Source organism: Hylobates moloch, unplaced genomic scaffold, assembly GCF_009828535.3.
Source record: "Hylobates moloch isolate HMO894 unplaced genomic scaffold, HMol_V3 SCAFFOLD_2, whole genome shotgun sequence".
NCBI classification, from domain to species: Eukaryota; Metazoa; Chordata; class Mammalia; order Primates; family Hylobatidae; genus Hylobates; species Hylobates moloch.
Window position 1 is genome coordinate 8,551,264 of NW_026652277.1, and position 72,089 is coordinate 8,623,352.

At 36.2% G+C, this 72,089-nt stretch overlaps 1 long non-coding RNA gene across 1 annotated transcript; it reads left to right on the forward strand.

Annotated features, from left to right (window-relative positions):
- Positions 1-32,293: 32,293 nt before the first annotated feature.
- On the forward strand, positions 32,294-48,876 carry LOC116474660 (uncharacterized). The gene is made up of 4 exons (XR_004249729.1): positions 32,294-32,387; positions 36,942-37,022; positions 48,109-48,183; positions 48,767-48,876. It is a non-coding gene; the product is annotated as an uncharacterized LOC116474660 (long non-coding RNA).
- The last annotated feature ends 23,213 nt before the right edge of the window (positions 48,877-72,089 follow it).

Genomic DNA, 72,089 nt, shown 5'->3' on the forward strand with positions numbered 1-72,089 from the left:
CTGTGCAGAAGCTCTTTAGTTTAATTAGATCCCATTTGTTGATTTTGTCTTTTGTGGCCATTGCTTTTGGTGTTTTAGACATGAAGTCCTTGCCCATGCCTATGTCCTGAATGGTATTGCCTAGGTTTTCTTCTAGGGTTTTTATGGTTTTAGGTCTAACATTTAAGTCTTTAATCCATCCTGAATTAATTTTTGTATAAGGTGTAAGGAAGGGATCCAGTTTCAGCTTTCTACATATGGCTAGTCAGTTTTCCCAGCTCCATTTATTAAATAGGGAATCGTTTCCCTATTTCTTGTTTTTGTCAGGTTTGTCAAACATCAGATGGTTGTAGATATGCGGCATTATTTCTGAGGGCTCTGTTCTGTTCCATTGGTCTATACCTCTGTTTTGGTACCAGTACCATGCTGTTTTGGTTACTGTAGCCTTGTATCTTTTCAGCTCTTAATTGCACTGAAACATTCATCTTCATCTTGTGCTAGACTATGAAGGAATTGAAAGAACATAAGCATTTACCTGCATTTAAAATTCCCACAATTCCCTCTCTAGACATGAGTTTCTATACTTGGGTCTAGAGGAGAGATGAAAAGGATACTCATTGTGGGTTTTAAAGGAAGCCCTGAGTGTTAACAATATTAAGCACTTAATATATAAATAACTTCTAAAAATTCAGACCCTGGGGCCAGTAATTAAAGACAGTGCTTCAAAACAAGTTTATTGGAATTACCTGTGTGAGAAAGGAACCACTGCTTTGAGCTTGTGGGATACTATTATATTCATTAAAATAACTGACTACCACAATCCTGATATATTGTCAAACTGCTAGCTTGTGGAACAGAGTAGAAAATAGACCCATACATACAGAGATAGCTGACTTTTGACAACTGTGTAAAATTAATTTAGTGGAAAAGAAGAGTCTTTCAATAAATGGTACTGAACAGTTAGATATTCACATGCCAAAGAGGTGAACTTAATTCACACCTTGCACCATATATGATGTATTGCCTATGAACTTATAAATCTTCCAGACAAGCAAAAAACCCATTCCATTAGCCCTTTACCAACCAACCACATTACATCAGAGTTGAGGAAATGTTTAAGTGGGTGGTACCCATCCTATCAACTTGTGGTAACAAGGAGGTAGGGCTTACTGGCTGAAGGAAATTGAGAAGTTGGAGAGTTTGGGAGAAGTGAAGAAAAGTGTGTTATTCGAAACTGGGCAGCACTGAGGGGCAGTTCCGAAAGGTGATAATGACTTGAGCTGGTGTGCTGTCTGCATTACTTGCTATCAGTCAAAATCTATGGGGAGGTAGCCACACACTGACAGCAAGTGATAGCTGACATCTTAGTCCAAAGAAGGAGAAATAATTGTAAAAGAAAAAAAATTAATAATGAAGACTTCTGAGCCTTGTAGTAAAAATGCCAAATTCTGTTCAATATGCTCTGTTTTAGAAGATCAAGCAATATACGATACATTTTAAAATATTTTAATTAAAATAACTTTTTTAAAAATTGCTTATAAGGAGTACACTTTTTAAATTTGGATAACTTTTTCTGAAAGATTATTGTTTGAGAGTTTTAAATAGTATATTACTAACTACCACTTATTTTCTATTGTAGTCCATTGTTTCCTATTGTAAAAGCAAATAATAAAAAATATTTAGAAATATGTAGGTGAATAATTTCAAGCACAGGGAGAATTCGTTTACAAATGGCTTTGTTAAGCAAAATCTCTTGATTTTTACATAATTCTTTATAATTATTTTAATATTTTAAATAAAATACTATAGACACATTTTCAGAATTGAATAACTTACTTTAAATTTAATGTCATATGTAATGACCTTTTTATAAATGTAATTAGTAAAGCTCATATTAAACATTTTTATTGTACAAAGTATTGTGTCAGTTACTGGGGCAATTCAAGTTGATTTAATACTCTATCCTCATTCTGGTTTGAAAAACAGGACTCAGCCAGCAAATAATAACTAAAAAGAGAATGGTTCACAAACGGAGTAGACAAATCAGAGTAATCATTACATTCAGAGATGTGGAACTCGACAGCCAACACAGCCACAATTGCTGCCCTTTCTCCTGTGTAAATCCCATTTCAAATTTATGTATAGAGTAAGGAGAAGAGCACCCAACTGAAAATCAAGAAATCTTAGTTTTATTTCTTATTCTATGTAATTTTGACATGTAATAAAACATATCAGAATTCCATTCTGCAAATCAAGAGACTTAAATCGTGCTGCACATAGATACATGCTTCTGTGAAGTTTTACTTAAATGAATACCTGTAGTTTGTGGACATGGACTCCCTCTCTATTCATATCGACCAAGTCAGAGTTTGAAGAGAGTTATTGGGATCTTGTTAAAGCCACATACATGCATTGTTTCTTAGTTGCATTGTCTTTAATATAGATATAATATTACCTTCTTGGATTAAAAACAGGATCTCTGTTTGCTTTCAAGGTCCCTTCTTGGTCAGGACCTGTGGGTCTATGAAAGTCATTAATTTTATGATCAGGCACAAGATTGTTGTTCAGAGGTATGACATGGGAAATGCATCCGCAAGTGATGTTTACTGCCACCTCAATGATTATAACACCTGCTCCTCTTAGTTTTAAATAAAACACCAAAATAGTGGCAAATTTACCGAAATAAATGTGGCATATAACACATTTAGGGACTACATACCAAGTGTACCTAAAAGCAAAATCCCATCAATCTTTAAATTTTTTTCTTCTTCCTTTTCCTTACCCTCCCCTCGCCTCCCCTCTCCTTGCCCCTCTCCTTCCCTCCCCTCCCCCTCCCCTTCTCTCCTTTCCTCTCCTTTCCTCTCTTTCTGTTCTCTTTTGTGTTTCTACTTTCATTGTAGAAGCTCGATAAATATCTGTTGCATTAAAAGGATCTAGGTGTCAACATAGAGAATGCAATGGAACATGAACCCAAGTTTGTAACCATAACATAGGCATTTTTTAAATGAATATTGTCAAGAAAGATACAGTTGCACTTTGCTTTAGGCAATGATACACAGAATAAAGCATAGCAGTTTTATAAATCAAATTATATCTCAAATTTACTAGTGACCCAGCAAGATAAATAAATCCTATTGAAAATTCATTTTTAAAACTCTTAAAATTAAGTAACAATTGCCTTCTTTATTCTTTGAGGACATTTTGATTTAAATATATCAAATTTGTTTAAATAATCTTTTAAAAAGTTAAAACCAGTTATTAATACCATGCATCAAATTACAAAATATCTGAAGCATGTAATTTTAATAAATAGGCCTAAAAAATACAAGGCTGGAAAAAGTTCCAAACTGTACAATTTAAATGATCATAGGACTTCGGAGTTCCTTTTATCTGTACTCTGTATTCCAGTAATAAATTCATATGATAAAGCAATGTCTGCATGACATAGTGGATAAAGAGAAAAGTGAAGTATCAAAGGTACATTTTATAACTGATCAGGGTATTCTTATAGATCTCTGATTTTAAGTACAGAAATGTGTATTTAGCTCAAAATAAAAGTATTCAAAATATTTATGATATTATACTTAAAAACCAAACCTGAAGGACACTATCAGAGGAGAATCTTATCTTGATGCATGCTAATTTAGTAAACAGGACATGAGCTATTTTGGAATTAGACATGCAGCTTTCCCTGCAATAAACTTCAACTATGTAAGTGAGCTTGTGCATGTTACTTAAACTTTCTGATTCACTTTCCTCATCTGTGAAACAGGTGACTATGCAGGATTGTTGGAAGTGTTTGCTGCTGTGAGACACAAATCAAAGAGGCTTCCTTGCGATCTCTTTGCTACTTCACTGGAAGACTCTTATTAAGAGTCTGAAGTCCTCTAATATTTGGCTAAATTCTGTAATCTCAAAAATAGTGATGGAGACAGGGTATCCCATATTTCCATACATAAATTTTACTTCTCTGATCAATGAGGGAAAAGTTAATTATGGGATATTCTTGTGAGGTTGCTTGGAGATAAACTTGTCCAAATGTTTATATAAAACTAAAATTATTATTTAGATATGTTCTTACCTAGAGTCAAGATTTTATTTTCTTTCAGAAGTCGCTATAGAAATAAGAGCTAGAATTGCTTATTGTAGCTAATTTGTAGCTGATTTCTGGATTGAGAAAAAATTTCAATATACTCTGTCTCCCATTTTCTTACTTGAATTCTCATGTTTTTCTGATAATTCATGTCTGGAAAGAATAATCAAGGCTTAATATTGGAGACAGAAACCTGTGTTCTAATGGTGATGCTTTTGTTGTCTTTGTTTTTGTTTATCCATAAACTTTCCTGAGTGCTGCACATCTAGTTCTAAAAATCTATATAATATTTTGACAGACAACCCATAGGTTACAAACCTGGAAATATGTATGAAATAATATAGTAATAAGATAATTTGACTAGGGTGAAGGGAATTTGGTTCTAGCCTCAGTTTCTCTTTTACGCTGTCAGATTCTGAGTGAGCCTCAATGATTCTGGTTATATTTCCCCGAATACAAAATCTTAGTTGGACTGGAAATTGAATGAACGTTTATGAATCTCTAGCTTTAAAAATCTAGAATCAACATAGGATGGGACTTCTTTAGCTAATTGAAATAAATAAATAAACCCCAAAAGTATTTGAGACTATAGAACTTGTTCAAATTACTCTTATGAATCCTGAACTTCCCTTTTCATGTGTACACACATAAATAATAAGTGAGATTAACCTCTCTTGGTATTTGTACTCTTTATAAGAATACATAGGAAACATATTGTTTTGGGAATTTCAATACTACTCAGATCTGTTGACCTTTTTTTTTAAACATACTTTAAGCTCTAGGGTACATGTGCACAATGTGCAGGTTTGTTACATACGTATACATGTGCCATGTTGGTGTGCTGCACCCATTAACTAGTCATTTACATTAGATATATCTCCTAATGCTATCCCTCCCCGCTCCCCCCACCCCACGACAGGCCCCAGTGTGTGATGTTCCCTAACCTGTGTCCAAGCGTTCTTCTCATTGTTCAATTCCCACCCATGAGTGAGAACATGCGGTGTTTGGTTTTCTGTCCTTGCGATAGTTTGCTCAGGATAAACCGTCATTCTGTTGATCTTAATATTAATATTAATTATTTTGCCTCTGTAAAATTCATTATGTTAGCACTTTATTGAGACAATATAAGAGTAGGTCAGTATAGCAGCTGAGCCAAATAAACTGATGTTTTCTAATAAGAAATAATCATTTAATATGTATTCATTCGTACTTTGTTCCCATGTAGGCAACTGGGGATTGTTGTTGTTGTTGTTGTTGTCGTCGTTGTTGTCGTTTTTCTTCAGAGCTCTTTAATTTATCACACAGATTGATCCTAAGAAAATGCCATCAATTCTTTTTCATGGTGACATGTTGGAAATGAACACCTCTGCACTATACTTAGGTCCCCTGAGGAGTTACCGAAGGACTCACCGAGATTGGTTTCTTGCTTTCATGTCATTTCAATGAGATTGACACTAGGGTTGATAAACAGATGGACAATTCCATGACATTGACATTTCTATGGTGTCAAACAAATATGCTAGCAGAAAGCAACTCCTATTTGCATTTCGACTGGTCTCAGGTAAGACGCTTTGTATGGTCTTAAAATGGAGAAAGAGAATGGTCACCCAGCCAGAGACTTTCAGAATCAACCTTTACTTAGAGAAAGACTGTTGGCCTCCATGTTCTTGCATTTGGTCATCCCGAAAGTGACATTGCAATGGGGGAGCAAGTTGATTACGTGATAATCCTGATCCCCATGGTGAGGTTCCTTGAAGATAAACTTGGCCAAATATTTCTATAATGCTAACATCATTAGTTAGATATGTTCTTATCTAGAGTCATGATTTTATTCTCCTCTTGATATTATAAAAATAGGAGCTTGAATTTCTGATTTCAATTTCTGTCATTTCAAATAGCTGTATGATCTTAGAAAAAAGTTAACTTCTTTTAAAAAAATATTTATTTTTTATTTACTTATTTATTTTTAACTTTTATTTTAAGTTCAGGGGTACACGTGCAGGTTTGTTACACAGGTAAGCTTGCGCCATGTTGGCATGTGGTACAGATTATTTCACCACCAAGGCGTGAAGTCTAGTACCTATTAGTTATTTTTCGTGATCCTCTCCCTCCTCCACCCTCCACCCTCCACCCTCCGATAGGCCCCGGCGTGTGTTTTTCCCCTCTGTGTGTCCATATGTTCTCACATTTAGCTCCAACTTATACATGAGAACATGTGGTATTTGGTTTGCTGTTCCTGCATTAGTTTGCTAAGGACAATGGCCTCCAGCTCCATTCATGTCCTTAAAAAGGACATGACCTTGTTCTTAAAAAGTTAACTTCTAATTCTCAGTTACAAAATTTGTAAAATGATGATGATGGCTAGAACATAAGGTGTATTTCAGAATCAAATGCCACAGTGGATGTAAGAACACATTGTAAACACTCTAAAGGCAATATAAAAATGGAAGGTATTATTGTCAGTATCTAGGGCCAGCTTCTCCTCATAGTTAAATGAAGGCACTAGTGTAAATCATTACCCGGCTGAGGCTTGCACATTTAATATTTTGCCAAAACTATGCTTAGGTAGGTAAGTAACAATGCGCACATAACTTTGATAATGATCTGAGCTTTGTATAGTAGACGGTGCCATTGCTTGCCTTTATCAGCATGCGGTGGAAGTGACCACATTTAAACTTAAGAAGTTCAAAAAGTAGAGAATTAACGCATTTCTCTATCTCATCATCATTTGTAAATTAAAAGAACAAACAAGAAAAGGGTGAGTAGACAATCAACTAGGTAGCCAAAAGACATAATAGGAAATGCTGTATTTATGAACTGTACGGAAACTCCACTTTGCAGCCCATGTATATAGCATTTGCACCATTAGACAGGAAATAGCAGCATTTCATAAAGCTGGTAGAATTCTGAATTAGCTGTCCCTTGAAATCTGGTTGTAGAGCCAGGGGATCCACTGTTTTCCTGAGTTCCGGCTGGACAGTAGCCACATCGCAAGTCAGAGAAAGATGCTCTGAGAAAAAGGTTCTCAAAGATGCTTTCTGTTTGCAAGGAGGATTTTACTAAGTGGTCTGTTCTATAAGTGCATTCACAGGATTTGTTTGTTGTGATTAATAACAATAAAGAGATAAAAATGATCATTGACATTTGGGAAATGTCGTCTAAAAGATCCCATTCAAGTGTGATTTTGAAAAGCACTTTTCATAACCTCAATATTATTTAGGAAAACTTGAGGAAGATTTTTTTTTTTTTGCAAGTTGTTTGTTTTGCACACAGGAAAACACATCGTTCCTTCTGGTTTGTCCTGAGAACAAATTACTCTAAAATGGCTTAGAGAATATGGGAGATTGCTTATCTTGCTATATTTAGTAGAATAATACAAACCTGTAACCTGACTATTTAATAAGGAAAAGATCTTCTGCCATCATGTGGAATGTTGGAGAATATTCCCTTGTTTGATGTTTTTGTGCCTTTGCTGGCTTCTATGTAAAATAAATCGAATTTCCTTATAGAGGAGTAATTGTTATGATCACAAAGAAAATGTTTAAAAATCATGAAGATTACGAAGTGAAGGTATTTCAGTAAGTTACATCTTGATTATTTAGATTCTGCCTTTTCCATGGGACAGTTTTAAGGAAAAAAAGAGAAGAAAAGCTTCTAGCTTAGGGGAAAAAAATCATAAATATTAGAGATTACAAATATCTTTTGTATTGTCTCTTCTTTTTCTACCAGGGAATTTTTAAAGGGGGACATATTTACCAGCAGGTCTCAAATCGATTGAATGGCTACACTTATTTATTTATTATGATTTTCTTTGGATATTATAGGTATTTTGTAGTATTATTTAATGGTACCAGTACCCTTTATTCTCTTAGCATTTCTTATGTCAGCATAGTTACTAAATGCATCTTTCCATTTTCTTTGCCCCAATCTCTCCTCTCATCTCATCAATTATTTTCAGGGTGTGGCAAAGTGACCCACTTCTCTGTAATAAAGGTTAGAGACATCAGCCATCCTGGGAACGCCTCCTGCCGATAAACTGAGAATACTTGATTCTACCTGCCACACAGGAACCCGTTTCAAAGAAACTGTTTGACCCAGCTGTCATTCAAGCTTAATTTATATGCTAGAAAGAACCTTAACCAGATGCCACATATTTCTTGTTGAAGTGATTCATCATATTCCACAAGTAATACAATCATCTCTCATGTGGGAAGAGAAGTAGAAGTGCAATCAGAAATAGACAGAATTAAATGAAAAGCAGAATGGGTCCAAATTATCCCCTATTATTGGGGTGAAAAAATATGATGTCAGCAGCAAGAAAGACATTGTTAAGAATTGCTGCTGACTGTGCAAGTACCATGTTAAAACGAAATTTCCAGTTTTTCATGGAGGAATAGATCCATATGTAGTTGGACTTATATGGCCGATGCAATTTTCCACTCTTTCACCTAATTTTCCACGTAGATTCATTGCTCTTTCCTCCTTTAAATACCTTATGGAAAACTCACTTTCCCCCTGAATTAGAGAATTTCTAGGAAGGAAGGAAGGAGTTAAACCTATTTCTTTCTGTGAGGGGAAAGTTGTTTCCTGCAAATATATCTCAGTAGCCTAGGGGAAATGTTCTGCTAGATTAGGTTGATTGAAAAACTCCACTGATAAGGAAGGAAATGAAGAAGAAGTACCTGGAACTGTGTCCCTCATCCTCTCTAGAAGACTGTGGCCACTCCATCATTTTAAACTATTGCTTACAACTCACATTTTCAATGGGCCCTTCTCCAAATGAATTAAATATGATCCACATTATAAACACCCAATTCTCTCACTTTCTTCAAATATATGCAATTTATTTTAAGTACATCTATGGGCAAGGAGCGTGTGTGTGTGTGTGTGTGTGTGTGTGTGTGTGTTGTGGTGTGTGTGCGTGTGTTGTGGGGGGTGTGTGTGTGTGTGTCTACATATTTTCCTGCAGAAGTTATTGTGCCAAATTTATGGCAAATGAAAAAACTGGGAGAGGGAGGGCATGCTTATTCACATTTCATCTAGGATTGCAAGCTTATTTTCCTTCCTCCTCTCGTGCATCTTCTGTGTGTCCAGTACACCGTGGGTCACTGGCCCATAGAAACACTTGCTGTGATACCTAATCATCAAGGATTTATCAGGCAACTAGAAATTTAGTAATAACAGACAGGAAGCAAGTGGTTGGGAAGCTTGTGAACGGATTTTCTTCCTGGCATATTTTACAGAATCCAGGTCAGTGTCTGACATATAATGAGCACAAGAGAATACCAACGTGTCAAGTAATAGGGGGACTTTCCCACTGTAGAGTTCTTACAAATGATTTGTCTATCATGGTGCTCTGACCACCGAGCAATTGCTGGCGTGAAGTTGGCCTTAGTTTGGGGCATATCCTGTTGCTTCAGCTTTTATTAATGATTTTTATCTGGAATCTTTAGTTATAAGCTAAGTTCCTAGGAGTCAAGGGTGAAAGCTTCTCTATTTTGAAACATGTACTTGCAGCCTTCATTTAAGTGTTACATCGGCTGGAGATACTCAGTATGTGTTTGTCACAATGACTGTGTGGTGAAGAGCTAAGGGAAAATGCACACGGCCTGCAGAATTGCTTGGGCAAAGGGGAAAAAGGCCAAAGAAGAAAACATAAGAATAAAAAGACATTATATAAGACATGACAAATTGTTGGTATTTGTTGTCATTGGGATCACAGTGAGGTCTATTTAAATAGATAGTTACAGATGGGAATTTTGCATCAAGTCAATTTCCCCTGTGCTCCAAAGCCATTCTTTGATGGTGAAATATTTGAAGGCATGCTGGACTTCTCACATATGGTTTTCTGACTCGAACTTCTGAAGCCAGAGGACAGAGATCTTACCATTCTTTCTTTAGTTCACTGAGGAACAGCATGCTCTTGTCCCACTAATAATTGGTACTCACTGAGAAAACGGCCACTTGGCTTGGATTCTTGGTTGGTTGGTTTGTGTGGTACCTGAATAGTTTTAGGTTTGCTCAATTTAAATACTGACATGCTGTCAATCCACGCCCCTTAAGGTAATAACAAGTATTTTACAATTCTGCTTCATAAATCGGAACATATATGTTGGGATACTTAGGGTGCACAATTATCCTTTCTGGAAACCCTAACAATTACACAGCACTCAGGAAGATAGGGACTTGATCTTTTATATCATCATCGACTTTAAACTTCAAATAACTATGATTCATTTCCTAGTGTTAACATAAATAAATCTCCATTGTAATACAAAAAATTAACATGAGTTGTTTGTAGACATTCACGGATGAAACACAAATAAAGCTTAGAAACCAGATGGGCCTCCATGGAACAATTGTCATCACTATGGCAGGAATAAGTGAAAATGACAGCATTTTCTAATAATGTGCTAGGACAAGTTTAAAGAAATGAAACTGTAAACTATTTTGAAAGACCACAGAGCAAACTGCAATCATAAAATGTAACACAATCTATGTGGATGTCCTTTGGAGATACTCAGTGCTTACTGCTCTCTGGATATTTTTGATGTTAAGCACTGTTAAGGCAATTACAGTAATGTAGAGATTTTCAGATGTGACACTGATGACAAAGAGAGATTCGACCAACTTTTCTTAGATAAGCTCTGTAAGAAATATACTGTGCTGGATTTTTACTTTTCGATATACAACGAAGAAAATTCCTATTGATTTCCATGTGGCTATCTACTTACCTCAGAGAATTTGTGAAAGTGTCTCAGTCCAGCAAACACCTCAAAAACCACACACAGACACACAGACACACACATACACACACACACACACACACACGGACACACACACGGGAAGAAATGGACTTGCATGAAAGATAAATGGAAATAAAATATAAAGGGCTTTCATTGCTACTGTCTTTTTTTTAATGCCAAGAAGGTCATGCATTAAAGACTCAGATTTTCCCCATTATTGGTTCATAAGAAGAGGCACAGAAAGGCAACTCCATTATAAATAAAGTTTCTCTCCTAGTACTCTCTAGAATTTTTTTTTTTTTTTTTTTTTTTTTGAGACGGAGTCTTGCTCTGTCGCCCAGGCTGGAGTGCAGTGGCGCGATCTCGGCTCACTGCAAGCTCCGCCTCCCGGGTTCACGCCATTCTCCTGCCTCAGCCTCTCCGAGTAGCTGGGACTACAGGCGCCCGCCACCACGCCCGGCTAATTTTTTGTATTTTTAATAGAGACGGGGTTTCACCGTGGTCTCGATCTCCTGACCTCGTGATCCGCCCGCCTCGGCCTCCCAAAGTGCTGGGATTACAAGCGTGAGCCACCGCGCCCGGCCCTCTCTAGTATTAATTGAGAAGGAAGATCTTCTATGCTTTATGTCAAAAGTATTCTAGTTTAAATCAATAAACAAGCTGGAATATTCCAGCAGTGATTGGTCTAAAGAGAACAAACATTTACTGATGAACAATCACAATTCCAGCAATCAAAAGAGGCTGTTTAGCTCAAAAGTTAGTACTGTACTGTGTCTCATTTTCCATCTCCAACAGGTTAAAAAAAATCTCCTAAGAAACACGTTTATTTAATGGTACAAAATGCCTCTGAGATACACCCAGTTTTCACAACTGCTGTTTAAATGGTTTTGAAAACTTCAGGTTGCACTGCTGTGGCAAAGTTCAAAGACAAAGGTGACCATTACCAAAATCAGAATCACAGAGTGACCTGGAATCACAACAGAAATGTTCAATAATTTGTGTTATAGAGAGCCCTTGGTAATGTGTTGTATTGTGTGTGTGGAATGAGTGCTAAGGCGGGGTGTTTTGAGAATTCTATGTGCTTTAACTTAAAATTGTTAAGTAACTGTAGCCTGGTAGCATAGGTGATTTGAATTTTGAGTCATCTTTTAAAATTTAGATTATGATTGTCACAAATGGGAAAGAACAATAATCTCACAGCCTATATACAAAGATAGTTGTTGGTGCAAAAAGTAAAAGCCCAAACCCCTGGGAGACAGGACGAACCTGTCTGACAAATGCACTGAGTCACTTATTTAATATATAAATTGGTGTGAAGTCATCAATAGATTTTCAACAAGAATTTGTTAGGTACTAGCAGAGAAAGGATGAATAATATTTAAAAACTCACAATAAAATAGGGAACAGGGATATGGGAACCGACAGCATCTATAACAGAGTATGTGTTCTATGCTCGATGGACAATTGGACAACATATGAAGAACATGCAGAGGCATAGGAAGGAGGCATTGATTCTGCCTAGAGAGATTGGTGTGAGATGGGCAGGTTGGGAAAGCTGTGTTTAAAATTAATTTATTTATGAGGGTTCTATATGTATCAGTCAGTATCCAACCAGAGATGCAAAAGCAATAGGTGATATAGATTAAGAGATTCATTGCAAGGAACTGACTTGTCCAATTGTGGGGTTGGCTAGGCAAGTTCAAAATCCATAGAGCAGGCCATCTGGAAAGATGGGCTGAAACGCTTCTGCATGGGCTGAAGCTCCTGTCCACAGGTGGACTCTCTTCTTCAGGGGAGCTTCAGCTCAGCTCATGTTGCTTCCACTGATTGAACCAGCCCAACCCAGATTGTCTATTAGGTTAATATCTCTCATGTAAAGTCAACTGATTAGAGACTTTAATTGCATTTTACTAAATATCTTTACAGCAACACTCAGATTAGTATTTGATTTAATAACTAAGGTCTGTAGCAGCCAAAAAATAAAAAGATCATCACACCTCATATCTAAAAACATATGGATGTCACTTAAGGAAAAATACAAGAAAGATACAACAGAAAAAAGCTGGTGACTCTTGTTTCTGTCTCTGTCTCTTTTTATTTGAATGTTAGAGAACTCAAATAAAGGTAAAATAAATTCATTACCACAAATTTTATAAAAATCATACTTAGTGTGCTTTTAAATGGCCAACTGATCTAGCTTATCGTGTCTTCCTCTAAGCTACTCTTGTTTGTGTGTGAGAAGAGTTTGTGTTCACATATCTGTGTGATATTTTTCTAAGTTGTGAAATATCTGAAACCAGGGATGGCTTCTGTGCCTTTCACATGATATTAAAAATTTTTCTGGCCAGGCACAGTGGCTCATGCCTGTAGTCCCAGCCCCTAAGGAGGCTGAGGTGGGAGGATTGCTTGAGCCCAGGTGTTCGAGGCCACAGTGAGCTATGATCACGCCACTTTGATCCAGCCTGGGCAACACAGTGAGATGAGACTGGGTCTCAAAAATAAAAATAAAAATAAAAAATTCCTGATGGCACTAAGTTCAGGAGATCTTTTCCCCCAACTAAGTCAATAAAAGATGAAACAATTTCCAAAGCATGTTCAAACTTACATAGACATGTTTGTAAAAATCTTATAATTTGTTACTCCTTAATACATTTTTGAAAATTAAGAGCTTTGCTTATGGATATTTGGCATACAATTAACTGCACATCTTTAAACTAAGTTTAAACATATGTATATACCCGTAGTTAAAGGAGTCAACATGTCCACAATCCCAAAAAGAAATGCCCACCAGTTGTAATTTCTCCTCATGACTTTCTCCCTATTCCTTGCAACTACTGATCTCTGTCAGTATAGATTAGCATAAATTTTCACAAATTTCATATACATAGAATACAGCTTGTATACATTTTTTTTCCTGGCTTCTTTCATTCAGTATAATTATTTTTTCAATTCATCCATGTTGTTTTGTGTATCAGCAGCTCATACTTTTTATTGCTTAATAGTATTCTGTTGCATGGAAATACCACAGTTTATTTATCCACTTACCAGCTGATCAACATCTGAGGTATTTCCAGTTTGCTGTTACTGCAAAAAGACCCTTACGAACATTTGTCTACAAGTATTTGTATGGGCATATGTTTTGATTTCTCTTGGGTAAATACCTGGAAGTGAAATGTCTGGATCATAGGCGAGGTGTACGTCTATCTTTTTAAGAAACTGCCAAACTGTTTTCCATAGTGGTTGAAACTTTTTTATTTTCCTACATCAATGCATAAGTATTCCAACTCCTCACAAGAATTGTTAAATCTTGCTATGGTCTGATGGCTTTTTAATTTTAATCATTCTAGTAGTATACAGAAGTATCACACTGCAGTTTTAATTTTCATTTTTCTAATAGCTAATAACATTGGGCATACTTTCATGTGCTTCCTTGCAATTCATACATTTTCTTTGAAGAAGTTCTTGTCCAAATTTTTGGCCTATTATTTAATGGGGAATTTGGTTTTTTTTTGTCACTGTGTTTGACAACTTTTTACATAGACTGCACACATGGCCTTTATCGGGTAGATAAGATTTGCAAACATTTTCTCCCAGTACTTGGTTTCTCTTTTTGTTCTCTTCACAGTGTATTTTAAAGACCTGCAGTTTTAAATGGGATGAAATAAAATGTATCAAATTTTTATTTAATGTTTTAGTGTCTTATTTATGATATTTGTGTTTAACTTGATGTCACAAAAATTTTCTAGTAAAGCTTTAGTTTTTGCTTTTACATCTAGGTCTGTGATTCATTTTGAGCTAATTTTTATATATGCTACAAGTTATTTATTTTTTTTTTTGCATGTAGATATCCAATTGTTGCAGCCATTTATTGAATGACTGCTGTTTCTTCACTTTACACGGTTATAAAAAATCAGTTGTCTCTATATGGGTGAGTAAATTTCTGGGCTCTGTTTCATAATCCATTCTCTGTTCCATGATCTAATAGTCTGTTTTGAAACTAATACCATAATATCTTGATTAGTGTGGCTTTTAAAAAGTTAAAAATAAACTAGTGCTATTCCTTTAACTTGATACATTGTCAAAGTTGTTTTGGCTGTTCTAAGTTGTTTCCATTTCCATGTGACTTTAAGAATTAGCTTGTCAATTTCTATTGGAAAAAAAACACAACCTTTTGGAATTTTTATTGAGATTGCATTTAATTTATAGATCAATATAGATCAATTTGTTGAGAAGTGAAAGCTAAACAAGATTGGGTCTTTGAATGTGTGAATATGAATATGGTGCATCTCTTCTAACATCTTGACGTTCTTCAATTTTTCAGAGTTTTTTTTAGTATACAGCCATTGCACATCATTTTTTAGGGTCCCAATTATTTTATATTTTTAAATTATTTTTTAAATTGTATTTTTTAAAATGTCAACTTTTGACTTCTTTGTGTTTAGCTTTGATAACTAAAAAGCTAGGAAGTTGTCAATTCCCATCCTTACAAGAAAAAGCTGAACAAACTGAAAGTCAAGGACATTTCTTGAACCCATTAGAGAACTGAGGTCTCAGGGCAAATTTCTGCCCTGAAATTGGAGTGACAGATGAAGCCAGAGTATCACAGCCATGCTCTACTTACCTGGAGCTGAAGACACTGCAACTGTATACTGCAGAACAAATGAGAATTTGACAAATTGCTAGAGATTGAGTGTGAATTAGCTTGAGAGTGAGACACTCTATAAAGCTGCAGTGTTGAAGTAGAGAACCATACTTTCACAACTTTTACCTCTGGGGTCCCAGGACCCTTGTTTTCATGGTAGAGTTCCATGATCTATGCTTGTTCATGACTCTAGCAGTGGGAGGGAAGAGGAACCATAACGAATGTGCCTAACATGTTCTCCATAACTCAGGGAGACCACTCAGTTCCTCCTGGGTCTCCTGCTTAGCCAAGAAACTCTTGATAAAGACAATAAGTGGAGCAGCTACTGTGCTTAGTGTGTGTGTTTGCAGCCTCTCATGGATCACGATCCTTCACTGCCTGAGGTCCAGTGCCTTGAACACTGTTATTTCATAAATCTGCCCTGATTTTAGGTTGTTTTAGGTCAAGGGTAAATCTGGTCCTCGCTACTCCATCTTGATCATATGCAGAAGTCCCAAATTTACATTTGAAGGACAAACTGAGGAATCTCCTTCAGTTGTGACTTTATACGTATATGTGCCTTGCAATTTACAAAATACTTTGTACTAACACAAGAGAAAACAGTCTGTAAAATACGGTGTATATTCCTAGTCACACTTGTGTCAATGGTTAGTCATTGGTTATATTTCTTTTATAGTTTTTTGTTTGTTGTTTGTTTTGCTTCTTTCAACAAATCTTCGTTTGATAAAGCCTGGAATTATGAATGCCCTTGAAAAGGTTTACAAGGTGTATTTGATTCAGATAAGTCAATCTAACCTTTGTAATCACTGTTGTTACATCTTATAGCCTCCTCTGCACTCTGATGTCACTTAAGCAGATATAATTTACTTAACATTTATAATAATATATTGAGATTATCTAATTATGTAATGGTTTCCCTCAATAGACTATAAACTCATGAAAGGTGGTGACCATATTTTATTCATCTTTTAACCTCTAGTATCTAGCCCAATTTCTGCCCCTGCACCACCCCACATATAATACTTTTTTTTTTTTTTTGAGACAGAGTCTCCATCTGTCACCCAGGCTGGAGAGCAGTGGCACAATCTTGGCTCACTGCAACCTCCATCTCCAGGGTTTAAGCAATTCTCCTGCCTCAGCCTCTTGAGTAGCTGGGATTACAGGCATGAGCCACTACGCTCCACTAATTTTTTGTATTTTTAGTAGAGACAGGGTTTCACCATGTTGGCCAGGCTGGCCTGGAACTCCTGACCTCAAGTGATCCACCTGCCTCGGCCTCCCAAAATGTTTGGATTACAGGCGTGAGCCTGGCTAATAAGCCTTTTATGCATGTTTATTAGCTAAACGGAATTATTCTGGGTCTTGGGTGAATATATTAGGTTACTGTACTCTCCCCACCTTTCAAACATAAAAGTTTCACTTTTACATAAACAATAAAAATCTACTTAAAAAGTAATGTACCCTGTTATTCCAAAATAGTGAAATCTGACCCAAATATAAATCTTTAGTTATATCCTCTGACATTAAAACTTCACTTGTCTGTGGTTCTTGTCTTTTATATTGCCTTCTAATTGGTATTCACTTGATTTATAAATCCCATTGGCATTATTCTTCTCATAAAGGCATTTTGTCTATCTAAATTAAATCTTATTCAGTTGATTTTCTTTTACATCTTAAACTCTCAAGATCCATCTGCAGTTTTTCTGTTTGTAACTTTCCAGTCTTGAGTGTGTAATCTCCTCATTTGCAATCATCTCTAGGGTTTACTCAAGTTTTTTTCTCTCTTCTCTTCAAGTTAACATATTAGAAGGATATTGACCATAGGATTAGTTACCTTTTGAAATCTCCCCTTAATTTTTGGGTTATTCTTGACTATTATAACCAGTATTCATTATTTTCAACCTTGAAGCATCAGTGATATGCTTCATGGCTATAGAAAGTGAAAACCTTCTTGCTTATTTGTATTTCAGAAAGAAGGTGATTAATTCTGCCTAAGTTCGACAGGATCCCATGAGACGACCCTGCCAGCCAGAGAAGCACAATCTTCAGCCTTCAAGACACTTTGGACTTTGACTACTGAGTTTCTAAATTTAAAAACTAAATTCAGTGTCCTTAGAACCAATTTATCTTGAGGAGGATATCATTTTTTGAGGAATTAAAAGGGCGATTATTGTTGCTAGGTCATTTGTTAAAAATTGCCACACATTTTAATGCTATTTAGGTGCATATCTATCATGGATTATTAAATTTGATCATGTTTGTTGTCTTTGCTCCCTAGAGAAGTAAGAGGTACATAAGCCCTGAAGGAAATACCAAATCCCATCCAACATTTTCATTGAAGAGATCATAAATTTCAATCCAAATTCTATAATTCAATTGCAATATTAAATTTGAATACATGAAATTTATGCAATCATTATACATATCATTTCTAATAGTTGGACTGATAGTTTGACATAGGACTAATAATGCTCCCCTGTTGTAACAAGAATTTCCTGGTGCTTATATATTATGAGACTACTCTGCAGGCTTCATTTGTTGTATTCCCCTTTTTCCATGTGGCAACAGAGGCTGAAACATATAGAGGAAAAGAAGTACATCGGCAAATAAAATATGCTTATAGGAGAGAAAAAACAAATGTCTCCTATGGGATCTTGATGAGGTAATGTATGTGCGATTACTCAGAAAATTGCAAATAATATGCAAATGTAAAAAGTTATTACACGTCATGCCAATTCTTAGCTCCCAGCCCAAGCTTCCAACTGGAGCAAGTTCCCCAGGCTCTTACTTTCCATGAGGGAAACTCAGCAAATTTAAATAATATTAATGATATATTAATATAGTAATGTGATAACAAGGCACTTAGTAATAATGAAATGGATATATGCTATTAAGAAACTTGATTTCTTATACACTTGTCAATATTTACATTACAGGATCAATTCAATTCAACAGATATTTACTGAGTTGCATCAGACACTGTGCTTGACGTTGTGACTTAACTATAAAAGTAGGTGGTCCCTGTATTTGTGGAGATTACAGTCTGTTGAGGGTAGACAGATAATGAGGGTTGTAATTAGGTAATAACGACGTGATGTGATAACATGGTTTTCTCATTTAACAGATTCACTCATGAATCACAACATAATTATTGAGCCCTAACAAAAATGCCAGTTCTCCTAACAGGCTCTATAGAGATATAGCATTGAACGTAAAAGGGTCTCTGATCTCGGAGAACTAGATGTGCAAGGGAGTCACAGCAGTGCAATAAACGTTAGAGTTTCAGGAACCATTTACAAATATTAGGCAAGTAAATGTCATGTTCTAATTTTTATTTTATGTGCCTCCCTCTCTAAAAGAAAATATAAGAGACACAGAACAAGAACCTAAGTTATCACCTTGATTCAGGAACAAGAGATTGTATTAGAGTTCCCTAGAGAAAAAGAAACAATAATATAAATATGTACATATACGTCCATATACCTGTTATAAGAATTGGCTCATACAATTAAGGAGGCCGAGAAGTCCCATGACTTGCCATCTGCAAGCTATAGAACCAAGAAAGCTAGTGGTTTTTTTCAGTAAGAGTCCAAAGGCCTCAGAACCAGGAGCACTGATGTCCAACGACAGGAGAAGGAAGACAAAAATGGCAGGAAGAAGAAACAAATGCAACATATAGAAAACAGGTACAAGCATGATATAAATCCAACTGTATTAATAATTACTTTAAATGAGAATGGTCTAAACATGCCAATTACAAGACAGAGATTGCCAAAGTGGAAAAAAATAAAAACCTACTGGATTTAAATAAAAAGACTCAGTTAAACATAAAGGGAAGAAGAAGAATGATGTATCATTGACTAGATACAAATAGATATATCTAGTCAAAAGCAAGCTGGAGGGCCAGGTGCAGTGGCTCACCCCTGTTATCCCAGCACTTTGTGGGGCAGAGGCAGGCAGATCACGAGGTCAGGAGATTGAGACCATCCTGGTTAACATGGTGAAATCCTGTCTCTACTAAAAATACAAGAAATTAGCTGGGCGTGGTGGCACACACCTGTAATCCCAGCTACTTGGGAGGCTGAGTTAGGAGAATCGCTTGAACCCAGGAGATGGAGGTTGCAGTGAGCAGAAATCGTGCCACTGCACTCCAGCCTGGATGACAGAGTGAGATTCCGTCTCCAAAAAAAAAAAAAAAAAAAAGCAAGCTGGAATAGCAATATTAATTTCAGAAAACGCATATCTCAGAACAAAGATGAGCAGGGATAAAGAAGAAGATTAAACAATAATAAAAGACTAAATAAAAAACAAAAAAAATAAAAAATAAAATAATAATAAAAGACTACAATGGAACTACACTAGAAATTAATAACAGAAAAATTGTTGGAAATCTCTAAATATATAGAAAATTTAAAACATGCTTTTATATAACCCAGGTATCAAAGAAGTAGTATCAAGAGAAATTGAAAAATAATTTTGAACTAAAGAAAAATGAAAACAGAACTTATGAAAATTTTTGGGATGCAGCAACAGTAGTGCTTAAGGGAAATTTATGGCTTCAAATATTTACATAAGAAAAGAAGAAAGGTTTAAAAAATCAATCATTTTAGCCTCCACCCAAGATAACTAGGGAAAGAAGAGCAATTTAGGCTTAATGCAAGCAGGGGAAAAGATATAACAAAATTAGAGCTGAAATAAATGAAATTGGAACCATCAATTTCACAAATGTAATAGAAAAATAATCTCAGAAACCAGAAATTGTTTTTTTGAGAAGGTGTTTCAAAAAACCTTGATGAATCTCTAGCTGGGCTAACCAAGAAAATAGATTAATATTTCTCATAAACATGGATGCACAAGTTCTCAATGAAATATTAACAAATTGAATCCAGCAATATATAAAAGGAATTATAAACTATGACTAAGTGACATTTATTCCAGTTATACAAGATTGGTTTCACACTTGAAAATCAACCAATATAATCTACCATATCAACATGCTAAAGAAGAAAAATTATATGATTATATCAATTACTGCTGAAAAAGCTTTTGACAAAATCCACATTCATGATAAAACTTTCAGCAAAATACAAATAGAGTAAAATTTTCTCAGCTTGAAAAAGGCATCTACAATAACCTACAGCTAACATTATACTTAATGGAGAGATGCATTTTCTCTAAGATAGAGAAAAAGGCAATATTGTCCTCTCTAACTGCTCCTAAGCCACATTGTACTGGAAGTCTAAGTTAATACAGTAAGACAAGAAAAAAAAATTAAAAATGTATAAAATGCAAAGGAAGAAACTGAATTATTTTTATTCAGATGACATAATTATCTATATACAAAATAATCCCAAATAATCTACAAAATATTCCTAGAACTAATGAGCAAAGTGGCAGGATAAAAGACTAATATACATAGTCAACCAATTTTCTATATATCAGTAATGAGTGATTGAAATGAAAAAATTTAAAATACACCACTTATGATAGCAGCAAGAATGGAATATTTTGTTATAAATCTGAGAATATATGTACAGGATCTACATATAGGAAACTATAAAACACTGATGAAGGAAGTACAGAAGATATATAGAAATGTTCCATATTCATGAATCAGAACAGTCATTATTGTAAAGATGTCAATTCTTCCCAGTTTAATTTATACATTCAATACAATTCCAATAAAAATCCTAGCAAACTATTTTTTGATATCAACTAACAAGTTGACTCTAATTTTATACTGAAAGGCAGAAGACCAAGAATAGTCAATGTAATCTTAAAAAATAAAAATAAAGTTGGAGGACTCACACTACCCAATTTAAAATTTAAAAACTCACTATGAAGGTACATTAATAAAGGCAGTGTGGTGTTAGTGAAAGGATGGACACATGGATCAATGGGACAAGACAAAGAACCGACAAATAGACCAAGACATGCATAGCCAAGTGATCTTTGACAAAGGAATAAAAGCAATCTGTCACCAGAGAAAGGATAATATTTTCAGCAAATGGAGCTGGAACCATTAAATGCCCATATATAAATAAAAAATCCAGACAGAAACTACATTTTCCAAAAATTTGAATCAAAATGGGTCATAAACTTAAGTGTAAAATGCAAAACTATAACATTCCCAGAAGAAAATAGGAGAAAATCTGTGTGATCTGGAGTTTGGCAATGTATTTTTAGATACAATACAAAAAGCACACCTCATGAAAAAATGATACATTTGACTTTATTAAAATTAAGATCTTCTGCATTGCAAAAAAACTAAGAGAATGAAAATCCAAGTCATAAACTGGGAAAAAAATGTTTGCAAAATTTATATCTGATAAAGAACTTGTATCCAAAATATACAAAGAACTCTTTAAATCCAACAATAAGAAGACAACACAATTTAAAAATAAGCAAAGATCTGAATAAACATCTCACTAGATAAGATATGCAGATGGAAAATAAACATGAAATGATGCTCAACATCATTATCCATTAGATAATTGCATATTATCACAACAATGAGACACCACTGCATACCTATTATGGTGGCCAGCCCTGTCATCCTTTTCCAGTTGAAAATACCAATTGCTGGCAGGAATGCGGAGCAACAAGAAGTTTCTTTTGTTGCTGGTGGAAACGCAAGAGTACAGCCACATAGGAAGAGAGTTTGGCAGTTTTTAACAAAGCTAAACATTGCCATAACATACAACTCAGTAATCCCGCTCCTAGGTATTTACCCAACTGATGTGAAAACTGAGGTCCGCAACATGCATGCGAAGGTTTATAACACTGTCTTTCATAATTGCCCAAAATTGGAAGCAACGAAGATGTCCTTTAATATGTGAATAGATAAACAAACTGAAGTACAACTACACAATAGAGTACTATCATTGATAACAGGTAATGAGCTACGATGCCATGCAGAAACATGAGTGAATAGTAAATGCATATTGCTAAGTAAAAGAAGCCTGTCTTAAAAAGCTGTGTGATTCCCTTTATAGAATATTCTGGAAAAGGGGAAACTATAAAGACAATAAATACATCAATGGTTGTTGGAGCTTTGGAGGAGGTAAGTTAAATAGGTGGTGAGCAGAAGATATTTTAGGGTGGGGAAACTATTTTTTTGGTAATGTCATAGACAATATATGACAGTACGTATTTGTCAAAACTCACAAAACTTTATAACAAAAAGAGTGAGCCTTAGTGTTTGCCAATTAAAAAAATTATCTAAGTGACTGGTAGATCTCAGGATAAAATGTGGAATGTTGCAAAAGACTCCAAGTGTATTAGAAATGTACAAAACAACCATACTGCATGGAGACGGAGAAGGTGGGATCTACGTAATGTTGCAAATATGTGGAGTCTGGAATACTAATGGCAAAAGGAATTGTGCAGAAGAACTGCACTCTAGTTGGTAAAGGTTTTTCACAATGGGTTATGGATCCACAATTCTGAAAGCAGTATACATGCATAGTGCTTTTGAACAATTAGGTACTTAAATGGTGAGTGGGGAAAGTCAACTTTCTCACTGCTGGAGTGGGAGGCTACAAGTAAGGAAGGGAAGAGACTACAATGATCCATGTGGTGATAAATTAAAGTTGTGGGCATTAGTTTGAATATATGTTTAGCTTAATGTAGATACAGAAGGTTACATACAGAAAAATTTACATGAGTTACATGTATATACATAGGTTAGCAAACACACATACATTCCCTTGCTGTCTCAGCTTAGGCCCTCAGAGGGCCTAGGAGCAATGATTCCCCAGTACCCCAGTAGTACCAAGCATACCTAGTGCCTAGATCTTGGTTTCAAATTATATTCTCAAATAATAGAAACTAGGGCTCAGTGAAGAAATGACTTGAGTCTAGGACTGGAACATGATATACACAAGATGAACCTAGAACATCTTGTAGTGACAGATAAGAAAATGCTCACAAAAAAAAAGAAAAGAAAAAGAGAAACGAACCACCATATTGAAGATGTTTCAAAAGGACACTAGAGCTAATTGAAGGAATCCCCAATGGTCAAAGCTGGAACAATTTGAATAACAAAATAAACTAGTGATGGATATGACCCAGAGCGTAAAATGAAAATCCATTAATCTATACTGATATAAGTAATTAATTGACAAATAAATGGGGGAGAATACAAAAATCTGTGCAGTAGAGTTTATGTGGATGATTTGCTCTAGATAACTCTGTATTCCTTAAGTGTGGGCTGCACATAGTGACTTCTTCCAAAGAGTGCAGTAGGAAAGGGAAAAAGAAGAGGAGTTTTAAGTAGAGAAACCTGATGACACTACTTCAGTCATGTAATCATCTTTCACATCCATCTACAATGACAGGTCATGTTCATAATATATTCCCTTGAGATGATTTGATGAGAGTGGCATTTTCCCTCTGTGGTCTTCTTCCCAAAACCATAACTTGAATTTAATTTTGAAAAAAAAAAGATCAGATGAATCTCAATTGAGGGACTTTGTTTTTAAAATACATTTAAAAATATTTTTTAAATTTTTTACTCACCCCAAGAAAAAAAATTGAGAAACTTTCTATAAAACACTTGGCCAATACTTCTCAAATTGTCTAGGTCATCAAAAATAAGAAAAGCTTGAGAAACTGTAATACCCAGAGGGGCTTATGGAGAAATAATGACCAAATATTATAAGGTATCTCGGATGGGATCACGAAAGAGAAAAAGAGAACACTAGATAAAAAATAAAGGAATTGAAATCAACTATGGCTTTTTATTAAAGGTATGCTATTGATATATTAGGTCATTAAATGTGATAAATGCATTACATTAACGTAAGATAATGATAACAGAAACTTGGTGTGTGGTATATAGGAACTCTCTGTACTATCTTTATAAATTTTCTGTAAATGTAAAAATTACCTTAAAATAAAAAAGTGTATTCAATATTTTAAAAGAAAATTAGAATTTTCTCTTTGGTAAATACACACCTTACAAATCTTTACACCAGACAATGGTTTTGGTTTTGACTCTCTACCTTCATAAAAAAAGCTCTTGATTGTAATATTGAGAAGAATTAATGTATTAATGCATTAGACCCGAGGAATAGATTAGGCTTTTTTTTTTTCGTACCACAATTGGTAATGATCATATTACGTCTAACAAAATCCATGATTACATTAGTCCATTCAGTATTCTTTTTTTTAATATATGCTGGGTATTGGACTTGGTGGTTGTCCTGCAAGGGTTTACAGTCTTGTTGAAGATATATATATATATTAATCCAACATTTTACCTTCAATTTATTGTGGACTTAAGGTAATGGGCTGGGCGTGGTGGCTCACACCTGTAATCCCAGCACTTGGGAGGCCAAGGTGGGTGGATGGTAAGGTCGGGAGATGGAGACTATCTTGACTAACACGGTGAAACCCTGTCTCTACTAAAAATACAAAAAATTAACCGGGTGTGGTGGCACGTGCCTGTAGTCCCAGCTACTCAGGAGGCTGAGGCAAGAGAATCACTTGAACCCGGGAGGCAGAGGTTGCAGTGAGCCAAGATAGTGCCACAGAAAAAAAAAAGATAATGAACCCCACTGGTACCTTCAAAGACTTTATATGAAAAATAAACCCTAATAAGTAATTATTGCACATGGTAATTGGTGTTAGGACAAAACCATGATAGGAGATAAACTTGTGTTGGGTCAAAGAAGGTCTCCCCAAGTAGATAATTGATTGAGGGAAACTTTCGAGGACTAGCCAACTGTAGGCATTTTCTTCCTGTAGGCAGGAAGACGTAATAGTGTTGCAGGGCAGGTGAGCCTCAAAATTGGGGCTTATCCTGAGAGGGCTTTTTGTTTTGCTCAGGAAAGAATTCAAGAGTGAGCCAGGTTGGTAGAACAAAACAGCTTTATTAAGACAGGAGTATTACATCTCTGACTGTTTCTGCAGAGCAGGGCTACCCCACAGGCAGTGTGTCCAGAGTAGCAGCTCAGGGGCAGTTCTGCAGTCATATTTATACCTACTTTTAATCATATGCAAATTAAGGGACTGATTATATGGAAATTTCTAGACAATGGGTGGCAACTTTTGGGTAATTGAAAATGGAAGGGGGTGGCAACTTCTGAGTGTTGCCATGGCAATGGTAAACTGTCCTGGCATTGGCAAGCATGTCTTATGGAGAGGTACTTTTGCCTCTTCCCTGTTTCAACTAGTCTTCAATCTGGTCCAGGGTTGAATACAACCTCTGGAGTTGAGTCCTGCCTCCTACTTCAATAGCAGATACAAAAGCATAGGAGAGAAAGCAGAGAGAACAGGACATCTTTGGAAACTATGCCATGATGCTTAGAGAATGAATGAAGGAGAGGGTACTGAGAAGGAAGGGTGGAGGACACAACTAGAGATGCAGGATGCAGCCAGGGTCAGGTCGTGCTGATTCTTGAGTGCCATGGCAGTTATCAACCCTTGTCCACGGTAATTAATAATAAAAATTCAAGGCATTGATGTAATTTGGTATCAAAGAGCTAATTATTGGCTCTCATCATTATGTATTAGAGTCATAGCTGATCAGAAGTTCCAGGGAGAAGCATAAAGTCATCACAAGCAGTCAGCTGAATCTGGCAAAATGAAAGTGATTGTTGCAATATTTTTGGATTCAGTTCAGAGTTTAAATCTCTTAACATCTGTGCCTCCAACCGATTCATTTTAGAATTGGTTCTGAGAACAAATTGACTGGCTTGTAGAATTTCCATAGTTCAAGGACTTGTTGCTAAAGTGGAAACAAGTCAAGTTTGAAGAATGACCTGTTGCATCTGATATGTTGATAACTTCCTCTAACTGCAAATAATGTAGGGAAAAAAAGAGCAACTGAACGTTTCCTGTCTGCAGAAAAGTATCTGGAGGTAATGCATTCATCATTTCCTTTGGATTTCAATAGATTTGCATTTGCACTATCTTTGTTGCACATGGACTGAAACACCTGATATTTTTGCGCTCAGCCACACATTATTATTTGTTGGTGGGTTATTTATTGCCATTTTATAGACTAGAAAAGTAAATATTAGAATTAAATTCTAAAGCCCTGGATTTAGAATGTAAGACCAACAAAGAATTGTGCCTAACACACATTCCTAAGGTCATTTCTCTATTGCTTTTTCATTTTCAATGCAAGTTCAGAGCAGTGTTTTTTTATAAAGGCATTAATTGCTATATGAGGATTCAAATTCAATGTGCTACCCTAACTTAATGCTTATTTGATTCGGTTTATTTCAATTTGTTTGCTGTTTTCCACATGCTGCTGGCAGAGCCATTTAGAAGCTAAGATTTGTTGTTGCTGTTGTTGTTGTTGAGATGGAATCTCATTCTGTCGTCCAGGCTGGAGTGAAGTGGGGCAATCTTGGCTCACTGCAACCTTCGCTTTTTGGATTCAAGTGATTCACTTGCCTCAGCCTCCCAAGTAGCTGGGATTACATGTGTCCACCAGGGCACCCAGCTAATTTCTGTATTTTTAGTTTAGAAGGGGTTTTACCATATTGGCCAGGCTGGTCTCGAACTCCGACCTCTGGTGATCCGCCCGCCTCGGCCTCCCAAAGTGCTGGCGTGAGCCACCGTGCCTGGCCTGGAGGCTAAGTTTTACAGGAGAAATTCACCTTGACTCTTAGTAACTGTTTCCACTGGCACTACATTTCTTAAGGGTCTTTTCTTCTGAGATCTGCCCTTTTTGTCCCTGATAAATGCCCCTTAAATAGGGAGAGACTCAATTGGAGCTGTCCGTTGAACTCTGCTCCACCTGCAGGGTGCACCCACGCACTAATCACACACTACTTTATTCCTGGAGTGTCACAGTATCAGCAACTCTGTATTCATCTGTGAATAAAAATAGTTTTTCTTTATGTTGCAGAGGATAAACATTGAGGCAGCTTTGGGATAGAGTCATTTCATACATCTTTTTACTCAATAGGTGTATGTTTTGTGCCTACCAAGCAAGTGCAGGAAACTAAATGCAAGAGTCTTTTCCTTGAGATACTTCCTTCCTTCTTCTCCTATAACCTCAACACAGGAAGTTAAAAAATCCACTGGGTGGGAATTAAAGAGATATTTAGCTGCTGGAAGTGCTTTTGGCATCTACAAATCATTCTGGTTTTGTGTTGCCTGTTGCCCATCCTGTTTACGTGAACACTGATGAAAGAACAAAACTAAGTCAGTCTTTCTTCATCTTCCTTCTCGAATTCTTTAGAGTAGGCAACCATTATCTGCTAAAATAGCTTTTTAGTCATACTCTTATCTGTGTAGTGAAAATATTTCCCCCCTAAAGGAAATAGAGTTCCCTCCTAAATTCGCGTAGAGTCACAACCAGCTCTTATTTCTTGCTCATGCCTAGGTTACTGGGCAGCTGTCTTTGCATCAATAATTCAGGACTCAGGCATTGGTGGGCTGAAGGAGAAAAATCATGGAGATTTAGAGAAGTCTTTGTGGGGCTAGAAGCACTTCTGCTCATATTCTACTAGTTGGAAACGGGTCAGAACTCATTTGTCTAGCCACAAGAGCTACGGGAGACGCTGTGCAATGTAGTCCAGTTTGTCCTAAGCAAAAGAGCAACAGGAATTGATCTCTGCTGTGCCTCTTGCTTTTCTATCAGCAGTTGGGTGGGAGTGAAGTGAACATCAGGTTCCAGGAATCTCCTGAGCACCCACTGCACCTCAGCACTTCTGACTGCCTGTGGTGTCACCTCCTGTGGGGGCAGCAAGATTACACCTCACAAAGGGTTTATGCTTTCCTGGAAATATTCACTTTCATTGAAGTGAACCCACTATCTTCTATGGGCTAAAAAGCTAGATGGAGGCACAGACAGTGCATCCAAGCCCAACTGATAGAAACTTCCACTCTTCTATTCATGGCACAGAATAGCCATGCGTTGTTTATCATTGTCTGCATAACTCCAGATGAGGAGAATGAAGGAAGGAGAGCAGTGTTGAAGTATTCACTCAACATGAGACATTTTCTTGGTGCTACACATACATCATTTCATTTAACTCTCACAACCATGTTGGACTTAAGCACTATCCTTGCTTTTTAAACATCACAACTGCAACTGATCCTTAGCAGATTTAAATAAGTCACTTAAGGTTATTATGCAGGTAGTGAATAGAAAAGGCAAGACTTTAATCTAGATTTTTCTGATTTTTTAAGCTTACTGTTTCTTTAATCGCTTTTTCACCATCTTATCATACTGCCTCTTCACTGAGATTCTGTGAGTGACAACATTTGACATCTGTCCTTCACATAGTAGACACTTGACGTATCTCTATGGAGAAATGTCTGATGTGGGTGACTTCTTTGAGTATACATTGCTCTTGATCAAATTTGAGAACTATTTTACTAGTTGTGTTGAACACTGGGAAGCCATCCTATACACACCAATATTCTTTCTCTTTTTGTCATTGTCTTCTTTCGCAGTCATTATTTCTAAAAAACGGCTCGGAAATTTTCATTGTTTTTCAAGTAATGGTTTGGGCTGACTTATTCTCGTTCATTAGCCATTTCTTCGTTTACTTAACAATTATACTTTTTAAGAAACTACTGTGACTAAGCATTCTGCTTGGTGCTGGGAATAAGAGAGAGGATATAAAGATGATTGTGACTTGATTATTCATCCATGAGGGAATCTCTGGGGTTTTGATTTGGAGAAAAGATCATCAAATACTAAAAGGAGAAAGAGTTATATGCCCTTATAATGCAACCACAGTCACAAAAGTATTGGTTTTGCATCTTGTGAATATTGCAAGATAATGAGTTGCCTAGGAATGCATATTTTTAAAACTTTTATTGTAAGTTCAGGGGTACCTGTGTAGGTTTGTTACATAGGTAAACTTAATATCATGGGGGTTTGTCGTACAGGTTATTCTGTCACTCACATATTAAGGCTAGTATCCATTAGTATTTTTCTTGATCCTTTTCCTCCTCCCACCCTCCACACCCCTCCCCCCATTTGCCCCAGCATGTGTTGTTCCCCTCTATGCGTCCATGTGTTCTCATCATTTAGTTCCCACGTATAAGTGAGAACATGCCGTATTTGGTTTTCTGAAATTTTGGGCATTTGCGTGAAAGTCTGATTTATTTTATGCTTAAGGCATGTTAAGTGTTTTCACTGCTTTTTCTTCACCTCCTCACTTTTATTTTTGGATTTACTCTTTGTTCACATTAAACCACTATATTTACATCTCAGACATTTGAAATCTTAACAACATAAATTCAGTAATATCAGAGGACATTTTGGTATGGCCAACCACTTCTTCATAAGATCTCTTTACCTATGAACTCCAGCCAAGATTTCCTGTCATCAGAACTCTCAACACATTTCTCTCTGTATATGCTGCATCTAAAGATGTTGCACTGCAAAGCTGACTAAACAAAAGTTTATGGCATTCGTTCCAACTTTACTACTGACTAGTGTGAACTTTGGACGGTTGACCTCTTTCGGCCTCAATTTCCGAGGCAATTAATAAAATCAGAAACTCCATTCTTCGTTCTGGATTGTTCCACTTAGGAATTTTGACTAGTTTTTTTCTGTGTTTTATAAAAATTTAAATACATAGCAATAAACATTGAAACTCACCCAAACCTAAGATGTTAAGCATATTGACTATTTTTAATGGGAGAATTCTACAGCAAAATCTTCATGATGCAGAGAATTAGGAAACCACATCAAATACTTGTTTTGGTGAAGCCTTCAGATGCATTATTCAACCTCTTTGGCTCAATTTTCATCATTTGAAATAAAGAGAGTAAACTGGAGGTTCTCTGAATCTTCAGAATTCAGTGCTTTGAGATATTATATCAAGTTAGGTTGTTGAAATTGACATGACAGTTTAACAACTCCTATCTGAATGGGTCACGTGTTTCTATTTAAAAAGATATAAACCTTCTTCCATAAAAATCCTTTTTTTGAGAACACATGAACACAGGGAGGGTAACAACACACACTGGGGCCTGTCAGGGGTGGGAATTGGGGGAGGAGAGCATCAGGATAAATAGCTAACGCATGCTGGGCTTCACACCAAGGCGATGGGTTGATAGGTGCAGCAAACCACCAGAACACATGTTTACCTACGTAACAAACCTACACGTCCTGCTCATGTAATCCAGAACTTAAAGTTAAATCAAATTAAAATTTAAAAGTAGAAACAAAGTCATTTTTTAAAAATTGAGAAAATTAGTTGAGAATTTAGCAGGAATATGGAATAAAATGTAAATGTTTTTGCTGTTTTCTCAATTAATTCTCATGATTTTCCTGAATTATATCTAGATAGATAAGAAAAGCATACAAATATCAGTACATTTAAGTAACCTTAACTATGAAAATTCAAAGTGAACAAACATAATTATGGAAATAATTTTCTCACTTAAAAGAGCATTTTCTTGGAGTCAGTTGTCACATGTGTTTTCTTATTTTGTCAGAGAGTTTTGGGAAGCAGCAAAATGTAAAACTACAACTGAAACATGACTATAATTGTCTAAAAATCAGGCTAAGGCCCATCCAGTGTCTTGTAGATATTTTTTTCATTGATTTTAATCTGAACACATTAATTCTCTTTTAAAATTAAACATTTTCCCACAAATTCAAAGGTCACCAGAGAATTTGCTCATGACTTAAAAAAAAAGTTCTATTTGTGTTTTAGATTCAGGCAGCTTTCACGTGCAGGTTTGTTACCCGGGTATATTGTGTGATGCTGAGGTTTGGAGTATGATTGATCCTATCATCAAGGTAGACCATAATATCCAACAGGTAGTTTTATAGCCCTTTCCTTTCCCCTCCCTCCCCCTCTATTAGTCCTCAGTGGCCATTGTTCCCATCTCTACATCTGTGTGTACCCAATGTTTAGCTCCCACTTATAAGTGAGAATATGCGGTATTTGGTTTTCTGTTCCTGCATTAATTTGCTTAGGATAATGGCCTCTGGCTGCATCCATGTTACTGCAAAACATGATTTTACTCTTTTTTAGGTTTGTGTCGTATTCCATGGTGTATATATACCACACCACATTTTCTTTATTCAGTCCACCATTGAGAGTCACCTAGGTTGATTCCATGACTTTGCTAGTGTGACTAGTGCGGCAATGAAGATATGCAAGAATGTATCTTTTTGGTAGAATAATTTATATTTCTTTGGGTACACACCCAGTAATGAGATGGCTAGGTCAAATGGTAGTTCTGATATTAGTTCTTTGAGAAATCTCCAAACTGCATTTCACAGTGGGCTGAGCTAATTTACATTTCTAACTAAGTGTTCCCGTTTCTCCGCAGCCTCGCCAGTATCTGTTATTTTTTTACTTTTTACCAATAGCCATTCTGACTGATGTGATATGATGTCTCATTGTGGTTTTGATTTGCATTTCTCTGATGATCAGTGATGTGAGCTTTTTTTTTACGTTTGTTGGCCGCTTGTATGTCTTTTTTTGGGAAGTATCTGTGACTTCTTTTGCATTAATAATCTGTATAGGTTAAGTAAGAGCAATCTTCAATAGTTAATTAAATATCATATTAATGATCTGCTTCATTTTGAGTAAACTAGTGCTTCTATTCTAGAAAGTGGTATAAAAAAAACCAGGTGAATATAATATAATAAATATAATACTTTCTGTATATAATGTGCCCGACTGAAAAATTTATGATTATATTTTCCAAGTAAATTACTAGATTTGCACAGCTAGGTTTAAAAGAGAAAAAGGTCAGCAAAAATGTGGGGTGGGTTATGGTAATTTCCATACACCACACCCCAAACTGGCAAAGGTATATCACAATTAATCATCTTATGACGTTAGAAGAGTGTCTGTTTCCACCCGAGTTACACAATGGCAGAGATATACATGCATTGAATTCTGCTACACCTTAAACAAAGGATACAAATTGCTAAGGAAAGGACAGTCTCAGCCAGCAATATCAATTCTCAGAACCAGAAGAGAAAGTAAGATCTTTTCACATGCTTTCCTTTCTTTCCGTTGCATTTTGCATTCTTCTTATCCATTCTATGTCCTTTCCCACCCCTCCTAGGCCTCTATCGATTAAGGTTGCACTGTTCCACTGCTTTACACCAGGGTCCAGTGGCTACATCCCTCTCCTTGTCTAAATCTGCTTTAAAGAAAGCCTCTGATAATCTTTCCCCCCCACCCCCCGGCCCTTGGGTAGAGCAACAATTTATAGTATTGCCATACCCAGGAGAGTTGCATTTTAACAGCAATCTAATGCCTTGGGGTAAGAAATGAAACTCTTCCTATACAATTGCAGGCATCAGTAAGCAGATGGGACATTTATCTGAAAGGTTTTCCTAGTCCCTGGAACTCTGTGGGACTTCTCCAATCCCATCTATGTAGAAAGTTATTCCAGACATTGCTAATGTTACCATCATCTGCATCATGTTTTTTACTCTAACACGTCGTTAACTTCAGCAAACTCACCTTCCCTGGATACCCGCCTTGTGCTGGACAATGTGATCAAGTTCCCATATGAAACTCTTCTACAACTCCCTTCCCCAGATTTATGTAGACATTTCAATGCTGACCCATTTTTGTTGTTTTACTGTATCTATTCTTAAATAGAAGAATCAGTGCCAGGCAGGAGAGAAACATAAACTTGGGAAGGAGAAGAAAAGCAAAAAACTGGAATAACCTATAAAGAATACAACAAAACAATGTAGAGTACAGAGAACATTATCTTTCAAGCCGATTTACAGGTACCATTCAGTTCATTTAGGCTACCTCACTTACGGTAGTGGATTCGTTGAATTAGATAATAGTCTCAATCTGTCATTTCCCTGTTCCTTGCATAGATAATACCTCTGAGTCATACTCCCTAGAGCATAGTTAATTGATAAAAGGGTGCTTTTAGGACACACCAAAGTCCAAAAAAAAAAAAAATAGCAAATCAACATCAAGGCAGCTAACTAGAAAGGAGAAGGAGAATCGTAACTGGTTGCATGATTTGGTTGCTAATCTGATCATTGGGAACACCTTCATGATTTATGTAACCATATGACATAGTTCTACTATGTATTGGCAGAGTCAATATGATTGTAATTGCTGAAACGAATGTATGCTCCCTCAGTTCACTTAATTAGATAGACGTCCTTTGGCTGACTATAGTTTATTTGCTGTGACCACTACTGCTCTAAGTGAAAAATCTTATTTCTGGGTTAAATTCTAGACTATATCCTCCCTGGCCTTTACTCCCTTTGAGTCTCTCCACTGTAGTAGGCTCTACACAACAGTTACCATTTTAATCTTCCGAGAAGTGATGGCCATTGTGTCATATTCCTTTTCCCCAAATATTTTATAGTTATCTGATTCTTAAAAGATAAAGACAAAATTCTTTAGTTTATCACTCAGTACTTTGTAGTCTAAATCTACCTGCTTTTCAACCTAATTTCTCATGAATCTCCTGCATTAATCCTCCACTTTATTCTGGGTTTTTACCCATTTATCTCCCATTTCCCCTAGAATTGAGTTAAGGTGGAATCTCGCTCTGTCACCCAGGCTGGAGTACAATGGCATGGCATGGTCTCGGCTCACTGCAACCTCCACCTCCCAGGTTCAAGCAATTCTCCTGCCTCATCCTCCAGAGTAGCTGGGACTACAGGCACATGCCACCACGCCTGGCTAATTTTTGTATTTTTAGTAGAGATGGGGTTTCACTATGTTGGCCAGGCTGGTCTCGAACTCCTGACCTCATGATCCACCCGCCTCAGCTTCCCAAAGTGCTGGGATTACAGGTGTGAGCCACCACGCCAGGCCTGATTCTGCTGCTTTCTAGTTATATGACCTTGCATAAGTTACTTAACGTCTTTGTACTCAATTTACTTATCTGTAAAATAAAATAGCTATACCTTGTATCTCCTAGAATTTTTATGGATTATAATTTTAAACTTGATCAATATTTAGATTAATACTTTGCTATTATGAATCACTTTAAATTTGTTATTACATAACAAAATAAAGCAGATAGCTATTATTTCACTGAATTCTAAGTACCACGAGAGTGACTTACCACATATATTTTGCTGTATCTCCTGAATTTAGAAAAGTTCATGGCATTTTCAAGACAATAAATACTTGTTGACTAATAATAGTAATTATTATGCATCTTATTTTGGGCTCTAATTATTATAACTCTTCTCACACAGGCATGCATAAATGTTACAAGTGTGGCCAGAGTGATACTCTACCTAAATTGTCTACATTTACAAGCCTTGTTTTTTGAGTGTATTGTATGAGAAAGTTAAAAAGTCATGGCTTCTCATTACACTAAATTTACTTTTCTGCCTCACGGACATTTGGTAAATCATGGCACCTACATATTTACACCTGTAGACATCTGTAAATTAGTTTAAGTTACCCAACAATGAATAGATAATTTTAAAATAATAATATCAGGTTCATGTGTTTACTTACTTACTTTACTTAATTGTAAAATTAATTAAAATTTTATATCTTATCATCTTATAACAAATGATCATTGATCCTATGAAACAGTTTCAAAATGGGACTCTGAATAAAGACCATTTATGACGAGTCCAGAGTGTGAACTTTACAGAGAGTAATGCTTATGTGGCGTCTTTTATTTGTGGTAAGAAATGATTTAATTTTTAAAAAAATTATCCTTGAATCCCCACTGCTCGAAATTACTTCTGTTTATGTACAGAGAGTTGAGCTAGTGAAGGAAAAGGCATATAAATTAATGGGGTCCTTTCCTCCACTTGAGTACAACTTAGCTTCAAGATTGAGGATGTGATAGGAACCATGGCCAAATAACACTTACAAACTTTAACAATCAAACTAATCCCTCTTAGCAAGGGGAGAAAATATAAAACATGAACTGCTGCTTGACACAGAGCCTGGGCTAGGAGGTGAACAGGCTGTAAAGACTTGTTGCATTAATTCAGTTACTTGGTTTTACTTTTAGAATTTGAGAAATAAGGGTATTTATCTCAAGAAAAAGGGCTCTGGTCTCCATCCCACTTTAGATTTTATTTTAAATGGAGAAGTTCATATTAAGGAAATGCTTTGGAAAACAGGTAAATATGGTCAAGCCATAAGAGTAACTCTATGTGTTTTTCTCACCAATATGTCCTCAGTTCTAGAGCAGTTTTTGACACATAATTGGGGAATTGGTAATAATTTGTTGAATGTCTCAAGTCTTTCTTATGAAGATATCCTAGACTTCAGTTAACAAATAAATAAATTGATTGACCAATTATTTACAGTTTGCTTCATTGTCTTAGCATCCTCTATTGATCTTTTTATTTCTCAGAATCCTTTTAAGAGTTGAGATGAAAGTGTTGATGACCTTCTATCCCTAAATATTCCAGTGTGTATTATTAAAAATAAGAGCACTCTCCAATATCATCACTACATGAATTAGGAAATTTAACATTACTAATGTTAAATATATAACACATTGTCTAATCCACAGCTTATATTCAAAGTCTTTAATTGTCCTAATAATTTTTTTTTTTTGAGACAAGAGTCTCACTCTGTCACCCAGGCTGGAGTGACACACCGTCTGCCATGGCACAACTGTGGCTCACTGCAGCCTCAAACTCCTGGGCTCAAGCCATCCTCCCACCTCAGCCTTCCAAATAGCTGGAACTACAGGCATGCACCAGCACACCTGGCTAATTTTTGCAGTTTTTGGAGACACGAGGTTTCACTATGTTCCCCAGGCTGGTCTGGAACTCCTGGGCTCAAGCAATCCGCCCATCTTGTCCTCCCAAATTGCTAAGATTATAGGCGTGAGCCAACATGCCTGGCCAATAATATTTTTAATAAGATCCAGTCCAGAATCACACATTGCATTTAGTTTCATGTAGTGTTGAACAATTTCTCAGTCTTTGTCTTTCCGGGCCTTGGCATTTTTGGAGATCGATCAATTATTTTTGTATAAGGCACTCTGATTTCAGTTTGTCTGATGTTTCTTCATGATATGATTCAAATTATGCAGTTTTGGGGAAGAGGACAGGAATACCACAAATGCGATGTGGTGTCCTTCTCGGTATGTTATTTCAGGAGGCACTTGAATTTGGTTTGCTATTACTGATGACTTTAGTTGTAGTTGCTTGATAAATGTGCTGTCCACTCGGTTTCTCGACTATAGAATCTCTATTTTCCTCTTTGTATGTATTTGTGAGGAGACACTCAGAGACTATGAGGGGAGACTCTGAGACTAATGTCTGTTTGTGAGGGGATGCTCTAAGACTATGCAAATATCCCCTTCTTCACCAAACTTTGAACTACTGGTTTTAGCATATTTATAAGCATATTTTAGTATATGATTTTCTAACTCTATCACTGTATCCCAGATTATTGATTATAAGCAGAGTATTAAAGAGATATTTTCAAGATATTTTCAACTATGTATAATGACAAATTTAAAAAGCCGTATTAAAGATAAGTGGATGCATAGATTAGAGCCACAGAGATTAGAAAAATGAACATCATTTTAACTCTGGGGGACTTTTTTTTTCCAGCAATGAGATTCTTTCTCTTTAGCCACAGCACCAAACTCTGAACCGGCTGAGCCTGGTTAGCCCTTGATCCATTGTGTAAGTGTGAGTAAATTCCTAAATCACTTTGAACTTGATTTCTTTCTCTTTAAAAACATTATTATTAACAATATATAATATTATATAATAAAGGTATCATAATATTATATATTATTAATATATAATATTGCTGTATAACAATATTGTTGTTATTATATATAATAATATTGGATCTTCCTTTACTTCCCAAGAATGAGTAAAAAAAAAATCATTATTATGATGGATATTTGAACTCTTTGATGGAAGGTAATTTATCAAGCCCAGATCAAATTATTAGTTCCTATTATGTCTATAAATATTCTTCCTGTTTCTGAGGGCACTATATCTCCCAAACTTTATTCTATGTGAGACACCACTGCCAACTCCCATGATCTGATTTTTGGAACACGTAGCAGCTCTTGCCAAAGGAGTCTGACACAAATGAAGCGTCCTCTAGCCTCAAGTCTTCCTTATTCACACTTTCTCTTTAAAAACATTTCTGGTTGATGCCCAAGGCATCTATTTCACAATCTTAATTTCAATTTGCCTCACCCTTAGGTGGGACTCTCTCCTGCTGATTTTGCAAAAGTTCAACTTTTTCTGTTTGCAACTACCTAGATTGGAAATGGTTATAGACTGAGACAGTGTAACTGGCAAAGTGACTCCCCACTGGGACTAACTCGGCTCAGCCTCCCAGTTCTAAGGAAGGCTCACCACCAACTCAGGGAGCAGAAACGTCGTCTGCAGGTGGGGATTCTCCTAGCTGAATTCTCTTTTGAGAAGATACATGGAGCATAAGTACAGCCCAGGATGGAGCTGTTCTGGAATACCCTTCAAATTTAATGGGAGAAATAGCCATGCTACAAAGTACTTTCAAAGACAGTCCTTTAGCCCCACAGACTTAACTTGTGAGATCAGCTTGTTTCTGATCATCCTTTGTAAAACACACAAGAGGAGTGACACATTGTCATTCTCTCACCTAGATATAAACCCACATCATTTACTCAAACTAGATTAATCCTCTTAACACCTCTGCAATGTGGATTTTCTTCACTCAACTGCAGAACAATTCTTACAACTGGTTCTTGTTTCAGCAAGAAGCATATAAGAAGCTTCATGGCTAAGCCAGAAATTGTCTTATATGCTCTGGCAGCTCATTGGTATGATGTAACTGAATGGCCTGCTTTGATTCTGGTTTGCTTGTACTTACCTGGGTTCCCTGACTCCCTCCCAAGTACAGGCCTTGTTGCTGCAACTATAGACACACTCTATCTCAATGACCTTTATTTGTCTCAACTTTTCCTTGGCAATCTGAGCTCTGGCTTCTCATGCTTACTTGTTGTGGCCAACAACCCCAGTGCAGCAGGAGTGGAAATGCATCATATGTTGAAAGAAACTGGAAATTAAAGCATTAAAACCACTCTGATTCCTATTTGGGTGACTGCCACATCCCTTTCCACCAAAGAGTTCATTGGACATCTCCGGGATATTCAGCCACTCCTGTAAAACAGGCATGTTGTGAATTGAAATAGCATATTTTGCTATTTTTGCATAGCTAATACCAATGGTCTACAGAATGAGCTGATGACTTAAATAAATTAGTTCCTTCCATTTCTAATTTAATTCTGTGAAAAACTCAAACTGAGGTAGTCACATCATATCTTAGCCTAAGAAGAGATTTTTCACATGAGAAAAATCAAGCCTAAGGATTGGATAACTCATTCCAAAATGAAACAGACCATCTGGACTTAAAGTTTTGGTTTTCTGCACCTTAGTTTTACCTTTTAATGACTTTAAAAACTGAAGAGTAAGAAGGAAAAGAAAAAACCCTTGGGGAAAAATGTAGTTGGTTTTAATATTGTTACTATCAGTATCACCACCACAATTAAATCCTGTGCTCAGTGATATGGGTATGTCACTTAACCTTGTTTGTCCTTGACTCAGAAGATTTGGAAGATACTGTGAAACACCTTTAGTGTTTTTCTAAAGACAAAATTTGCATTCTTTTTCTTTAGGAATATCTACATTTCCCAGTAGTACTTTGAATATGACCATGTGCACAGATGTGATTGATATTGATTTTGAGTGTGTGTAAGCTACATACTAGGCTATGGACATATCATAAAATCAAACATGGCACGATAGGGCTTTAGGAATGGGCCCAAGGGCTTCAGCCAGAAAATGATCTCAAGTCTTCTTAGACATTTAATACTATATATTTAATATATTTTTCTTGAATTTTAATCACAGTTGAAAGTCTCTAAAAGTCTGAATTAGTTGTCTTTGATCTTTTTAGTTCAATAGATTAAAAGCCTCAAAGCATCTCTTATAACAACATAATTTTTACAAAGCTTTCTAAAAGTAAAGATTAATGGTATTTTTCATGATAATAAATGCATTTTAACTGCCCAAACCGAAGCTCAAGAGTGCAATGTAAAGTTGTGCACAATTTTAGGAAGATTTGAGCATTCTTAGGAGTTGAGGATCAACTGCCCAATTTTAATGACATCTTATTTGGCCAATCTTCAGGAAAAAATGGGTTTTGGACTTTTCTTGCAATCTTTTTCCAGCTTCTCCAATCATCAGACAACACACATACACGCAGATATACAGACATACACACCCGCAAATCAATAAGGAGTCAAGGAGAGGTTGTCTTTTCAAAATGTGACTGCATTTAACATTTTGAAAAATTTTCAAACTGGACTCAATGCAGTTGAATGCCTGAAGTGTTCAGAGAGATTTAAAGACATGTACTCCTTCCTGTTATCCCCACACGGTTTAATGGGTGAGGTGAGAGATCACCTCAAGATTATTTCCAAGCCAAGAACAGAAAAGATGAAGAAAAACAAAATCAAACAAAAATGTTAGGCCTTTTATATGCTAGATCTTTTGTATATTAGTGATCTAGCATAGCAGGGATGTACTTAAAAAGGGAACACACAGGATATTTACCTATATCTATCTATGTATTTATGCATTATACACATATAAAGATGATTTGTCTGTCCTAGCTGAAGATTCAATCATTTTCTTCTAATTTCGGATCTAGTTACACAATCTGTCTACGTTTAATTTGCTGTTAAAAATATATACTATGGCAACCAAAATGCCTATCAATGATAGACTGGATAAAGAAAATGTGGCACATACACACCATGGAATACTATGCAGCCAGAAAAAAGAATGAGTTAATGTCCTTTGCAGGGACATGGATGAAGCTGGAAGCCATCATTCTCAGCAAACTGACACAGGAACAGAAATCCAAACACCGCATGTTCTCGCTCATAAGTGGGAGTTGAACAATGAGAACACATGGACACAGGGAGGGCCTGTGACACACACTGGGGCCTGTCAGGGGGTGGGGGCTAGGGGAGGGATAGCATTAGGAGAAATACCTAATGTAGATGACGGGATGATGGGTACAGTAAACCACCATGGCACGCGTATACCTATGTAACAAATCTGCACGTTCTGCACATGTATCCAAGAACTTAAAGTATAATAAAAATTATAATAAAGTAAAGTATAATAAAAATTATATATATACATCGATAGATAGATAGATAGATAGATAGATAGATAGATAGATAGATAATGTGCATTCTCCAGAAGGCAATTGCTTCTCCCCAAAACATGTTCTACTTCTTTTAAAGCCTCTGGTAAAATTTTATCTAAGCCATCAGATTTAGCAATTTGTAACTGATCTAATCTCTCCACAAAATCCTTGCTTACTGAAATTGCATCCAACAGTTTCTCACTATAAACCATTCAGCTTACATAAAACTGAATGACAAACTATGTCTTTCTTCTTTTTTATTTTCATAGTCTCATGCTGTTTTTCTTTTAACCCCTCCAAATAGATAAGCTTAATCAGAAATCATAAATCATTTCAGCAATTACCAGGTATGGCATTATGAAATAGATAATCATTTAGAATTAACATAATAAACATAAAGAACCACAATATTGGCCATCATCAGATGGAATTTAAGTAACTACAATATTCTTTTTCATTAATCCTCCAATAGAATATAAGGGTTTCTAAAGGTTTATAGGTGAGTGCCATTATCTGAAAGAGGCTTTATTTTTATTCCTTTATTATTTAATGCATTCACTCATTCATCAAACATTGATTATTATCTAAGCACCAAATATTATGTAAGTATAGAGGTAATAATGATGAACAAAAATAGGCACATGATTCATAATTGTTTAGTTTAAACATAAAATTGTCTCAATAATTAACTACGAGGCTGAATGACAAATGTCTACTACATAAACCTCTTTTGAATAGGCAATTATGTTTGGGAATAAAACTTATCCTTGTCTTCTCTATTAATTACTGGGTTGTCTAGCGGTGTGTTTGAGGCAAATTAGGTGCTGAATACATACATATTTAATGATGAAATTTATGTTTATATTAATGTAAAATCTTTGATCTTTTAGATTTTGAAATTCCACTTATTACAGTTTCTTGAGTCTCATATTGAGCTTATAATAAAGGTCTTTGTTTCATTGTAAACCCAAATTCTGGCCAGTCCCTCAACTACTTCTTCACAATAAATACGTCACTATTTCTTGGGCTGCCTAAATTACATGGATTTTATTATATCTGGATTCTCCATAAATCCCCACAAATGCCTAACCTAATGGACAGAAGGTATGGCATTTGTGAAATGGGGACCTGAGAATCCAGGTGATTCCTAACAGTAAATAAGATTAATCCCATGAAACTAGGAAAATTTGCTTAATGTATATGTTATTTGAAGTCTTGTCATACCCTGAAACAATTGGGCTTAAATGCTGGAAAATGAGAGATCAATGTGAGAAGATGAGAAGGTACTCTCCAATTTTTTGTGCCCCATAGTACTTTGCAGAAAAGGCATTTTATGGCTATCTACGGAGCAAGTGGTTGATTGACAGGTTGAATCAACTATTTTTTTCCTGGGAAAGTAAATAGGAGTACTGAAAAGTGTAAAATCAGTTCTATGTTGAGATTTCCAGATGTGATTTGCAATGTCATAACTTTGACATGGGACAACAAAAGATGAGTCTATCTTAGATAGAATCAATATACGATGATTCCCTCCTTTTCTCCTGTTCAACTCAGCTGCAAGAAAACTTGTAGTTCTCCAAGCATGACGAGGCTGGCTTACTTCTGTGCACCTTTAGTTTTTCCCTGAAGTTGTAGTTCTTTCAGAGACCTGCTTAAGGTAGGAGGATGCCTCCCAGTGGATGGTACATATTGGATAGGTGCAGAGACTTGGTCTCTGTCTCTCTTGCCCTGAAGTTCAAGTTTTTCTGAATTAACCTGTGTCCTCAGAATGCCACTTACTCCTCTGGTTACCACTCTAAGATTCTGGCCTGGTTATTTCTTAACTAATCTAATGGCTCTCTGATGCTTCTAAAGAACATTTATGCCATTATCCTCAGCAAACTAACACAGGAACAGAAAACCAAACACTGTATGTTCTCTCATAAGCGGAAACTGAGCAATGAGAACACATGGACACAGGGAGGGAAACAACACACGCTGGGGCTTGTTGGGGGCGCAGGGGGAGGGAGAGCATTAGGATAAATCGCTGATGCATTCAGGGCTTAGTACCTGGGTGATGGGTTGATAGGTGCAGCAAACCACCAGGGCACACGTTTACCTATGTAGCAAACCTGCACTTGTATCTCAGAAATTAAAATTAAAATTAAATTAAATTAAAAAATTATCTAGTATCCTTTTTAGTTTTCAGTAGGAAGATTGTTGTAAATAACCTAATATGACTTATTTACAGAAACAGAAGCTGGAATTATCAATAGTGTTTTTTATTAATGGATTTCTTTTGGATTGCACCATTCTACAACAGCCAGCATGATACTGACCACAAGATAGTCTAAGTAGAAAAATGCTAACTTAGAATTGGCTCATGTTCTAAAATTCCTATATCTTCTTTTTTACAAAATGCCCAATAAACTACAGATTTGCAAATTTTCTTTCTATATTTATAAATAATTCCATATATAGAATATGCTAAGATTTTGGGATATAACATTTGCACAGTTTCGAATCTTTTATTATTAGTGTTCTGCCTTTTCAGTGATGTACTAAAAGATTTTGGACAAATGAATCCCCATGATATCAGCTAGATTTTGAGTGTTTAAAGCAAAATCTTCTTTAAATGCTTCCTTCCTCATTCTTTCCCTATTTTATGGTACTGTTTTTCATTCTGAATTAGCAGCATCTTTGAATTATTCTCATGTCACCGAAGTCATCTGTTATAGTGATATTATTACTTGATAAAGTACAATGTCATTTAATTAACTCCTCACCTCCTGGATAAATTTTATGTGATCACATGTATTTATTCAACCCATAGTTAATGGATGCTTAATATATGCTAGGCACGATGTTAGACATTGAGAAGCAGATTAGTTGGAGAAAAATTGTTGCACAGTTGTTCTATTTCTACTGTCTCCATTACAGAATCTTTTTCATTATTTTCGAAAGGACTTGGCAGCGGAATAGCTAATATGTTATCTTCAACATGATTTCCTTTTCATGACACTCCCTAATCATTTCCCAATATTGGTAAAATGAGGACATGTGAATCAATTGTCTTTGAATTTATTTTTAAATGACTCATGGAGATAATCATCTAAATAGGCAAATATGAAGCACTTATATTTTATTTCTTCATATTAAAGGTCCCTTAAGAACCTCTACTCAAATAAAATGCACCAGTGTTAATGTTTTCTGGAACATATTTAATCCAGTAGTAGTTTAGTTGACTTATCTCTCATCTCTATGAAATTTAATGTTTTTCTTATTCTTCAGGACAAAACTTTTGCTTGAATGCATTGTTTCAGGTGTATCAGTTGAAATACAAATAGAACTGTTGCTATATATACAATATTTATAGCATCAAAAATAAAATCCAGTTCTTCTGCAAATATTAAAAAAACTGATTTGAAAATCAATAGGTTTGGTTAAATATATGGGGACATCATAGGGTCTTGAATGTAGTTGCAGTGCTCTACTCCATATTATCTTATAATTCTGAAGTTACACATCTTTCTAAAGATGTAAGAACAATGTATTATGTACTGAATATTTATATGAGAGCACACTAACTTAGTATGTTCTTTCAAGTCTACTCTTGGAATTTCTTTCTACATTGAAATGCAAGGCTTGATTAGTGGATAGAAAGTATACATTTTGGAGCATTATGCTTATTTCTACCAAATATAAAGTTTCATTATTTTTTGAAATAATTATTTTAAACTCTTAGAGCAATGGGATGAGCAAAATTTTAAAAGTGATCATTATTCTTGAAACTTCCTATGTTAACCCAAATTTAGAACTAAGAAATATACACTTTAATAAATTATCCCCATAAGAAATTTCTCTACAAATTATAGTTTGCATCTCATGTGATCATAACATTAAGCTTGAAACTTAACAATTCTACATCATTTTTCATACTTAAGACACCTTGGAAAAGCATTAACTAATTAATCAAATTAGATAACAATTCTGTTATGAACTGAACATTATATTGAATCATTTGCTGCAGAATATCAAGATGGCATATGTATAGATGTCACTTTTGAAGTAATGATTATAGCCATGTGCAGTAAAGTATTTGTTACCTTATCTAATTAATACACATTTTGGCACGTCAGGGTTTGTGGATAATTATAGTTTTCTATTGCAGTAATAATTTGTATGATTTATGAAGCCTATGAAACAACAACGTGAGCCAAAAAGCTGTCTGGAATAATTACAGTTAAGCAGTGTGATCAACAGGTATGCCCAGCCAAGAGAACACAGCCCTGGGGATAAGATCCTCAAACAAACAGAAGCGACTAGAGCTGTTCAGTTCTCAGCCTGCTTTTTCTCACCTGAAAAAAAATGGCCCACCCACTGTTTTCAGCTGTGTTAACAAAGCACTGATTGCTTAAGTCTATGTGGTTATTTTCCAAAGGTTCATGTGCTAATGTGGAGGACTTCATAAAAAAACAAAACAATAATCATGGATCATATAAATTTTCAATTATTTCAAGGAAGACTGAATGTCGACACATTTAATTTGTTTAAGAATGCCAATGCCTTCTGTGGCTACCGAAAACTCTTACCTAGAATCTGAATTCCTTCTACTCCAGTTAGTGATAGAACACTCTTCGCCCTGCCATACTGGCCATTCCAATAGGCTGTGAGTCTGGCGTCCTTACTGAAGCAAGATACCTGGAGTCATTGTCCTAGTGGGACTATAGAATAGAGTTTGTCTCCCAAGAACTTTGCTCATATAAAGGAATTGACTGTCTCGAAACTTAAGAGTTGGAAAAGAGCCCAGCTATCATTGTCCACATTTATATAATAAATTTTAGGAAGTTGGTGAGTTGTAGGAGGTCTACAGGTTATTCTTTATTGGACATTGCTTTTGCTTTGCTAAGTCTACTTTGACCTTCCCATCAGTCATTTTTTTTTTTGCTTCATATTAATATCCTCAAGGTACATAATGTTTTAATTGGCTTTCAGCACATACACTGAAGCAGGAGATCCTATCTCATGGAAAGAAGCAGCTGTAAATTTCTGTGAACTGTTCTCAGTATAAGGGGAGTTCTTAAATTAGTTTGATTTTTCTCAGAAAGACTAACACATTAATATCTTGCAAGAGTATATTGAATTTTTAGTTATTAACTCCAGGTAGAGCCAGGTTCTTACTGTCTTTTTATACTGGAAGACTAAAAGATAACATCAAATAATACTGACTGTTGAAAGCAGTGTCATAGGATATTCCACTTTAAAATTAATGCTATATTGTAGAGTCAGCAATCCGTAGCATGATAGCCACTTTTGTGTAAGTCGGAAAGTTATACTGCAAGAGAAGGGCAACAGCTCCACAAGTGGTCTGGAATGGAAATCAGGAATTTCTCTTGACACATTAAACTAAGCAGTCGCCTTCATTGACTCCAAATTTATCAAGGACTCGTTTTATGGTGAGTCAAGGCAAAGAGATGAAACAGATGAGGTAGATCAAGGATGCGAATTGGGGCCAAGAGAATCTGTAACTCAACCTCAACCCATGGTGACAAATTGTCTTTGAACTGTCAAGCCTTCTCTCACAATGGGTTAATCGTCATCTAAAATGAAAATCCCTCTCTTTGACTTTCAAAATATTTGTTAGAGAAAAAAAGTGGAATAAACACACACACACACACACACAAATAGCAAAGAAAATTTTTTCATTCCAAACAAGAAGCTACTTTTGGTAGAAAATGTATCATTTTTAGGAGCAGTAAAATATTAAAGATGAATATCCTTACTATTTGAATCCTAAAGTTACATTTAGGCCTTTTCTATTTTACTAGGCACAGTAGAAAGTTCAGGTCAAATGGTAACTCTAGAAAGAAACAACATCTGTGCTTTTAAATGTTTTAAGTAGAATTTTAGAGATAGATATTTAAGTAATTAAGTCCATTCTGCCCCTGGGCTTAGCATGCAGGCAACGTCCAAAATACCCATTCCCTTGCCTCCTCCTCTCTATTCTAACGCGGCAGCTTGTCCCCTTCTCCCACACACAGAGGCAGACACATATGCTTCCTGTAGCTTCCTGTAAATGACAATGGCCCCAGTAGGTTAAAACCCTTCCAAGAAAACCAACAAACAAAAAAGGTAAAATAAAGTTCAGAAATCCAAAGGTCAAAGAGTAGAGTGAAACCAAAAGCTATGTCAGGATATTAAGGGGAGGTAAAAACAGGGTGAAAACATACTGTTAATCTCCATGATTACAACTTCATCTTACAGTTTCCTTCTCATCATGGATGAGGACAGTTTGGTGAAACTGAGGTTGGAATTATATATGTGTAGCATGGATGCATATATGTATATATATGCACACACACATAGAAACAAATATACTGTTACACATGTTTAATCCTGTATGAACTTCTATGTACGGCTTTGCATAAAAACTAAGATTATGCATTAAAAACATTTTACATCTTCAATGGCTTTTGCTGTCATTTCCAGGCATCACTCATGTCTTTTCCTTTTTTGGTTATTGGCTAACTTCTATTTCTTTAATATTTGCCACTTACCAAAATTGATGCTGTTATTCAAAGAATGTATTTTATGAAAATTTCAATTAAGGCTATGTGTGTATAGCAGTTTGCTTTTTCAAATTATGGATGTCCTTACAAAATTGATTTATTAACCATACATTTTATTTTATTTTAAAGTTCAACCATACACTTTAAAATAAAATAAAACGTATGGGTAATAAATACACTTTCTTTATTTATTTATTTTTGAGACAGGGTCTCACTCTGTTTTCCAGGCTGGAGTGCAGTGGTGCAATCTTGGATCACAGCAACCTCGGCCTCCTGGGCTCAAGTGATCCTCCCACCTCAGCCTCCTGAGTACCTGAGACTACAGGCACATCCCACCAAACCCCAATAATTTCTTCTGTATTTTTTGTAGAGACAGGGTTTCCCCATGTTGTCCAGGCTGGTCTCAAACTCCTGGGTTCAAGCGATCAGCCCACCTGAGCCTCCCAAAGTGCTGGGATTTCAAGTGTGATACTTATCACAGACTTTAAAAATATTAAAATGACTGCTATTTAAAATATGAAGCTGTTAATGTTATTTCCCAGAATCATTTACATGTGGGCAAGTCTTGTTCACCTTGTCCAGTTGTTTTTTTCCACCATTACTTTCTTGTTCAAATGCATTATCCAGTAATGTCGTTATATGAATGTACTCTTGCCAAAGGCGCTAACAAGGCTGGAAATGAACACAGTTTATACCTGGGGTCTGTAGTCAACAGGCTCTGTGTTCTTCATTAAACGGTGACCAAACCGGAGGTGTTGCCGGGAATTACACTGCCTCCTCTTTCCAGGAACTGTCTTCTTTCACCTCAAGAAGCAAAGGCTCTCTTTCATTTTGTTTTGCTCTCAATAGCTTCTTTCACAGGGGATAAAAAAACACTAAAATCTTGTGTATCTTTAGACATTTTTTTTTCAATTTTCCAGAAAATTATTCTCTGAAGAGTAGCTTCCTTGCTTTGAAGATGCAACTCTTTTGACCTTAACTCTTTTCATTGCCCATTTTTTGGCAGTGACCCCCCTAAAACAAGAAAAACAATGAACAACCTGAACTGGACTCCTGCCAAGTCCACAAACCGATTTTGCAAGTGAGATGACTCATTGCCAGAAGAATTGTAGACCTATTGACCTTAGTGTTTCTTTATTTTTTATATTTTGAGACAGGGTCTTGCTCTGTCACCCAGGTGGAGTACAGTGATGCAATAATAGCTCACCTCAGCCTCCCGAGCTCAAGTGATCCTCCCATCTCAGTCTCCTGTGTATCTGGGACCACAGGTGCCACCACTACACCCTGCTTATTATCTTTTTAAATTTTTTTTGTACAGATAGAGTCTCACTATATTGCCTAGGCTGACAGAGTATTTTTTTTCCTTAATTATTCTTTATTCTCAAATGCAGTGAATAGTCACAGTAGCCCACCACGGGGGCTTCATTTTTAGACATTACAGTAACTAGGGGAATTTTATTAAGGAGCCAGAAACTAAACTATTATTGTTATTATTATTATTCTTTAAACCAAACTACAGACTTACTCAGATTTCATCAGTCTTCCCATCAGTGTTCTCTTTCTGGTCCATGATCCAATGTAGGATTCCACATCACAGTTAGTTTTTATGACTCCATGTCCTCTCCCGCTCCGTGATGGTTCCTCAGTATCTCTTTGTCTTCCAGGACCTGACACTTTTGAAGAGTACAGCTGTTTTGAAGAATGTCCTGCAGTTTGGATCTGCCTAATGTGTTTCAATGAATAAATGTTACTTGTGCATTGTTGACCAAGAGTACCACAGAAATGATAAGCCCTTCTTAGTGTATCAAATCAGGTAGTGTGGGATGTCAATATGTCTTATTACTGGTGATATTAATCTTGATCACTTGGCTGAGATGGCATCTTCCAGGTGCTTCCATTTTTTAAAATTACTATTTTTCCTTTAGCAATTAATGGGTATCTTGAGGGTGATAATTTTGCACTAGGCACATATAATCTTTCTCCTCAAAGTTTTACCCATGAATTTTGGTTTTCATTGGTACATCTTGCCTGCAACAATTATTACTGTGGTATTCTATTGGTGAATTCAGATTTCCATCTTCTTTCTACATTTATTCATTGGGAGAGCTGTTATCTCCCATTCATTCATTCATTCATTCATCCATTTCTTTATGGCATAGACTCACGGACACTTATTGTATTCTCTTGGTAAAAATAATCTATTAATTTTTTTATATTATACTTTAAGTTTTAGGGTACATGTGCACAACGTGCAGGTTTGTTACATATGTATACATGTGCCATGTTGGTGTGCTGCACCCATTAACTCATCATTAACATTAGGTATATCTCCTAATGCTATCCCTCCCCTCTACCCCTACCTCACAACAGGCCCCGGTGTGTGATGTTCCCCTTCCTGTGTTCATGCGTTCTCATTGTTCAATTCCCACCTATGAGTGAGAAGATGTGGTGTTTGGTTTTTTATCCTTGCGACAGAGTATTTTTAATTTTATGTTTTCTATCAGTTGGGGACAGTGATGAGATCTGATTTGATTCTGTCTGAATTTCAGTAGCTTTATCATCTACATGTGTCTTCATAGTGTGTTTTTAGAGTTTGCTTTAAAATTCTTCTTGAGATATGTTTTCTACCTCCTGACCGTAGAAGTGAAACAGCTAGATTGCAAGTCATTAAGTGTATCCAATAACTTTGATTCTTTAAAGCTCTTACTCAATTTTCCTCTATGTACTGCAATTAAATTCATCTGACAATCCTCATACATTGTTGATTTACCAAATTAAATAAATGATCTCACTGAGATGTGTTATATTTTTTTGCTGCCAAATTTATGCAGAGTGCTTCTATATCATTTAATATTGAAGATTGCTTCAACATGGATGGTAAAGTGGATAATTATGGTGATTGGACAATTCAAAGATATTAAAACACCTGTTCCACAATAATTTGAATGTGTTCCATCAAACTTTTGTTTGGGAATTTAAAACTACTTAATTATATGGTTAAATAAAACACATTTTTATCTTTCTTTAGTATATGATAGACTAATATTAGAAGTTGGGTAGAGTAAATCTTGGAAAAACACCATTTAAAGTAAAATATTGAAAGATTTTAAAATGTTAAGATTTTAAACAATGGTCCAACCACATTAGAAAACAGCTTAGAAATTTCTTAAATAGACTTACAGTCTATAACTAGCCATTTAAGTCCTAGATATTTACCCAAAAGAAATGAAAGCATATTTCCAAACAAAGACTTGTGCATAAATATTTATAGAAGTTTTATTTGTAATAGCTGAAACTGGAAACAAACTAATTGTCCATCAACAGATGAATGCACAAACAATTGAATACTGTTTAGTGATAAAAAGAATAAATTATTATTATATATAACATTGAAAAATCTCAAAATGATTATATTGAGTGAAAGAAAATGCAAACTAATTTGTAATGGTGGGAAGCAGATCAGTGGTTGCCTGGGGATGGGGTAGGAAGTAGTGGGAAGAGAGTTTACAAAGGGGCAGGAGGAAATTTTTGGGTGATGAGTACATTCAATAAATAATTTTGGTGACAGTTACATGGATGGTGACATATACATATGTCAAAACATCTCATTGTATGCTTTACACATGGACAGCCTTTTGCATGTTAATTTTACTTTAATAAAGTTATTTTTAAAAGGTAAACAATGGGTTTCTACCGAAAGGAAATCATATAAAAAAGATACCTGCACTTAGACATTTATCGCAGCACAATTCACAATAGCAAAGATGTAGAATCAACCTAAGCGTCCATTAACAGATGATTGGATAAAGAAAATGTAAATATACACCACGGAATAATTTTAGCCATAGAAAGAATGAAATGATGTCTTTTGCAGCAACAAGGATGGAATCATAGGCTATTATCTTAAGTAAAATAACTCAGAAACAGAAAGTCAAACACTCCATATTCACATTTATCAGTGAGAGCTAAATAATGTGTACACATGGACATAGAGAGTGGAATAATAGACATAGAAGACTCGGATGAGTGGGAGAGTAGGAGCAGGATGAGGGATGAGTAACTGCAAAACAGGTGTTGTGTACATTATTCGAGTGATGGTTCCACTAGACGCTTGGACTTCATCAGCAATATATCCATGTAACAAAACTGCACTTACACTCCTAAACTTATATAAATTTTATAAGGTAAACATAAAGAACACCATATACCACCTATATCCTTGTATCAATAAGCAAGTTTGGGGGAAATTGAGATGAGAAGACCCATCATGACTGAAATGGGAGAGCTGATGCCTTCTCTAATGCCAAAATTGTCTTAAGATTTCTCACTGCAACCCTTCCTTCGTCACAGCAAAGGTGCAGGGAGGGCAAAGGCACTCAAATTCTAAGAAATACTCTTATAGGGGAAAATAGGGATAAGATCTAAAGTTCCACTTGTTTTGATCTTGTAGATTCAACCATTCATTTATTCACTCATTCATGCAACAAGTGTTTGTCAGGTGCCAACGGTGGGCAAAATATTGTATTCTCATTAGGGATAGAAATGAAATGAAAACAGATGCCTTCCTCATGGCGTTTATGTTATAGATAAGGGAGAAAGATATTATCAAGTACTCAAACAAATTCACAGTGACAGTTGTAACAAAAGTTATTCAGGAGAGCTTCAACATGATGCAAAACCCTATGTTCAGTGATTTTACCTAATTAGGAAGAACTCAGAACCCGCCAGGATGGGGAACTCAGGAAGCATCAGTTATATATTTATATAAAATGCATATACTGCATCTTATACATGATATACAATATAACATAACATATTATTATTACATAGCATCATTGTCTGCTTGAATACACAAAATTAAATGCAGAGATAGAAGAAGCTAACATTTGCATCTGGCAACATAGCCTGATATGGTTTGGCTGTGTCCCCACTCAAATCTCACCTTGAATTGTAATAATCCCCACGTGTCAAGGGTGGGGCCAGGTGGAGATAATTGAATCATGGGGATGCTTTCCCCTGTACTGTTCTTGTGGTAGTGAATAAGTATAAATGGGAGTTTCCCTACACAAGTTCTTCCCTGCCTGCTGCCATGTAAGATGTAACTTTTCTTCTCATTACCTTCCTCCATGATTGTGAGGCCTCTCCAGCCATGTGGAACTGTGAGTCCATTTCACCTCTTTCCTTTATAAATTACTCAGTCTCAGGTATGTCTTTATCAGTAGCATGAGGACAGACTAATACATAGCCTATTAGTTATGGGTGGACTTTGAAGCAAGTCTCTCTCTCTGTCTGTTTTTCGTTTTGTTTTGTTTTGTTTTTTGAGACAGGGTCTGGCTCTGTCACCCAGCATGGCTCACTGCAGCCTCAACCTGCTGGGGTCAAGCAATTATCCCACCTCAGCCTCCCAAGTAGCTAGAACTACAGAACTGTGCCACCACTCCTGGCTAGTTTTTGTGCTTTTTGTAGAGACAGGGTTTTGCCATGTTTCGCTGGCTGGTCTTGAACTACTGGGCTCAAGCAATCTGCTTGCCTTGGCCTCCCAAAGTGCTGGGATTACCAGTATGAGCCAATGAGCCTGACTGAAGCTAGTTTCTTTGTGTTTGGTTTCCAGATCTGCAGTTTGTTAGTCATGGGACCTTGGGAGAATCTCATTACTCTGTTAAGTCTTAGTTACTTCATCAGTAAAAGAATAATAGAATGAATAAGGTCTTAGAGATTACATAAAAGAATGCATAGTAACATTGAATAGACACTAGCTATTATTATTACTACTATGATAAAGATCATTTGTTCATTGTTCCCATGACATGTTTCATGCTTGCTCTAGTCACAGACTTGGGCATATACAAAAATTAAAGAATAAAACAAAACAAAAAATTGCCATGACTGAGGTTGTTAGCAGTTGCATCTCAAGCAGTTTACAGTTTTAGAAAAGGAACAGACATCCATAAATAATGTGAGAAAGAAGTCCAAATTTAATTGTTGTGCTGGAAGACAAAGGTTGCAGGACAAGTCAATAATGTAATTTCTTGACCCTATTGTTATCTTGTGTGTGGGCAAAGGTACTGCTCAGGGGACAATCATAAGAGTGATATGGTTTCCAAGTCACCATAAATGCCCGAGAATATATCCTCAATCCACATGTTTATAGATAAAAGGAATTAAGTGCAATACTGATAGGATGGAGAAAATGAGAAATTTACTTTTTATCTAGGCTGTGATGTATTATTTCTCACTTCATAGCCTGGATTAAGTTTCCTAACATTGACAACATTTTTCTATGTTTCATGTTCATTCATTTATTCATTCATTCACCAAGTATTTTAAGTGCCTATTATGCACCAGGTCCTATTCTAGAAGCTGGTCTACATGGGCAGTATCTTCTTATGAGACATGGTATGATTGCGAGGCATGACTATGTTCTAATATAGATTTTGGAGACCAGTTAATACTTAATTTCAATTTCACATAAACATTTATTCAATCTCTATTCTCTTTCAGACACTACGTTCAGGGTGCAAAAATGAACTAGACAAGATTATCTTGAGCCTTGTGGAGATAATTTAGTGAGAAAGCCACATTGGACAGGCAATTACAAGTGTGATGAATGTGCCACAGTTGCGAGGACAGGATGCTGTGGGAATGTACAGCCAGAGGAGTTCCCTGATCTTTGAGGTCAGAAATATGCTCACTGGTGAATGGAATTTGCTCTGAGAAACGGCTTTAAAAATGAAACCAATGCTCGAACAATAGTTAGTTCCATACCTGACTCACATTTAATACTTTCCGATCTTGTCCCCCTTGCTTCCGTTGCCTGTAATGTTTGTGAACATTATTTTCTACAGTAAGAGATCTCAGGTTCCTTTCTATAGCAAGCGCAACATAATATTCACCCTCCTGTTTTATTCCTTACAGCATCTGGCTCCATATAAGTTTGTTCTTATTATTGTTCAATAACGGCGATGATAGTAAAGGTGGAAAAACTCATACTCAAAAGTGTTGATCAAGGATCTCAGTTACTAATTGAGGAAGGCTGTATTTAATAATTAGAGTTATTTTTCCAAGTAATTTTGAATATATTATGTTTCCTATTATGGCTTATTATATAAATTTCTAAAACCTATGGTAGAATATGTACGTGTATATATATATATATGTACAAGCTATGGCAATTTTTTTATTTTTATTTTTATTATTTTTTTATTTTATTTTTTTGAGACGGAGCCTTGCTCTATCTCCCAGGCTGGAATGAGGTAGCATGATCTTGACTCACTGCAACCTCTGCCTCCCAGGTTGAAGTGATTCTCACGCCTCAGCCTCCTGAGTAGCAGGCACCTGCCACCATATGTACAAGAACGCTTAATCAGATTATTTCATCAACTACATCAATAAATAATATTTAATTACTATTATTGTCCTTTGTGCCTATGATAATTTGTTATCTTTGAATAACTAAAATACTTGCAAATCAAGCAAGGGTTTTGCTTATTTCAGAAACACCTTGAAATTGCATCACTCCTCTTCTTGTTATTGTAGAAATTTTTACTTTTAAATTTTTTTTCTTTTTTTTTTGAGACAGCCTCTCGCTCTGTCACCCAGGCTGGAGTGCAATGGCATGATCTTGACTCACTGCAACCTCCACCTCCCGGGTTCAAGCGATTCTCCTGCTTCAGCCTCCCGAGTAGCTGGGACTACAGGCGCCTGCCACCACGCCCAGCTAATTTTTATACTTTTAATACAGACGTGGTTTCACCGTGTTGGCCAGGATGGTCTCGATCTCTTGACCTTGTGATCCGCCTCCCTCGGCCTCCCAAAGTGCTGGGATTATAGGCATGAGCCACCGCGCCCAGCGTTACTTTTAAATATTTAAAAAAATCTATTTTGCCCTAGATGGCATTGTTTTATGTACCTTATAGCAAGAGTTAATATTTCTCTACAGAAATGACAGGTCACACTTTGTAATGAAAACCAATTTTTAAAAAATTCTTTTTTTGATGTGTTGTAGTTTTAAAAGGAAGATTTAAAACCAAGTATTATAAGAAACTCAAAATAGAGTTTGCATATGGATAGGCTAAGACACAAATTTAAGATTAATAACATATTTACTAAATCTATTACTATCTCTAGGCATTGTTGTAGGATTTTCCATCTATTAACATATATAATCCTCACTGCAACCTTATAAATGCTGACCCTATTGTTATCTTGTGTGTAGGAAGAAGTATTGCTGTGAGGTATGTGAAGAGGTGTATCTATGAGGAACTTTACTTAAGTTCTGATTGGTTATGAAACTTACTCGAGGTAATACAACTAGTAAATACAGGCACTGAGAGTTTAAGCTATCAGTCTGGCTTCAGAGCCCATGCTCTTAATCTGTCTGAAAAAAAAAAAAAGTAACCTTAAAGCTTTCATTTCTCTAATAGGTAGAAGCCACTGCTATGGTGAAGTTCAAGGAATTTATTCCTCAGCAAGCAACAAGAACAGGGACTATCCTGTACAAATATGAGATGACAGCTCCTTTAAACATGATCTACTAAAGTCTCAGGAGTATTTTTAGATGGGACCCAGTGGGTTCACACCGATGGGTTAGATTTTTTAAATTACAATGCATTTTGTTTAGAAGAGGGATTAAAGTATTTGCCAAAATGATTTGTGTTGACAAAATGGCTTAGTACTTTTGGCAGATTTATTTTGGAGAATGGAATAAATTAAGGTGCCTAGCAAAAGATGTGCTACAGCCACTGAAACAATTTCAAGTATTTCAGAATCTCTATTTTTATTCACTTTGCAAAATGTGCTTAGCTGAACTGCCAGTCCCTGTTACATTTCCATTTCTAAGCAATTAATTAAAATCCCAAATCAGGTTTTTCTTGATCATGCCAGCAGGAGTCGGTTACCATGGAAATAGGAAGATCAGTAGTATTTGGAAAAGAGAGGAACAAAACGGCTTGCATTGGTCTTTTATTGCGGAAACATAAGTGATGGTCTAGAGTAGCCTCTTGGCGCAGCCATAGGAAGCTCTGCCCCCAACAGCAAGTGTGGCAGCAACAATTGGAAATTACCGACAGTCCTGAGGATTACATTTTGCCCCCCAGGGATATCATTGGGCCAGTTGAAAAAGTCATTAACTCAGTTTTTTCACGTCTTCTATCTATAGGTTAAACCCCCAAATGTAATTGATTACAGAGTATTCTGTTGTGGCTAAGCAGGATTTCAAATCAATAATTGGCTATATTTTGCAAAGAGCCATCAAAAACCATTTACGATTTTTTTCTTATGTCGAGCCAATATGCTTTAGCTATAAAGCCCATTTCCAGACAACAGTGCAAACTAAGAATGACTGTGATTGAAGCCATACTTATTTACACTTTAGAAAATGAAAGCTTATAGGATGACATCATCTTGCTAACTCAGTAGTGTTATCCTACAGACAGTACTTTAAGAAGGAAAGTATAGTAAATACTAATATGCCTATATTAAAACAAATTACGATTGTACTAAAAAAAAACTAAACCTTGTTAAAGACTTGATTATAATGATATAGATGATAATAATAATAACTTCTAACATTTGTTAAGGTTTGTATGCCAGGCATGTTCCTGATGTTTTGAAAGTATAAACTCAGTGTTTCTCAACACCATGAGGAATACCATAATATGCATAGATGCTGTGATTGTTTTGAATTGTTGAAACTTTTCTGTGAGAATAGATTCTGTGCTTTCATGTGTTGCTCATTAAACTGCCTGTGAAAGAAGATGAGTTACAGCGTTGCACCACGCGTAAGGTTATTCAGGTCCTACACAAAAACTTCTCTGTGAATTAGCTAATGCTTTTCTGAAAATCAATACGAAAGCACTCAGATATTAGGAAGAAAGAGGAAGCAAATCAGGACTTCATGTATCACTCCAGCATGAAACTCCAATGGGGAAATTAGTCTAAAATCATCCAAGAGAAGCTCCAGTCTGTATATAATGATAATAACTAGGAAAATGGGAATTTTTCACTGAAGTTTTTCCTTATTGCTATATTCAGTTGATATACTGTTACCATTTGCATCTATTAAGCATTATTAGGTTTTCCTCATGTGAAAGTCCTCAAGGCATATCCACATGTCTTAGCCTATAAATATTTTATGGTGATAATTATTTACGATGAGTGGCAGTATTTTTTTAGTCAATCTTTGGAAGAAAATAATAAAGCTACAAATTCCTCCAGTTTACTGTAAGATGAATAAAAAGTTCCCAGCCACTGAGTCACCTTTGGCAGCACAAATCACATAGGTGTTTAGAATCCAGGTGCCATATCACACACTATGTGCCAAAAAGGTTATTAGCTTTATGAATTATACCATCTTTCCAGCTAGTTCTAGCTAGGCAGCTAGAATGAATTTCAAAATGTATACACACAGTAGAAAAGGTGACATGGTGTGCTAGTATCTGTTGCTATTCAATGCCATTCCTTTCAATCTAAGCTCTCCCTATATAAGTGTCTGGAAACCTGAATCAATATTCCATAGCTTTCCTTGCCTGTAGGATTCTGGTTTAGATTTCCTGTTATACTCTTTTAAATCCAACATAATTATCAAGTGCATACTAAATGATTAACACTGCACTATTCAGTATGGGGAGATCCAATAAGAATGAGACCCAGCTGTTGATTTCAAGGGACATAAAACCTTATAATACTCCCTATAGCACATAACATCATGATCTGAATGCATTAAAAACTTAGGAATTCTTGTTATACTGATCTCACAATGAAGGTCCCATAAACTCTAGATAAAGATAAACAGAATATGTAGATCAACATCTATTTAATTCATTTGGCAGTATCCACTGAGTCCATGTTACGTTCCAGCCACAATACTAGGTATTGGGGAATAGAAATGTATGTGGGATATATGGTGTATTATTCTGTTTTCATGCTGCTGATAAAGACATACCCGAGACTGGGCAATTTATAAAGAAAAAAGGTTTACTGGACTCACAGTTCCATGTGGCTGGGGAGGCCTCACAATCATGGCACAAGGTGAAAGGCAAGTCTTACATGGTGGCAGGCAAGAGAGTATAAGAGCCAAGCAAAGGGGAAACCCCTTATCAAACCATCAGATCTCATGAGACTTATTCACTACCATGAGCACAGTATGGGGAAACTGCCCCCATGATTCAATTATCTCCCACTGGATCCTGCCCACAACACATGGGAATTATGGGAGCTACAATTGAAGATGAGATTGGGTGGGGATGCAGCCGAACCATATCATATGGTATATTCTACATGCACAGTAGTTATTATATAGTATTTAATAACCACAGTTATTAAGCATATGATCTCTGATGCCTGGCTAATTGACTTTAAATTCTTAGTCTCCTGCTTATTTTGGAAACTAATCTCCTAAGACAGATTCTTAACAAACCATACTTCTTAGTACACATTATCTGCCCCGTTAGCAATGCAGGCTGGTTCTGGGCAATAAAAGATGATAGTGACTTCTTGGGCTAGGTCATAAAAGTCTTGCAGCTTCCACATGGGACTTCTTGGGACATATTCTCTGGGAAATCCAGGTATCTCTAACATGGTCAATCACTATGACACTGCCTTGCTGTGTGGAAGCCTGGACTTAGCCAAATGGAAAGCCACACAGAAGACGAGAGATGTGTCTACCAAGCTCCCAGCTGTGCTAACCAATCCAGCGGAAACCCCGACATGTGAAGGAAGCAGCCAGCATCTGTGTCCATCCCAATTAGGCCTTCAGTTGACTCAAGTTCTGAAGTAACAGGACTATAGGCACAGGAAAGAGCCTCTTAGTCAGGACAGGTCAATCCACACAACAGCATGGGAGAATTATAAATTACTGTTTTAGGCAATCACTTTTTGTGGGTGATTTATTGGATAGAATAGACCCTTAGAACACTTAGACACTGTGTGAGTGTAACGAAGTTAATTTCCTTTACCTCAATTACTTTATTGAGAAGATATCTCCTAGGCTTGTGGTGCCTGGACTTTAATAAGGCCTTAGCTTTTACTATCCTGTAGACCTGCACTGTTCAATATGGCAGCCACCGGCCACCTGTGCTAGTGGACATATGAAAGGTGGCTAGTCTCAGCTGAGGGTGCTATAAGTATAAAATACACAATGATAGATAATAGAAGGATGGTTCCCAGAGGCTAGAAAGGTTAGTATGGGGTGGGGGGAAGGTGGGGATGGTTAATGGGTACAAAATATTATTAGAAAGAATGAACAATACCTAGTATTTGATAGCACCATAGAGTGACTATACTAAAAATAATTTAATTGTATGTTTTAAAATAACCTAAAGGAATATAATTGGGTGGTGTATAACACTGAGGATAAACATGTAAATGGATGGTTACTTCATTTTTCATGATGTGATTATTATGTATTGCATGCCTCTATCAAAATAGCTCATGTACCCCATCAATATATACAACTACTATGTACCCACAGAAATTAAAAATAAAATATTTCAAAAAACACAAGAATAAACAAAATATACAATGAACTTTACATACTTAATGTGGAAAAAAGAGTGTAAAATATTGCATTAAAATTTTTAAATTGTGTTTACATATTGAAATTATAGTATCTTAAACATAGCAAGTTAAATACAGTATTTTATTACGATCCTTCATCTTCCTCCTTGAAATTTTCTCACTAGGAAAATTTAAAACTACAAATGTGGCTTGCGTGTGTGGTCTCATTTTATTTCTGTTGCACAGCACTGCTTCAGGACAATAGCATTAGAGCAAGACTTTGTGCCTCTAAAAACTTAGTGCCTCTAAAAGCATCTGCCATATAGAAGATGCAGAATATATATACATATATATTCTGGGTACTGTAGGTATACATATTTATGTGGTGCATGAGATATTTTGATACAGACATACAATGTGTAATGATCAAATCAGGGTAAATGGGATCTCCATCCCCCCAAGCATTTATCCTTTGTGATACAAACCATCCAATTACCCTCTTTTAGTTAGTTAAAAATGTACAATTGGTATTGCCTAGGTTTTCTTCTAGGGTTTTTATGGTTTTAGGTCTAACATGTAAGTCTTTAATCCATCTTGAATTAATTTTTGTATAAGGTGTAAGGAAGGGATCCAGTTTCAGCTTTCTACATATGGCTAGCCAGTTTTCCCAGCACCATTTATTAAATAGGGAATCCTTTCCCCATTGCTTGTTTTTGTCAGGTTTGTCAAAGATCAGATAGTTGCAGATAGGCGGCATTATTTCTGAGGGCTCTGTTCTGTTCCATTGATCTATATCTCTGTTGTGGTACCAGTACCATGCTGTTTTGGTTACTGTAGCCTTGTAGTATAGTTTGAAGTCAGGTAGCGTGATGCCTCCAGCTTTGTTCTTTTGGCTTAGGATTGACTTGGTGTGGGCAAGGACTTCATGTCTAAAACACCAAAAGCAATGGCAACAAAAGCCAAAATTGACAACTGGGATCTAATTAAACTAAAGAGCTTCTTCACAGCAAAAGAAACTACCATCAGAGTGAACAGGCAACTTACAGAATGGGAGAAAATTTTTGCAACCTACTCATCTGACAAAGGACTAATATCCAGAATCTACAATGAACTCAAACAAATTTACAAGAAAAAAAAAACAACCCCATCAAAAAGTGGGCAAAGGACATGAACAGACACTTCTCAAAAGAAGACATTTATGCAGCCAAAAAACACATGAAAAAATGCTCATCATCACTGGCCATCAGAGAAATGCAAATCAAAACCACAATGAGATACCATCTCACACCAGTTAGAATGGCCATCATTAAAAAGTCAGGAAACAACAGGTGCTGGAGAGGATGTGGAGAAATAGGAACACTTTTACACTGTTGGTGGGACTGTAAACTAGTTCAACCATTGTGGAAGTCAGTGTGGCGATTCCTCAGGGATCTAGAATTAGAAATACCATTTGACCCAGCCCTCCCGTTACTGGGTATATACCCAAAGGACTATAAATCATGCTGCTATAAAGACACATGCATACGTATGTTTGTTGCAGCACTATTCACAATAGCAAAGACTTGGAACCAACCCAAATGTCCAACAATGACAGACTGGATTAAGAAAATGTGGCACATATACACCATGGAATACTATGGAGCCATAAAAAATGATGAGTTCATGTCCTTTGTAGGGACATGGATGAAACTGGAAAACATCATTTTCAGTAAACTATCGCAAGGACAGAAAGCCAAACACTGCATGTTCTCATTCATAGGTGGGAATTGAACAATGAGAACTCATGGACACAGGAAGGGGAACATCACACTCCGGGGATGGTGGGGGGTGGGGGGAGAGGGGAGGGACAGCATTAGGAGATATACCTAATGCTAAATGACGAGTTAATGGGTGCAGCAAACCAACATGGCACATGGATACATACGTAACAAACCTGCATATTGTGCACATGTACCCTAAAACCTAAAGTATAATAGTAGAAAAATAAAAAAAAAAGTACAATTAAATTATCATTGACTATGATTATCTTGTTTTGCTATCATATCCTAGATCTTATTCATTCTTCTAAATATTTTTTTTATCCGTTAACCATACCCACTCCTCCAATCCCCACTATCCTTTCCAGCCCCTGGTAACTGTCTTTCTACTCTCTATCCCCATGAGTCCAATTCTTTTAACTTTTAGCTCCCACAAATACATGTGAACAAGCAAAGTTTGTCTTTCTGTGCCTGTCATATTTCATTTAACATAATGACCTCCAGTTTCATCCATGTTGTTGCAAATGACAGGGTTTCATTCTTTTTTATGGCTGAATAGTACTCTATTGTGTCTATGTACCCCATTTTTTTAATCGATTCCTCTGTTGATGGATACTTAGGTTGCTTCCAAATCTTGGCTACTGTGAATAGTGTTGCAACAAACTAGGGAGTATAGATATCTCTTTGATGTACTGATTTCCTTTCTTTTGGGTATGTATCTAGCAGTGGCAAAATAAATATTTGTTGAATAAATGAACAATGTTTGTCTACATCCAAATTAGTTTTTTCTCATATTACTAATGTTTCCCTAACCTTCTTAAATACTTTTGTGTGATGAGCCCATGTACACTGAGTCTACTCATAGATAATCCATGATTATTTGATATTCCCAGGATATAAATCTATTTGCAAATGCGATATTAAAAAAATTTTTTTTGAGATGGAGTCTTGCTCTATTGCCCAGGCTGGAGTGCAATGGGTCAGTGCAACCTCCGCCTCCTGGGTTCAAGCAATTCTCCTGCCTCACCTCCTGAGTAGCTGGAATAACAGGCACCCACCACTATGCCCGGCTAATTTTTTGTATTTTTAGTAGAGAAGGGGTTTCACCATGTTGGCCAGGCTGGTCTCAAACTCCTGACCTCAGGTGATCCACCCACCTTGGCCTCCCAAAGTGCTGGGATTACAGGCGTGAGTCAATGTGCCCAGCCGATTTTTAAAAAGATTTTAAGGTCATCCAATTGCCCTTTCACTGAAGTATATTAAGGTAAATTCCACATTCACATAGTACGTATGCATGTAAAACTTGCACGAATTTCTCCAAAATCTTGGTCGGATTTGTTTACATTTGGGAAAAATTGCTGAATAAAGACATGTTTGCATCCTTCGCAAGGCCTTTAATGTAGCTCAAATAGGGTTATGTGGGGCAAAACTTCAGTGAAGTAAAAGTCAAGCAGTTATTTGTGTGTACCACATGTTTACCCCATGAAATACTGTAGCGCAGTTGCCCAGCCTCCCTCTTGAGGCACCATGCCATCTATGTTGAAAAACAGAAATGAGTGTATTGTTACCTATTTACACATCTCCTGTGTCCTTTGTAGGTGATATAGAATTTTTTATTGCAATTGACAACATCAGGTTAGTTTAAACAGAGAGTAGCTTTTTAAGAAGGGGATGCAGTAGATACAGGAACAGTTAGCAGCATTATAGGAATAGATTAAACCAGCAGGATCTAGACAGATGGATATAAAGGTGGCTCTGAAGAGGGACTGGAATCGTACCTTCAAGTACCCACCTTAACCCTGTCTCTCTAGCTTGGTCCTAGCTGATGTTTCTGTTTTCACCGAAACATTATTATTATTAATAATATATAACATTATGTAATAAAGATATTATAATATTATATATTAGTATATAATATTGCTGTATAACAATATTCTTATTATATATAATAATATTGAGTCTTCTTTTACTTCCCAAGAATATTATGAGTAAAAAGAATCATTATTATGATGGATATTTGAACTCTTTGATGAAAGATAATTTATCAAGCCCAGATCAAATTATTAGTTGTAATTATGTCTATAAATATTCTTACTGTTTCTGAGAGGATTATATCTCCCAAACTTTATTCTATGTTAGACACCACTGCCAACTCCCATGACCTGATTTTTGGAATATGTAACAACTCTTGCCAAAGGAGTCTGACACAAATGAAGCGTCCTCTAGCCTCAAGGCTTCCTTATTCACACTTTCTCTTTAAAAACATTTCTGATTGATGTCCAAGGCATCTATTTCACAATCTTAATTTCAATTTGCTTCACCCTTAGGTGAGGCCAGAATGGGGGACAGCATGCTATGGGGACCACAGCTTCAGATTTCCTATTGGAGAGAGAAAGGTCACTCCTCTACATGCAATTTGAAAAATCCTGGAAAATAAGCTGGCTTGAATTGTGCATCTGTCGCTGCATCATCATGGTGGACCAGGATACCATTCCCACAATAAACACTTTATTCAAAGGACCAGGGATGAAGTAGTTCCTGGAAATAATGGAGTGCAACTTGGAGAAAGGAACGGAACAGGAGCTCGTTAGACAAAACATGACAAGTCCACTGTAGTATGCAGTAACGATCTAATCACTCAATTTTATATTTTAAAGTACGGTGGATGATATTATTACCTAGACATAAATTCTTCCCAATTGTAACAGCTTAATAGTGGAAAAGTGGCAATACCCCTTTTACAGAGAAACACATTTTTTAAAAAATTGAAATGCTTCCATTTTAATATCCTATTTAATTTTGGATATTTACCAATGAGGAAGAGAAGCAAGGATGTTTTTTGTTCATGACATTGGGTTTAGCAGGGCAGGAATAATGTTATCTATTAATGAGCAGAGATGTTAGCTGAAGAGGTCTGGCTATGTTCCAGTTTGGTTAATTAAATCCTACCTCCTTAAATTCTGTCTTTATTTTCAAATGACTACTCACTGTTATTTCTCATTTGAAAAATTGTTTCATGTTATAAGATTTGGACCAGTAGCTTATTTGTGAGGCAAAGAATTTTAGTTTACTTTGAGTTCAAAATATCCTAGTTGCTGTTTAATATTATATTCTCCTTTCCATTATTACATTCTTTTTGTGTTGACTTTCACATGCTTTTCTTATGACTATAGTAATAGAATGATATATTGTTTAACAACGACAGTATAAACTTTTAAAACCATTTATCTGTTTCTTGTAATCATAACAAATTATACAACACCAGGACTGATGGAAGCCAAGCTTGATCTGATCCATTAGATATGGTGCTTTCTACACAATAATATTTGGATTAATGGATAATATCTAAAATGTCTAAAATGAGCATGTTGCTAATTGAGGAAAGATCAAATCAAAATTAAATTATTTCTAATCAGGGCTTATTTTGTGAGACTCTACCCTATTTCATGGAATCCTTTGTACAATAATGCTAAATTGATACAGTGCAATTGAAGTAAAAGATGTGTTACAACTTATTTTTCTAAATTTTTATTGAAAAGTAAGACTCAGGTGTGAGTTTGTGTGTGTGTGTGTGTGTGCATGCGTGTGTGTTTACTAAACAGAGGCTATATGATTTAATGAGTAATTATAGTATTAAGTTTTGGGAAGAAATTGTGAAGCTGAGACTAGAATTAATTTATCTGTAAATATTTTTTTTGTTTGTTAAAATTTTGTTCTTTTAACTATAAAAGCAATATATACATTTTCTTAAAGCTCCTACCCTCCTGAAATTAGAAAGAACAGTGGCGTTTAAAAAAGAAAATAAAGATCATGTTATCTCACCATTCAGGGATAACCACTTTTGCCCCCACTTTGACGTATGTATAATTTTCCTATATTTCTTCTTCTTCCTTTCCTTTCTTCCTATTTTTTTGCATACACGCACACACATACGTATGTATTATTTTCAAACATGAAGGAACCCAGTGCAATAGGCTTTATAAACCTTTTTACATTTAACAGTCAATTTTGTGCCAATAAACATTCATTAACCACAATATTCTTAACTAATCAATGTATTCATTTCTTTCTCAAGCACTGTCTATAATATTTCTGCTGTGTGTCGGGTATTGTTCTAGACATGGCAGATACCTAGATAGGCAGGAGGTAATTGCTCCCAGGGAGCTTGTATTCTGGTGATAAATTAAACACAATAAATACACGCACAAATAAGAAAATATCAGATGTTGATTCATGTAAGGTAGAAAAATAATGTACAGTGATGGAATAGAGAACGATTGGTTTAAGTAGTCCAAAAAAAAATCTCTGAATCCATAATATTTGAATTGTAAGATTTGAATGACAAGAAGAAAGAATTATGTTGGCAGATCGTATTTGTGAAATGAGACAGAGAGAACATTGAGATGAAATGTCCCAAGGCCTTGGAATGTTGGCATAACAGGAAAAAGGGTGTGGGGTGGGTGGAGAGAATATTGCATATAAAGGGATGAAAGATTTTTAGGTGCCAAAATTTGTAAGGTTTTGAATCCCAAGTAAACAAATTTAGAGTTTATCTTCAGTGTTATAGGAAATTATACAAGTGCCATGCCCTTTGCCTGTTTTATTTATTTAGAGACAAGATCTCACTCTGTCTGTTGCCCAGGCTATAATGCAATGGCATGATCATGGCTCACTGCAGCCTTGAACTCCTGCGCTCAAATGATCCTCCCGCCTCAGACTCCCGAGTAGCTAGGACTACAGGTAAGCACCACCACTCCTGGCTAATAATAATAATAATAATAATAATAATAATAATAATAATAATAATTTTAGAAGCAGAAGTCTTGCTGTGTTACTCAAGCTGGTCTCAAACTCCTGGCCTCAAGTGATCCTCCTACCTCAGCCTCCTGAAACGCTGGGATTACAGATATGAGCCACAGTGCCCAGTAAGTGCTATGCTTTGATTAATATTTTTAAAGAAAGATCATTCTGGCTTCTGGGTGCAGATTTTACTAGACAGAGGCTGGAGGAGAAGCACAGAGATCAAGTAGCAGGCTCTTGCAGTGGCCAGGGCAGAGATCATAGGTTCCCGGACTGTGAAAACTGTCGCGGAGACAGGCAGGCTTACAGTAGGTATTGGAGAATGGTGAAACAGGGTCTGCCAATGGCTGGGAATTGGGGTGGTATCTGAGGAAATGAGAAAAACTAATATCAGCTCTAGATCAACACAGTCCAATAGAAAAAGGTGTAAGGCACATATGTAATTTGTTTTCTAGTAGCCAGTTTAAAAAAAGTAAAAGGAACAAGAGAAATTAATTTTAATGACGTACTTTATTCACCACTCAAAATATTATTTCAATATGTAATTAATAAAATATTAATAAGCTATGTTACACTCTTTTAAATTTTTTTTGTGCTAACCCTTTGAAACCTGGTTTGTGTTTTACACTTACAACACGTCTTAATTCGGGTGAACCACACACATTTCAACGGCTCAAGAGCCACGTGTGTCTAGTGGTCAGCACATTAAACAACAGCACTGTAGATATTTGGCCTCATGATTGGAAGAACAGTGGTACCTGTTCCTGAAATAGAAGAAAAGTAGAAGAAGAACAGAATTGTAGAGGCCAGGATCAAGAATTTTATTTTAACCCTAAGAGGTTTGTGATGTATATTAGACAACCATATGGAGTTGAGAGTTAACAGCTGAACCTATTTAATAGCTTATTAGTATTCAGTTAAATAGATGTAACGTAGTTTGTATTAACAGCCCTTTACCTCAGGAATATTTTAAATACTATGCTTTTATAAAATATGGTACAATGTAATCTCATGTACTTGTAGCTTTGTTTACTTTCTGAAATCTTCAAATAATTATTTCTAGAAGTGGAAATTATGGGTCTTAGTATACTCCAACCTTAAAGGCTTTTGAAACATTGGCCAATTTTTCTGCAAAAATATTAGATGCATTTATTTTTTATTAGCAGTATATGACAAAGCTATATCTTGTATAGTCTCACTATGACTGAGTATGATGAGGTTTTAAATACACATAATGTCTTAAAAAGCCCATCTTTAGTTTCATCCATGTCCCTACAAAGGACACGAACTCATCATTTTTTATGACTGCATAGTATTCCATGGTGTATATGTGCCACATTTTCTTAATCCAGTCTATCGTTGTTGGACATTTGGGTTGGTTCCAACTCTTTGCTATTGTGAATAGTGCCACAATAAACATACGTGTGCATGTGTCTTTATAGCAGCATGATTTATAGTCCTTTGGGTATATACCCAGTAATGGGATGGCTGGGTCAAATGGTATTTCTAGTTCTAGATGCCAGAGGAATCGCCACACTGACTTCCACAATGGTTGAACTAGTTTACAGTCCCACCAACAGTGTAAAAGTGTTCCTATTTCTCCACATCCTCTCCAGCACCTGTTGTTTCCTGATTTTTTAACATCATTCTCAGTAAACTATCGCAAGGACAAAAAACCAAACACCGCATGTTCTCACTCATAGGTGGGAACTGAACAATGAGAACTCATGGACACAGGAAGGGGAACATCACACTCCGGGGACTGTTGTGGGGTGGCGGGAGGGGGGAGGGACAGCATTAGGAGATATACCTAACGCTAAATGACGAGTTAATGGGTGCAGGAAATCAACATGGCACATGGATACATATGTAACAAACCTGCACGTTGTGCACATGTACCCTAAAACCTAAAGTATAATAAAAAAAAAAAAAGCCCATCTCTAATGACGAATTTTTGACATGGTGCTAGTAAAACACAATGAACAGAAAAGAGTCATGCTAGTAAGAAGCTCTGAGTCTAGTGAGGGAAGCTTTATTAGAAGCATGTACAGTGGTAACTCAAATACGTGGCTTTTTGTTTGTTTTAATTCTTTAATTTTTTTCTTCAAGCAAACATTAGCTATCAACAGCAACAATTTCACAGAGAAAAGCTCATGGAATTCGCTTGGTTTATGTAGACTGAATCATATCTATAAAAACATATTTTAAATCATTAAATCTGTAAGATGTTTGCCTTCTAAAATGACCTTTCTCAATTTAAAAAGCTGTGAATAAAGATAAACTGATCTATAAATTATTCTTTTCAAATATATGACCAACTTTTGTAAACACAGAGGTCTGTTTGTATTACACCTGTGTTTACCCCTGGCATTTCATTTGCGATTATGTTTTTCCCCAATTCAAATTTAATGCAAAAGACATTCATTAAAACTGACATTAATACTCCCTCTTCAAATTTAGCAAGTCATGATCTCCAAGGGTTGAGATTGTGAGAGCTGTTGTGTTCATTTATTCATTATATAAATACATTATTATCCTGAAAGTGGGTACAGATTAATCAGTTTTAAACAGAGAACATGTGCTATCTCTAAAATCTGGAAGCTTAGATGCTGGTAGGGAGACAGATATTCACAAAATAATTATATAAGTAAATATGAAATATCAAATTTGTTACGTGGCATAACAAATAAATCCATGGTAATATAAAAGCCTAAAATAGAAGAATTTTATCTATTCAAGAACATTAGGAAAGACCTCCCAAAGAAGACAATTGACCCAAAGATTACTGATGAGTGGGAATTTACTAGACAGGAAGGAGAACAGAAAGATATAGAAAGGTCAATGTAACTTGGATGGGAAGAACAAGGGCAATTCGTGAGAGCTGAGTCCACTGATGTGGAAGAGATATCAGACTAGATGTCTGGGCTGTAGAGGATGCGATGGGACTTACATATTTATTCTAAAAGCAAGAGAAAGCTTTGAATTTTTCCATCAGGGATGTTTCATGATCAGATTTGATATTGAGAAGATCCTTTTGAATGCAATGTAAAGAACAGATTGGAAAGATTAAGAAAGAATATCAGTAGGTCATTTAGGAGAAAAGTCACAATAGTCCAAAGGGAAGGTGATGCCGAACTTGGATTCAAATGAAGGTTGGGATTGGTGGGAGAGAGGGAAAGAAATGAATTTCTTAGAAAGGTAACTCTGCTGGATGTAACAACACATTAGATACGGGGTCCAAGCTTAACTTTTAGATTCTGCTTCATGTTGCTGGATGGATGGTGATAAGATAGGGATACGTGGAGGTGTCTATAAGCTCGCTTCCAATATGCTTTTTGTTTAAGCATCTATGAGACCTTTAAAGAAAGGTCCTTAAAGACACTTTGGTAAGAGATACCTAGACATGATAGACGATATATTCATGCAATAAGAAAGCATTGAAGATGGGATTTTCTCAAAGTGAGGGTGGATCAATAATTCAATATGTTTATAAAGCACCTCTTTTCTCGAATAAGGAAGGCGGCAATGTGTCAGGGTAATAAAGAAATCAAGCATGAGGCCACTTATTCAGGTTACATACAGAATAAGGAGGCAGGACTGATAGATGACAGCTAGATAGATGGATAGATAGCAAGGTAGGTAGATAGGTAGGTAGGTAGGTAGGTAGGTAGGTAGGCAGATAGATAACATTATACCTGTTTTATCTATAATGCCACAGCACTTTTACTCATATAATCAACACTCAACAGGAATTGAGTGAATAAAGGATGATGATCAATATACATATATATGCATACACATGCAGGAACCCTATTTTGAAGATTGGAGATTAATAAAGTTGAACTTTTGGATTTCAGTGTAATGCTAGATATTCTAGTATAGTAGTTTCATTTATTAGTATGTCCAGAGTAATTTAAATGTTTCAGGATCTTAAAATTTAGTAAGGAGCTTATGAGCCAATGTATTAGTTTTCTAGATCAGCTTAAGCAACACAGGAGCCTAAACAACAGAAATTTATTGTGTCTCATAGTTCTGGGGGTCAGAAGTCCAGAATCAAGGTGTCCTGATTCCTTGTGAGGGAAGGATTGGTTTCCTCCAAGGGCTGTGAGGTAGGGCCTGTTCCAGGTCTCTCTCCATGGCTGGTAGCCAGCTGTCTTCTCCCTGTGTCTTTCCACATTGTCTTCCCCACCCATATGTGTTTCAGTATCCAAAATTTCACTTTTAATGAGGGCATCAGTCATATTGGATTAGGTCAACCCAGATGACCCCATTTTGATCATATCCATAAAAACTTTATCTCCAAATTAGGTCATGTTCTGAGGTACTGGGCATTAACACTTAAACATATGTTTTAGGAAGATACAATTCAATTTATAACAGCCAGGGGCGAAGCACAGTGGCTCACGCCTGTAATGCCAACACTTTGGGAGGCCAAGGTGGGTGGGTCACTTGATGTCAGGAGTTTGAGGCCAGCCTGGCCAACATGGTGAAACCCCATCTGTACTAAAAATACAACAATTAGCTGGGCATGGTGGCAGGTGCCTGCAATCCCAGCTATTTGGGAGCCTGAGGCAGAAGAATCACTTGAACCCCGGGAGGCAGAGGTTGCAGTGAGCTGAGATTGGGCCACTGCATTCCAGCCTGGAGGACAAGAGCGAGACTCCATCATAAAATAAAATAAAACAAATAAAATAAAATAAAATAAAAGCAAATCTATGTAGGCTTATGTATATGGATATGTATGTGGTTATAAGCATGTATGTATATACATGCAAATGTGTATACATTTATGCGTATACCTATATACATATATGTCTATATATATGATTATATTTTTCATTATGTATTTTTTCTTGGAAAACCTATAAATGAAAATGCCAGAATAATAACATTGTATATTTTCATACTGCTTTAAAATTTAGAAGGTCATTGTATGATTGAATCCTCACCATACTCCATTTGCATATGTCTGCATATTTAATATAGGTTTTTCTTATGTTCTAGTGTAGAAAACCTATAGACAACCTCTTCCAAATTAATTCATTGATCAATTGCCATCTGAAAAAAAGACTCTGGCACCCAAAATTAGAAAATGGTAAGGATTAGGTACCTCTCTCCTGGGCAAGTGGCTGCATGTCCAGTGAAAGTTTGTTCAAAATGGTTGGATGCCATAGTGACAAACACTTTGATCATTTCTAGAGAATCTCATTAGAAACTGCACACCGTAGTAGTACAAGCAGGAAAGCTAGCACCACAGACAATTTTGAAAAATAGCTGCTATTACAGTTTCCTCCTTGAGAGTAAAAGCAAAACTGAATTTTCACAGCAGTTGATAATATCAAATAATACTTCAAATATCTCTTGACAATCACATATCTCATTTTTAATTTTCTCCTTCTTTTCTTTCTTTTTCTTTCTTTCTTTCCCTCTCCCTTCCTTCCTTCTTTCCTTCCTGCCTTCCTTCCTCCCTCCCTCCCTCTCTCTCTTTCTTTCATCTTTCTTTTTTTTTTTTTTTTTTTTTTTGACAGAGTCTCATTCTGTCACCCAGGCTGAAGTACAGTGGCAAGACCTTGACTCACTGCAACCTTTGCCTCCCGGGTTCAAGTGATTCTCCTGCCTCAGCCTACTGAGTAGCTGGTATTACAGGCATGCACCACCACAGCCGGCTACTAATTTTTGTATTTTTAGTACAGACGAGGTTTCATCATGTTGGCCAGGATGGTCTCAATTTCCTGACCTCCTGATCCGCCCACCTCGGCCTCCCGAAGTGCTGGGATTACAGGCCTGAGCCACCACACCCAGTGTATTTTGGTTGTTGGTTTTTACAGAAATTTGCTTCTTTTTACAGCTTCACTGAGATAAAACTTATATACCATAAAATTCATCCTTTATAAGGATGGTAGTTTCCCATTATCCTGGAAGGATATGGTTCAAT